The sequence below is a fragment of the Pan troglodytes genome, chromosome 5, assembly GCF_028858775.2.
Source record: "Pan troglodytes isolate AG18354 chromosome 5, NHGRI_mPanTro3-v2.0_pri, whole genome shotgun sequence".
Lineage (NCBI taxonomy): Eukaryota > Metazoa > Chordata > Mammalia > Primates > Hominidae > Pan > Pan troglodytes.
Genome location: NC_072403.2, coordinates 34369436 through 34426327, shown reverse-complemented (window position 1 = coordinate 34426327; position 56892 = coordinate 34369436). Strand labels below are relative to the sequence as shown.

The 56892-nt window shown below is 39.2% G+C and overlaps 1 protein-coding gene, 1 non-coding gene and 1 pseudogene across 9 annotated transcripts; 2 read left to right on the top strand and 1 right to left on the bottom strand.

Annotated features, from left to right (window-relative positions):
• Window positions 1–3454: 3454 nt before the first annotated feature.
• TRNAT-UGU (transfer RNA threonine (anticodon UGU)) lies at window positions 3455–3528 on the top strand. Its single transcript has one exon. It is a non-coding gene; the product is annotated as a tRNA-Thr (tRNA).
• Window positions 3529–28886: 25358 nt separating this feature from the next.
• LOC100611157 (cytochrome c oxidase assembly protein COX11, mitochondrial-like) lies at window positions 28887–31069 on the bottom strand (annotated as a pseudogene).
• Window positions 31070–34542: 3473 nt separating this feature from the next.
• On the top strand, window positions 34543–56628 carry ZSCAN23 (zinc finger and SCAN domain containing 23). 8 transcript variants are annotated; one of them, XR_010157945.1, is made up of 9 exons: window positions 34543–34659; window positions 37566–37697; window positions 37855–37987; window positions 41691–42175; window positions 42423–42570; window positions 42953–43579; window positions 51312–51423; window positions 51622–53684; window positions 54186–56628. XR_010157945.1 is itself a non-coding variant. In XM_063812823.1 (7 exons), the coding sequence occupies exons 4-6, from the start codon at window positions 41768–41770 to the stop codon at window positions 43564–43566; spliced, it is 1170 nt and encodes a 389-aa protein (XP_063668893.1). In that variant the 5' UTR covers window positions 34558–34659; window positions 37566–37697; window positions 37855–37987; window positions 41691–41767; the 3' UTR covers window positions 43567–43579; window positions 45979–46905. The 8 variants fall into 8 exon arrangements, 1 of the variants encoding a protein (XP_063668893.1); XR_010157944.1 differs by lacking the exon at window positions 51312–51423 and having other exon boundaries at window positions 34553–34659; XR_010157948.1 differs by lacking the exon at window positions 37855–37987 and having other exon boundaries at window positions 34556–34659.
• Window positions 56629–56892: the final 264 nt, after the last annotated feature.

The window sequence follows — 56892 nt, the reverse complement described above, 5'->3', positions numbered from 1 at the left end:
GCAGCCATTTTTCACAATATAAATAATGTTGCAATAAATTAACTTGTATATCCGCATTTAATAAGTGCCTGGGATTAGAAAACGTTCTAAGAATGCAATCGCTAAATCAAATCATATGTATGTGATGATGATTTTGGTGGCTCTTGCCTTATTCTCCTTCCCTAAATATTACTAATTTATTCTCCTATAGGGCCCAGAAAGGACCTGTTTCCTCAACACCCTGACCAGCACAGAACATTGTAATAATGACAATTATCAGTCATTTAGCTCCAACTAAGCCCCAGATATTGTCATAAATTCTTTACATATATTGAGTCATAGAATAATCTCAATAATATATAAGGATGTTCATATAATCCACATTTTACAGAAAAGAAAATTGGAGTTGTGACCAATTAATCACATAATCACAGTCGTCTAAATCACATAGATTGTAGATGGAGGAATAAGAATGTCAGTGCCTGTGATTGAATGAAAAATGCCCCCAAAAGATATCCATGCTCTAATTCTTGGAATCTCTGAATATTACCTTACTTTGCACAGACCCCCAAAAGGGGGGTCTTCGGAGAAAAAGTTAAAGATGAAGAAATTATCCTGGATTATCCAAGTGGAGCTCAAATACCATCACAAGTGCCTTTAATAGGGAGAGGCACAGGGAGATTACACAGTTACAGAAGAGAAGAAGACAATGTGACCACACGGACACAGATAGAAGCAATGCCACCACCAGCCAAGGAATGCGAGCAGCCACCAGAGGCTGGGAAAAGGTAAGGACATATTCTTCCCTAGAGCCTCCGGAGGGAGCATAGCCCTGCCAACACCTTGATTTCAGACCAGTGATACTGATTTTGGACTTTTGGCCTCCAGAACTGTGAGAAAAGAAGTCACTTATTTTAGGCCATCAAGTTTGTGGTACTGTAATTTGTTACAGAAGCTACAGAAAACTAATTCAACATCTTTAGGTGCTATTCGGCAACACTACCACAAACAACTGTTTTTGTTTTGCTGTTGTTTGCCAATCTGATATGTTAAAGACATTATCTCACTGTATTTCTATAGTTTCATTTTTTAAACTTCTTTTACTTCTTACTTCTATATTGCTTTTATTATTAAATTGGTTGCACCAACTGGGAACAACAGATTTTATTGTGTCTGCTATCAACCTTATCTCAGGCAACAGATAGAAATGAATAGAATTAACTCTTTAAAACATAAGTTACAAATATTTTCCCCCCAGTTTTACTTGATGTTTTGTCACTTTGTTTATGCCTTTTTTGAGGGGATGAGGGTACATCCCAGCGGAATTTTTTAAATGTCGTTTAATGCAGTGAATTATGTTAAACTCTCATTGTCTCTGAATTTTGTGTAAAAAATTAGTTTTCTGTACCAAAGTTATATAAAATTTCTGTCTTGGAATTTCTAGTAATTATAACTGTGGGTTTGTTTCATTCTTTACTTTTACAATTTGCTTGTATTTGGAATTTATTTTAGTCTCATAGCTTTAAGCTTTTCTTTTCCTAAGTGGCTGTCCAATTAGCCCAACACATGTTTTGAATAATCTGCTTATTTCTATTGATTTAAGTTGCCAATGATTACAGTCTTAACCATTTTTTTCCCTCAACTTTTGAGTGTTTCCATTGGAGAAAAAAAACTATTTTGGTGGCCTAACAACGGTTTGTTCACTCTCTCATAATACCTGAGCATGTCATTTACTCAAGGCATACATTGACAGAAGATTCAAGTGTGGGAATTCAGTATGTCTGTTGTTTACTATTCTATTTATGAAGCAGCAGAGTCAGCCTCAAACATATTAGCAATCCCTGTTAATGTTTTTATAAATACAAATATTTATTTTTAATTTTCTAAAAGTAATACAAAGTTGTAACTAATTTAAGCTTTTATTATTAAATTAGTTGCACTGACTGGTGACAACAGATTTTATTGTGTCTGCTGTCAACCTCATTTCAGGCATAGATAGAAATGAAGGTGATTTCCTTTATTTTTAAAATCTAATAAATGTAATCCTTTATTAAAATTGTGTCTGTGGAAGATTCAAAATCTACAAACTATTAGAATTAATAACTAAATTTAATAAGGTGTCTTTATGCAGGGTAAATATAAAAATGAATTGTACTTTTAAACACCAGCTGTAAACAAGGGCTGGGCGCGGTGGCTCACGCCTGTAATCCTAGCACTATGGGAGGCCAAGGCGGGCGGATCACTTGAGGTCAGGAGTTCGAGACCGGCCTGGGCAGCATGGTGAAACTCCGTCTCTACCAAAAAATACAAAAAAAATTAGCTGGGCGTGGTGGCATGTGCCTGTAATCTCAGCTACTCGGGAGGCTGAGGCACAAGAATCTCTTGAACCTGGGAGGCAGAGGTTGTAGTGAGCCGAGATCGCGCTATTGCACTCCAGCCTGGGTGACAGAGTAAGATCTTGTCTCCAAAAAAAAAATAAATAAATAAAAATAAAAATTTTAAAGTATAATTTATAATAACATAAACATCAAATTTATAGGAATAAATTTAATAAAAGAATAAATTGAATGTTATGCCATATGTATGGATTAAAAGTTTATCAGTTCTCCCTAAAATTTATCTAGCAATCCAAAGGAATTCCCATCTAAATCCCAGGATAATTTTCCTTATTGCTTTTGTGGCAAAGAAATGAAGGTGATTTCTGATTTTCGCCCTGAGCTCTGTAATTATAAATCTTGGTAGAAACTTCAGAATTAATTGCTCAAATAATTCATTTTGGAAACAAGACTGAGATTCCAGAGAACGTTCGGAAGTTTCCTTTAATCAGCTCTAAATGTATTAACCTTTCCTAACCCAGAGACACATTCAAACCGATTCCCCTGTCTTGCCAAGTGCAGCCCAGAGAAGTAAGATATTATAAAATAGAACCTGACTGGTCCTGAGAGCGAGCTGAGATCAAGTCTAAAGAAAAATAAGCCCAGAAGACAATCTCTAGAGCGATGCTCACATTGGGAAGGGGTTGACGCTCCGGTCCTCCAAATAGCTGCCTCCTGAGTGCAAATGACTGTCAGAACACCATATGCCCAACTTGGTAGCCTACGAGTCTCTTGTGGAGTTCTTTTGTTAGAGGTTTTCCCTTAGGACATTGGAACGACGAATCATTAAAATGATAAAGAGTAGCACCTGCAAAATTTAATTTTAGGAAACTTTATCACATTTGGACAAACTAAGTAGCCTTGACTTTTACTTGTGGTTATCCTTGGACTAGCTGAAGCATTAATGGTCCTAACATTTAAGCTGCCCGAAAATTTTTTCGTTTGTATTAGTTCCGCAGTGCATCTAAGTAAGCAAAACGTATTTTTGGAGTTTGCCCCTTTTCTCACCGCAAATTGTTGCAGACTGTAGAGACGCTATGCCAAGAAGCTTTTACTTAAAAGCAGGAATAGATTCAATAGGCAACTTTACTGCGCATGTGGGCTCTATGGCTTAGTTGGTTAAAGCGCCTGTCTTGTAAACAGGAGATCCTGGGTTCGAATCCCAGTAGGGCCTCAAGGTTTTCATTTTCACTAGAAAGCCAGTTCTTCATTAACCTCTACTGTACCTAAATCTTCCACTGTATTCACTATACTGCAAGTTCTAATGCAATCAATTATAGGTTACGTGAAGGCAAAATTCCCAGGCTCAAAGAAGAAAATGAGAACTTTGTGAAGTTTTGAATTAAATTCTGGCAGCAGATCTTTTTTTCCAACAAATATTTATTGAGCTTCTCTGTGTATGCACAGATTCAAAACCTATGTAGATGTAGATTATGTCATCCCTAGAATCCAATAATGTCCAGCTCTTTGGCTGATTTCACAAGAGTTCATATAAATTAATATACTACCATAAATTAATAAGTCTACCATAAAACAGATGGGAAATTAGCATATTTGCAGGGTCCTACTTGCCTTTTGAAGAGAACAGGAGGAAAATAATTTTTAAAACCCTGTTAACCCTCTTATAAAATGAACTAGGAACACTTTATAGTGACAGCCAGTTAGAAGCTATATTTGCCAGAGGCTGGTGCATCTCTGGGGTTGGAACAAAAGTGCTGAAGGAATAGAGCAAATCAAAGAAAATTTTCAAACATCCAAAGCTAATAAGGGCCAACCTTACTTGATTAGTTTCATTTGCATGTGTTTGCATATCTCATTATTTTGACCGTTAATTCAACACAGACGTATTGACTGCCTTCTATGTGCAAGGTACTGCTCCAAGTGCCAGGGGTAGGGCAGTTTAATAAATGCCAACCCCTCACCATCCCTCCACCCCCAAAAAATCTTACCCTCATGGACCTTATTATCTAGAAGAGTATGGAAGATAATGAATAGATAAAAACATAAAATAAATATTACGTCAGATTGTGGTGAATTCTATGGAGAAAAATTAAGCAAACAAAGAAGACGAGGAGTGTATGAGTAGAAACCAAGATTTCTCTGCCCTTCTTATAAGGCACTAGCAGATCTATTTTTTGTTTTCCTTTATCTTTTATGAGAAGTGATCATAGGATGACTCTGATCACCATGTTATTCTAACAACCCTAGGTAACATCCTTAAACAGTGAATTGACTTTCAACTTTACCTTTGCTGCACCCTATTACATGCTGCCCCTCATTAGATCCCGACCCTGGACAGGGATCCATTCGAAGTCATATCAGAATGCCTGTGTACATCCCTCAGCTGTCCTCTTTAATAACTATGTAGTTTTGGCAAACTACATAACTTCACTGGGCTTCACTTCCCTTGTTTGTTTAATGATAATGGAATTGTTATAAGAATGTTTTCAAGAATAAATACAAATAAATTACTTTTTAACAAAAATGCTTTCGATAAGGGTCAGCATTATTATTATTATTTGAACAAACTTTTTTGGGGCCAAGTGTTTCGTTCTTTAAACCACACTTTAAGCTCTTATTTCATTTTATGATAAAAATCCCAAAGCTTAACAATTTACTAACTTCTACTAGCAAGTAAAAAAAAAACTATCTTTTTTTCTATTCATATATGTACAGAAACAATACAGAATTTTAAAATAATTAGGGAAATAGATCAACAGTTAAATAAAATATTTAAGAGAGTGCATAAAAATGTTAGCCTCATATATTCTAATTGAGGTAGCAAACATATATAGAAATTTACACAATAATAAAAATCAGGATCATCATGATTAAATTACATGCCTAAAAGCTCTTCTCTGAATTAAATTATGCTATGCACAAAAAATTTGGTTCATAAATATGCATTTTGGTGCATTCAGTGTGCTTTTGATTATGGCCACCAAGTATTTGGATATGTAGAAACACCTCAAAGCATTTCTAAGTTTAGCAATATATCTGTTTAACAGATAGAATTATGCTTCTGTTTTATTTTCTTTTTGTGAAATTTCTGAATCTCAAACTGCTATCAAAAGACTACATCTGGTTAATAAATTTTTTGTAGAATAGAAAAACAATGAAGAAAACATCAAACAACTGTCATTGACAGTGTTTTCAGAAAATAATTGTAGCACATCATAATGTAATAGATTCTGGCTGCATATGATCATAGTGGCCAATTTCATTATTTTTATTTATTCAAAAACACAGTAGACAATCCACACATGATTTTGCAACTGTTTTCTTTTTTTTGTACTTTTTTTTGTTTTTTTAGTAGAGATGGGGTCTCACCGTGTTAGCCAGGATGGTCTCAATCTCCTGACCTCGTGATCCACCCGCCTCGGCCTCCCAAAGTGCTGGGATTACAGGCGTGAGCCACTGCGCCCGGCCACAGCTGTTTTCTTATACAGTTGTAATGATTTTACATACTACGGAATAGTTGACCTAACATATTTTAAAAGTTGCATATGATAGTCTCAATACTTCAAAACTTACTGATAATCACAAATTATTTGCCCCAAAACTAGATATATGCTGGAACTTGCTGAAAAAGTAACCAAAATAATAGGCCTTGGGAGCAAACGGTTTTCTTATACATAACCTATTAAAAAGATTCTCCTATCAGCATCCCAGGATGGAACTCATACTGTGACAAAAGAATATACCTGTGTTACAAATCTATAAAACAACTTCATTGAAGGAAGTAGAGTAGAAAGCTGCTGAACTAAGTAACTTTGGAAATATAGTAGAGTCTGCAAGACTAAAGTCAAAAAGAACTGTATATAACATTGTACTCTAGTTGATTAAGTCGTTTAACAGGGGAGTATGGATTAAAAATTCTGAAACCCCTCTACATGGGTACTGGAATTGAACAATTAAATAAATGAATGCTAGATGGTGAGAGCCAGGCTTCTCACTTTGGGAGTGAAATTTTATAGACAAGCAAGGGAAGAAGGCTAGAATGATACAGGTGGTAATGGATTAAAATTGGAAATATCAGTATGAACTCAAATTTAGCTTAATATGGATACAAATGGATATATATTTATAGATATTTGTGTGTATATAATATGTATACATATTATGTATGTACACATGAAACACACATGCATGTATTTTGTTGGTCTGTCAGCTGAGAGGGCCTAAAGGCAACAATATCCCATTAGCAATAAGGACATCTATTGCCCAGATCTTGGTTTCTAAAACTATTTTCCAATAAAAGGAACCAGGGCTCCTTGGAGAAGTGGTGAATGGTAGGACCGGGTAGGAAATATACAAGATGAGCCTGGAGAATCTTGTAGTGCCAGAAAGTATGAAAGTGCTCAGAAACAACACGATGATGAGGGTATGTCAAGGGACATAGAACTCAACTAAAAGTCTTTCTAATTGCCAAAGAACCTCTGCAGATCTTCAGAACTCTCCCTCTCTGTAGCCCTCTTCTCCTTGGTACTTTGCCCGAGAATTTTAGTTACTTTGGCTTCCTTGAATGCTAACTCCCCAACTCTAGAAGATAGTTGGGCTCTGTTTAGGTTCCTGTGACTAAATGAGTAGTACTTTTTATTTACTGATACTGGATTAAATTTATAAATTTAATATAATTTATATTAATTTTTAAAGAAAAGTGATATATTTATGATGACCAATCCAAGAGCATAGAATGAATGTCCATTTATTTAGGTCTACTTTTACGTCTTTTTTCTTTGTTCTTAGTTGTTTAATGTGAATGTGGGATTGTTTTGTTTTTTGAGATGGAGTCTCTCTCTGTTGCCCAGGCTGGAGTGCAGTGGCGCTGTCTCGGCTCACTGCAGCCTCTGCCTCTCTGGTTCAAGTGCTTCTCCTGCCTCAGCCTCCCGAGTAGCTGGGATTACAGGCACGCACCACCACTCCTGGCTAATTTTTGTATTTTAGTAGAGACGGGGTTTCACCATGTTGGCCAGGCTGGTCTAGAACTCCTACCTCAAGTGATCTGCCCACCTCAGCCTCCCAAAGTGCTGGGATTACAGGCCTGAGCCCCTGTGCCCTGCCATGGTGTGGGTTTTTACTATAGAAAATTCCTTCATTTCAAGAGTTCACAGGGCCCAGACAACCTCGGCTCCTTGCACTTACTTATGAATCAGAACCTGTAAAGACTCTCCCTTTTAGCCACTGTAATTAGATCAATTTGCTGAGCTTCTATTCTTAGATGGAGCCCTCTCCTCCTTTTAGCAGGCGAATTTCTGGATTTTCCAGTTCTGAGGGCCATCAGACGTTCATTTCCTTTCTCCTCATTTCCTCTCTTACAGTTGTTGTACCTTGCATTTGTTGGTGAGTAGTTCCTACTCAGTCATATTTGACAGTTTGTGAGAATACTTAATTACCTAATTTTGTTGAGGATATTGCTGATGGGATTTTGGTTGGTTTTCTATCCTAATTGTTATGCCTTTTTAATGGAGTGATTCAGAAAGACTCAGCACGTATATTACATCAATCATCTTGCCACAAATCTATTATTTTATACTTAACCAAAGTACTCTTTCTTCCCAAGCGACATATTTAAGTGTATGTTTTTAAAAGGCAGGATTATTTTCTACTGTTTAAATGTGGACAATCATATCACTCATTCCAAGTATCACAGAAGAAATCTGCTTGTCTTCCAGAGTTAGTGTCTATAGTGTTTCCTCTTCAAATCACTTATTCTGAGCTCCTCTCCTGCTTGATCCAGTCAAGTCTCTGAAACGAGCTCACAAGCTCATAGCAGTCACTTCAACCAGACATAGTGAGAGGTGACAGCGTGCTGGCAGTCCTCAGAGCCCTCGCTCGCTCTCGGCGCCGCCTCTGCCTGGGCTCCCACTTTGGCGGCACTTGACGAGCCCTTCAGCCCACCGCTGCACTGTGGGAGCCCCTTTCTGGGCTGGCCAAGGCCGGAGCCCACTCCCTCAGTTTGCAGGGAGGTGTGGAGGGAGAGGCGTGAGCGGGAACCGGGGCTGCGTGCGGCGCTTGTGGGCCAGCTGGAGTTCCGGGGAGACGTGGGCTTGGCGGGCCCCGCACTCGGAGCAACCGGCCGGCCCTGCCGGCCCCGGACAATGAGGGACTTAGCACCCGGGCCAGCGGCTGCGGAGGGTGTACTGGGTCCCCCAGCAGTGCCAGCTCACCGGTGCTGCGCTCGATTTCTCTCCGGGCCTTAGCTGCCTTCCCGCGGGACAGGCCGCGGGACAGGCCTCGGGACTGCAGCCTGCCGTGCCTGAGCCTTCCCCCGCCTCCATGGGCTCCTGTGCAGCCCGAGCCTCCCCTACGAGCGGCGCCCGTTGCTCCACGGCGCCCAGTCCCATCCATCACCCAAGGGCTGAGAAGTGCGAGCGCATGGTGCGGGACTGTCAGGCAACTCCACCTGCAGCCCCAGTGCGGGATCCACTGGGTGAAGCCAGTTGGACTCCTGAGTCTGGTGGGGACGTGGAGAACCTTTATGTCTAGCTCAGGGATTGTAAATACACCAATCGGCATTCTGCATCTAGCTCAAGGTTTGTAAACACACCAATCAGCACCCTGTGTCTAGCTCAGGGTTTGTGAATGCACCAATCGACACTCTGTATCTAGCTACTCTGGTGGGGCCTTGGAGAACCTTTGTGTGAATACTCTGTATCTAGCTAATCTAAGTGGGGACATGGAGAACCTTTGTGTCTAGCTCAGGGATTGTAAACGCACCAATCAGCGCCCTGTCAAAACAGACCACTCGGCTCTACCAATCAGCAGGATGTGGGTGGAGCCAGATAAGACAATAAAAGCAGGCTGCCCGAGCCAACAGTAGCAACCCGCTCGGGTCTTCTTCTGCTATGTTGGAGCATTGTTGTTTTGTTTTTTGTGATAAATCTTGTTGTTCATTCGTTGAGTCCACACTGTCTTTATGAGCTGTAACACTCATGGGGAAGGTCTGCAGCTTCACTCCTGAAGCCAGTGAGACCACGAGCCCACCAGGAAGAACAAACAACTCCCAATGCGCAGCCTTAAGAGCTGTAACACTCACCACGAAGGTCTGCAGCTTCACTCCTGAGCCAGCAAGACCACAAACCCACCAGAAAGAAACTCTGGACACATTTGAATATAAGAAGGAACAAACTCCAGATGTGCCACCTTACGAGGTGTAATACTCACCACGAGGGTCTGTGGCTTCGTTCTTGAAGTCAGTGAGACCAAGAACTCAGCAATTCCAGACCCAATAGCATTCCACCTTCAGACCTTCACATATGCCCTGCTGTTATGTACTTTGTTCATATTCTTTAGTATTAGATAAATGATATTTTTCCCAGGAAAACAAATCTCAGCAAAATACCTCTGAGGATAGGAACTTGTTTTTGTTTATTGTATTCCCAGAACATGGAAAGCCCTGGCATGTTATAGGTTTTTTCTGAAATATGACTGCTTCCATAGCAGTCTGTATTTCACCAGTGAGAATTTGTGACTTTTATGTTTAGTGTATTTTTTAATTTCGTTTAGAGACGGGGTTTTGCTATGTTGTCAACGTTGGTCTCAAACTCCCACCTCGACTTCCCAAAGTGCTGGGATTACTAGTGTGAGCCACCCGTACAAAGCCTCCTATTTTACTAGAGTCAAGAGTGAAGTTTCTGGCCACACAGCTAAACAAAATTAAGCTATTTAGACTGCTCTCAAACCTTAGCCCTGTGGGTTAGGAAACCTGAGTTAACTTTCCATTTTCTGTGAGGAGAAGATAGCCTAATAAACAGCTATTTAGCCATTTTAGTGTTGGAGAAGTTAAATAGAAAATAAAATGTTAGATATCTATGTAGGAGGTTCTCCATGAAGAATGAACAGGCCATACGAACAAGCTGTATATGCATCTTGTCTATCTCTTGGGCTGTGTATATCTGCTTCTGTTTTGGATTCATACTCCGTTCATCTTGATTGTTTAGATTTACAAGTAGGCAGAAGGGGGAACTGTGTGACATAGCTCTGAACAACTTAGTGACAGCACCTAACAGCTTCTGAAGGGCAACTTAGAAAGGGAGCTTTGTGGATGAAAAATGTTGAGGTAAAAGTATTGTCAATTAAACAAGGATTTGGCCTTTAAAGCACTGTTTAAATTGCTTCTGTTCTACCTTGTCCAAAGGAGTGATTCACTTTGAGATATTCTTCATGTGATGGAATGAGTTAAAATTAAACCAGCCTGCTTAAGAAATAAAAGTAGGACCTTAATTTGATTGGCATTGTGCATAAGCCAGTTGAAAAAGATCATGAATCTTTTTTTTTTTTTTTTTTTTTTTTTTGAGACAGTCTTGTTCTGTCGCCCAGGCTGGAATGACGTGATCTCAGCTCACTGCAACCTCCGCCTCCCAGGTTCAAGCTATCCTTCTGCCTCAGCCTCCCAAGTATCTGGGACTACAGGCAAATAACACCACGCCCAGTTAATTTTTTTGTATTTTTAGTAGAGATGGAGTTCACTATGTTGGCCAGGCTGGTCTCAAATTCCTGACCTCAGGTGATCCACCTGCTGTGGCCTCCCAAAGTTCTGGGATTACAGGCATGAGCCACTGCACCTGACCAAAAGAACATGAATCTTGTCCTCAAGAAGCTTTTAATATGATTGAAAAGACCAAATAAGCACATACCCCAAATACTATAGACATGAGAAAAACAATTGTTTACTCATAATGTGTGCAAAGCACTCACTTAGTGTTTGAATTCTGAAAATGTGTGAGCCTTGCAAACCTTGGACAAATTACTTACCTTCTTTAAGTTTCAAATACCTCAATGAAAAAGACAATTAATAGTGTCCACCTCAAGGAGTTGTTAGAAAGCATTACATAATTCATGTAAAGTGTCTAGGATATATTAAGCTATTATTATCATTATTATTATTAACACAATATTTATTTGCTTTCTGAAAATTGATGGGGTAAATCTGCTTTCCCTTGCTATTAAGATGAGATTAATGAGTGGAAAAACTGATGCAATCTATAATCATAACCAAAATGGTAAATTCAAGACTGGGTTAAATGATGTTTCTCCAGGGAGATTCACTCACAGTGACAGTCTCTAAGGGATCACTTATATACTGGGTAAGAACTGGTTTTAACTGCCTTTAATCAGACTTGGAGTGAGAGAATGTTCTCTGCCTTCAGAATTACATTCACCCTACCTGCTGTATTAAGACCTTTTGTGGCTCTTATTTAAGCCTTGGCCTGATCGTACCTGCTCCCATCTCTCAGGACTTTCTCCTGAGACTTTTCTCCTATCTAGACTTCAATAGCCGACAATGCCTGCTTAATACAAGCTCAAATGGAAGAGGTATGCTCTAGTGATGTCTCTTTCTACTCACACCAGCCTAAATAGCCTTGGATTTAGTTTTATTTTATTTTATTTTATTTTATTTTGAGAGAGAAAATGAAGGTTCTGAATGCTGGATAAAATCAGCAAAGGTAAGATGCCTCAGTGAAGCATTATGCCAAATCAATGACTGTCACTTGTTCATCTCAATCCCAAGTTATGTCCAAAAGATCCAGTTGTCTAGGAAAAAGGAAGGCATGAGAGAGCAAGTCAAGTCACTAAACATCAATTCTCTAAAAGCCAACACTCTGAAGGTCAATTTGAGAATCAAACAATATAAACAATGAATAATAAGCAAAATATGGAGAATATTTTTGAGCGGGAAGGATCTTGTTTTGCTTTTCTCCTCTGCCATTCTATATGTTAATGCATTTACTTTCTGTCAAATGTAGCTTATTGTCTTCTCTGTTTGTGGAGGCATATTCCTTTGCCACTGCCTCTGCCTCTATATTTGTCCTGGTCCCTGCCCTTGGTCATTCACCAGCAGCAACAAACCATCCTAGCCATGGATTCAGTTAGTTGTATGACATTTTGCAGATGAGTGGCTGGTCAAATTGACCTAGAGGTGACTGGAAGAGTCAGGAATCCAGCCTAGGATGAATAAATCCTCAAGCTAATCCTTACAAGCCAAGCTTAAAATTTACCATGTTTAGGAGGTCTTTCTTAATTAAATCATCTATTTCAATCAGTCCACACATAGGGGCCCCTTTCTGTTAATTGCATTTCTAATCTCCCAGCATCTCAGATGAAAGCTTCAGTTTCTTTTAACTCTTTGCTTTTATACCCATGCCTTGTTCTTGATTTCCACTGTCACTAAACAGCTGATCCTCTCAGCCTCTCTCCAGTAGCCTTCCAGACTTCCAGATGACCTCCTAACTTCGTGGCTTTTATTTATTTATTTATTTATTTTTCCACAAGAAAACATCTGCAAGTACCAGGCTCTTTTTTAATTCCCCATTTTGTTGCCATAAGAAATGTTCTAAAGTGCTGCTCCAATCATTGCACATCCCTCCTAAAAAATCTTTGTTTGATCAGACTCCTTAACCTAGTATTTAAGATTTCCATATCCTGAATCCAAGTTACTTTTACAGCCTGATTTGCCATTACACCACTTTATGCATGCTGTGCTGCAATAATCAATGATGTGTGTTTTTCATCCTTTCAAACAATGCATATCCCTCTAATGTTCTTCATAATCATTTACAAATATTAAGATACCTTCTATTCTTTATTTTTTATTTTTATTAAATACATATATGTTCAAGGTTAAAAAGTAAAATAATACTATGAGTTTGCAATGAGAAATAGCAGTTGTCTTCCTCATCACTCCTCACCCTCAATTCCTGTTCTCCTGAAGCAATAGGCTCTTAATATTTCAATGTTTTCTTCTATTTGCCCATTTTTCATTGTTTTTTTTTCTTTTTCTTTTCTTTTTTTTTTTTTTAAAGACAGAGTCTCACTCTGTCGCCCAGGCTGGAATACAGTGGCACCATCTCAACTCACTGCAAACTCCACCTCTCCAGTTAAAGCAATTCTCCCGCCTCAGCCTCCCAAGTAGGTGAGATTACAGGCGCCCGCCACCACGCCCAGCTATTTTTGTGTTTTTTTTTTTTTGTTTTTGTTTTTTTGTATTTTTTGTAGAGATGGAGTTTTGCCATGTTGCCCAGGCTGGTCTTAAACTCCTGACCTCAAGTGATCCCGCACCTTGGCCTCCCAAAATGCTGGGATTACAGGCATGAGCCACCATGCCTGACCTATTTGCCCATTTTTCTAATAATGAGCTTTACTCTATTTGAATTTTTCAGTTTTAAATATTATTTCTTACTTATCATAAGAAAATAAGATCTTTTTAACCCTTAATAACAAAGAGAGCAAGCAAGTGAGCAAAAGAGAAAAACGTATGCCTCACCTTTCAGATACTCACATATCACACTTTGGGCTAGATCAGCATTCAAGGTTTACACTTTTTTTGTTGTTGTTGTTGAGATAGTGTCTCATTCTGTTGCCCAGGCTGGTATGCAGTGGTGTGATCACAGCTCACTGCAGCCTCGACCTCCCAGGTTCAGGTGATCCTCCCACTTCAGTCGCCAGAGTAGCTGGGACTATAAGCAGATGCCACCTCAGCCGGCTAATTTTTTGTATTTCTTGTAGAGATGAGGTCTTGCTATGTTGCCCAGGCAGGTCTCAAACTCCTGGACTCAAGTGATCTTTCTGCCTTGGCCTCCCAAAATGCTCGGATTATAGGTGTGAGCCACCGTGCCCGGCCCTACACTTTCAAAATGCATAAGCATTAGCCATGGTGGAATCATGTAATGACCTATAGTTACCTAAAAATCTCCTCTCAGTGAGTTGTGTCATACTAAGTGTGACAGATGTTACCAATTTCATTCTTACTCTTTTCTTGGAGACATGGCTCCTGGTGCCTGTTCAATCCTGGTTGTTTTCTAGCAGTATCCAGAGCCCTGCCTTCACCATTGCCTTGGAAGTTCCTGTCATCCTCTTGTGTGGGTTTTCTGTTTCTTGTATGTTTTCCTCTTTTTCTACTTAATCCCTTATTTTGGTGACACATAACCTCTGAATAGTGGAGTTCCAGCAAGAAAGAATAAAAAAAATAGGGCAGAAAATTAGCAAAGAGATTCATAATAAAATATTATGGCAGGATAATGAGGGGTTAAAGATTAGAAGAGGTGGAAGTTGAGGGGTCATCTGGAAGGCTACTGGAGAGAGGATTGTGGCAGTGGAAATCAAGGACAAGTCATGGGTATAGGACAGATTAAGGAGTTAAAAGAAATTGAAGCTTTAATCTGAGATGCTGGGAGATTAGAAATGCAATAAACAGAAAGGAGCCTATATGTGAAGATTGATTGAAATAGATGATTTAATCAAGAAAGACCTTCTAAAAAATGATAAATTCTAAGCTTGGCATATGAGGATTAGCTTGAGGATTTATTTATCATAGGCTGGATTCCTGCTTCTTCCAGACACCTCTATGTCAATTTGTCCAGCTACCCAGCTGGTGTCCCCAAGCTGGTGTCTCTAATAGCTTCCTAAGAAGCTGTTTCTGGAAAATAAAAACTACCCAAAAATGTCTTATTCTAATTTGATTGATTTTTTGCAGATAGAATTCTAGGTTGGAAATTATTTTTCTTCAGAATTTTTCAATCATTACCCCTTACCTTTTAACATCTAGTGTTGCTGCTAGTCCAATATAATTTTGATTTACACACACACACACACACACACACACACCCCTTCTGGAAGTCTTTGGGATCTTATCCTGATTAGTCTGAAAATTCAAGAATAACACAACTAGTCGTTAGTCTTTTGCCTTTCAATGTGCTGAATACCTGGCCACTCACCAGGTCCTTAGTTTGTCCTTAGTTTGGGAATATTTTTTTACTGTGAATTTCTTTGCTAATTTCCTGCCCTATCTTTAAAATTCTTTCTTGGTAGAACTCCACTATTCAGATTTGAACTTTGATGAGGGAGGAGGGAACACTGATTCTCTAATGTGCATTTTTCACAGAGTACAAGCATTTTTATTACATTCACCAGGGAGGAAATGTCTGGGAACAATGTTTCTAGTTTTTCTCAACTCTGTCATTCAGTTTTGAGAAAGGAAGAGGAATTTATCAGATTGGTAAATCTGACAGATGCAACTAAGCATGTTTGACTCAGCCACTTCCCTTCTGTCTGGTTGAATCCAGTCTGTCTTCAAAATTCATTCTGCTCTGCTTCTCCATACCCCGACCTACGCACAGATCCATTTTCTGTGTGTGTGGGGGTGTGTGTGTGTGTGCATGTGTTGAGGGGGTGGCTGTCCAATTGAGTCAATGACTGACAGGTACATCCTCTCAGGGATGCAGAAAAAGCAAGATGATTTGATTGCATAACTAAAACCATGATCTTCAAACAGCACTAACAACAAGGTGAACATTTTGACCTAAGTCTTTCTGGCATCAATGTCCATTTTTCATTTTGTTCTAAATTCAGGAAGAGAAGGCAGATGTGTTATTAATTAATTCCCCTAAACTCTGACAAGTCATGTACATAATCCTTTTTAATATATTTTTATTCATTTCTATATATTTTTGTTCTACTTTCTGAAAAATTTCCACAACCTTTCAGCCTTTTAAATTTTTTAATTTATACCATATTCTTAAGTTTCAACTGCTGTTTCATGTACTTTGTACCCTCACTTTTCCAGTAATCCTGTTCATGTTTCAAGGTGTCAATATCTTTTCTATGTTATCTCTCCTCCCTACACTGTTTTCATTCTGTTTATTTTTTTAATTATGTATTTATTTTTGTATCTCTAATCAGAAGCTTTCCTAGGACATTCAGTTATCCTGGTCCATTCCTACTTAAGAGTGAGACGCTACCATGCTAATTGACAGCTCTGTGTTAATATGTGGAGCTTGGCGATGTGTGGGTTTTGCTATTGGGTGATCAAGTGCAGATGCAGATTTTCATTTTAAAATCTTCATTTGAAAATGTAGGTGTTTCCAGAACTGTTTCTCAAATGATAAATCCTCAAAATTCTTATTTAGACTGTATAGGCATGACTACCAATGTTCTGGTTATTGAAAGGGGTTGAGAGTTGGGGGTCTCATAAGTCAGCAGGCAGACTGTAATTTAGTTGCCCCATTTTAATTCGGCTCCGTTACTCCTGTTCTCAGGTTTGCTGGTGTCCCCAAGCCTAGGGTGCCTTTAGTTCACCCTTACAAAGGAGCAAACCTGCTGCCCTGTGCCAGGGTAGGGGAGAAACAGGTATTTGCTATCATTGAAGAAGTTGGGCATCCAGGGCTTTAGCTGTTTTTAATACAGTCTCTCAGACAATGCTTTTGCTTTCAAGTCCATGCCACGCCCCTCACCTTCAGTGATCTGGTTCCTCCAATTCTTATGCCTTTATGGGTTTCTCCCATATGAATCTATTTGCTTGTTGACTCCCGGCATTGCTGAGTAAGTTTTCTGCTTTCTCAGGTCTTCTAAGACAATTACCACTAAACCACCTAATTATCAGCTTCTACAAAGTTGTTGACATTGTGTTTCTGCTGTGATCTCCTTTCTCATCCTCTTTTTAGGAGTTTATACTTTTTTATTCTTTTACCCCCATTTTAGTAGGTATAGACAAATGCATATGTTATATATGCCATGTTTAGCCTGGAATCTGTATCTTCAAGATCTAGTTAAATAGCACTCACAGGCCGGTCACGGTGGCTCACGCCTGTAATCCCAGCACTTTGGGAGGCCGAGACGGGCAGATCACGAGGTCAAGCGATCGAGACCATCCTGGCCAACATGGTGAAACCCCGTCTCTATTAAAAATACAAAAATTAGTCGAGCATGGTGGCGAGCACCTGTAGTCCCAGCTACTTGGGAGGCTGAGGCAGAAGAATCACTTGAACCCGGGAGACAGATGTTGCAGTGAGCTGAGATCGCACCACTGCACTCCAGCCTGGAGACAGAGCAAGACACTATCTGAAAAAAAAACAAATAGCATTCACATTCATGATCCCACCATCGGCTGGATTCCTACTTACAAGTAATTTATTTCATTTTCAAACTGTCCTTGTCATCGAGGATGACACTTAGCACATTCTTGGTTGTTGTTAGTTATTTATGCACATGTAGAAAGGTCCTGGTGTATAGATTTCTTGGAACAGAGGGTGGGTATGGTTGGTTTTTCCTATCCCACACTGCATAATATGGTGCCCCATGCTTGGTAGGCACATAAGTAATATTAATTTAATGAGTGAATGTATAAATAAATGACTGAATAATCAACTAATATATTCTCTGAATTTAAACATTAAGACTACATTCTATGTTTTGGGAATTGTAAGTATGATAATTTTCTTTTGAATGTATTTCATCTTATGAAATATTTGTCTCTAAGATTAGTTTATAAGGTCTTTAAATGGAGGAGCCATGTATTTCATATCATTTCTTGCAGTTACTACTTTGCCCTTTAGATACAAAATGCTCAAAATTAATTCCTTCTGAGTGGGAGGCAGAGGAGATGCAGGGCAAATTTAGCTCTCCCATTCAAAGGGTGATCTTGAGGGATACCTGCACCATCTGAAAACTGGATTTGGAGACATGAACTTACTCTTGGTGAGTAAGGCTTATGATTTAGAAGAAATATAAAATTACCTATGACCTTTTATCCATTCTTTCTATTCTCATTTTCCTCTCTAAACAGACAGCTAAAATTTTACTTTTTCTGACAAGCAGTCCACAATTACTGAGCTCTTATTGCAGTATATTTTTGCTTCTACTCAGTCACACCCAGTACACCTCTGTTTCAAGATTTATGCTGTACCTTCTACCTGAATGCTCTTTCCCCAAATTTCACATCTCCTTCCTTCTCTTTATTCAGGTCTTTACTCAAAATGTCACTTTATCAGCGAGGACTTCGTCAACTTCTTTATATAATAAAAATCCTTTCAGCATGCCTTATATCCCTTTGTGCTGAGTTATTATTCTCTCTAGTACTTATCACTACATGACCCATTAGTTATTTATCTATGTGTCTGGCGTCTGTTCCCTCCAACTGCACTGTAAGATCTGGAAGGGCAATATCTATTTTTTCCAATTGTGTACCCCTAGCACCTAGAATAGCGAATAATCCTTAATAGGTGCTCAAATAATTCTTATCGAATAAATAATTTCCTAAAGTATAAATATTTCTAAAGCATGGTCCAAAGACCACTTGCATCATCTGAAGTAATGGTTGAAAATACAAATTCCTGGGTCCACCAATGACTTACAGAATCAATATCTATGAAGATGCAAGGCATGAATATATATTTTGAACATTTACATTAAACAATTACAACACAAAGATAAAATGGCCTAATTAAATGCATAATCCAAAACCCAGTAAGAACAAACTAACATAATGAAGAGTAGATACATTGGTTCATAGGTGGATAAAACAAGAAAAAATAAAAGAATAAGCAGATTTGCATAGAATTAATCAGAAGAATTTCTTGGGTTTGACATAGTTATCCAAAGTGGCATAAATAATGTAATTATTGGCTTGGAGCTGGATGAAAGGCAGACCAGCTGGGTAAGGAGTATGTGATTTCTATAAAGAAACCTGCTCCAGCTTCAAGTACAAGTGCAAGATAAGAAAAGACGCAGATCTAGATCAAGCAGAAACCTCTCTCAGTGTATTCATTTCAAGAATTCTTTCTAATTATACTTGCACATAAATGTAGTTAACTTCGCTGGGTGCAGTGGCTTACACCTGTAATCCCAGCACTTTGGGAGGCCAAGGTGGGAGGAGGATTACTTGAGTCCAGGAATTCGAGACCAGCCTGGGCAACATAGTGAGAACTTGTCTCTGAAAAAAAAATTTAGTTAATCATGAATTAGATGCCTATCTCTTGTTTTACGTGACACAAGCATGTATCACTATTACTCACATTTCATACAAAACATTCTCCTTCATATACTATAAAGATAGAATTGATAAAAGTCGAGGTTTCTTGTACTTTGAGTTGCTTTTTAAGGAGAGGGGTTACTTTGTGCTGATCCATCATCACATGATGTCACTCATTTAAAATAGCTTAGAATAAGGGTGTAGTCTGATTGTAGATATGGTCCTTTCCCTTTGAAACCAACTGAGCCATGTGCAATAATGATCTTGTCTTCATAACCAGTCTGTTCTTATTTATTGACTTAACTCATCTGTTACATACACCCACAATCCCTTCAGGGTTCATAGACCACACACTAAGGGAATTCTGATAAATCAACATTGTTTAGGTGGATCACTTTAAAACCAGATTTTAGTCACCCAGCAGAGAAAGAAATTAAAACCACACTTATAGATCCAGCCAGCAGACTGAAACAAGTCTCTCTGGTAGAGGTAATCATTATGACAAATAAATATGTACTTTCTTTGGTAAAGCACTCTCAGAATTCATTCTCACATCTAATCTCCAAATCTCTGCTCCAAACTAGCAAACTCCTACAATGTTTCTTGTGTATTATCCTTTTGCTCAGCATTGTCTTTTAATTAGCCTTGGAAGAGCCTGCTAGGATCTAACCCTGTTTACTTGATAGGTATGGAGAGGGCCATGAGGAGACTTGGCTTCCTTTTACCCTGTGTCCGTCTCAGTAAGGAGGTACAGCATTTTGTAAATATTTCATTTTTTAGAGCAATTTTAGGTTCATGACCCTCTGCCCCCACAAATGCATAGTCTTCCTCATTATCAACATCCCCACTAGGGTAGTTCATTGGCTACAACTGATGAACCCACATTGACACATCATTATTAACCAAAGTCCATATAGTACACATTGGGATTCACTCTTGGTGTTACACATTTTATGAGTTTGTACAAAGTTATAATGACATGTGTTCACTGTTATAGTATCTTACAGAGTAGTTTCGGTGCCCTAAAAATCCTCTGTGCTCCACCTGTTTATTCCTCCCTCCCCCTTAATCCCTGGTGACCACTGATCTTTTTATTGTCTGTGTAGTTTTGCCTTTTCCAGAATGTCATATAGTTGAAATCATATGGTACGTAACCTTTTCTTATTGTCTTCTTTCACTTAGCAATATGCATTTAAGTTTCCTGCATGTCTTTTTATGACTTCATAGTTCATTTATCTTTAGCATTGAATAATATCTCATTGTCTGGGTGTTCCATAGTTATCTATTTACCTACTGAAGGATATCTTGGTTGCTTCCAAGTTTTGGCAATTATGAATAAAGCAGCTATAAACATCTGTGTGCACATTTTTGTGTGGACATAAGGTTTTAACTCCTTTGAATAAATACCAAAGACTGCAACTTCTAGGTCATATGGTAAGATTATGTTTAGTTTTGTGAGAAATCACCAAAGTGTCTTCCAAGTGACTGTATCATCTTGCATTCTCTACCAGCAATGAATGAGAATTCCTGGTGCTCCACACTGAACTGGTATTTGGTGTCATCAGTGTTCTGAATTTCGAACATTTTAGGTGTGTAGTGGTATCTCATTCTTTCAATTTGCATGTCCCTGATGACATACGATGTGGAACATCTTTTTATATGTTTATTTGCCATCTGTATATTTTTTTGGTGAGCTGTCTGTTAAAACCTTGGCCCATGTTTTAGTTGGGTTGTCTGTTTCACTTATCATTGATTTTTTTTGGCGTTTTTGATGTATTTTTAACAGTCTTTTATCAAATATGTTTTCCGCAAATACTTTTTCTTTCAGTCTATGGATTTTCTTTTCATTCTCTTGATGGTATGGGATTTTCAAGCAAGGCAACTTTATCAGACAAAAGAGGAAGACCATCTTGTCTAGAATAGGAAGGTGGGGGTGGGGTATCATGAACACTGTGTATGTACCATATACCCTCATTCTAATTCTTGGGTCCTACTCTTTATCATCAGTGCTCTGACTTACAAGAGACCTGCAGAATATTTTCAATTTATTATCTGGTGCCATTTTCTGTATTAGTCAGTTGTAAACAAGAAAAGCAAGTCTGATAACAAAAAGATAAGCAAAAAGAAAATATTAGAGGAGTAGTAGTTCATAGAATCAATAAGAAGGGTAAAGAATAAAACTTGGCACACACACAAAAGGCAGAAATGAGGAGAAGCAAAACAACCAAGATGCCACCCCTGGAAGAAAGCATATAGGACACATCGTTTGAAGTTGTCATTATGGGACATCAATCCAGGAAGGCAGCTTCTCTGTACTTTTGACAATCCCTTTCTCCTTCTTCATTCTTTTGCATAATTTCTACCCAGACTCAAGTCAGGGGTAGAATCATGTGATTAACCAAACTGAGGTGACATACTCCCTTTGCTGCCAGGCATCTGGGAGAATATGCAGCCCACCTTCCACTGGTTTCCTTAGTCAGACATAAAAGCCATAACAACTAAAGTCTACTAACCTATCACACATGGTTTTGAGTTGGGGGAAAAATGTGAAACCACTTTCTTTACTGAAAGAGCTTTTCAAATATTACTTCATAATGTTAATTATAGTAATTATTATATTCATTCATTCATTCACTGATTCATTATTCATTATTATTGTTATGATTTCTATTTAGGGTGTGTCCCATCTCTCCCTACTAAAACTATTTTTTCCTAGAAAAAGTTCTGTCTTCAGAACTTCTACCAACTCAGAATATTTTAAAAATCACTCTTATCTTACTTGATTTTAGCAGGTTGGTGTCACTGAGATTCAGTGAAGTACTTGAATGAAAGTTTCCCAGAGGATTTCATTCTCATGGGCTTTGTCAAATATCCATGGCTGGATTTTCTTCTCTTCTGTGTCCTCTTGACCTTCTACATGTTCACATTGTTGGGAAATAATGCTATTATTCTGGTCTCTCAACTAGATTCCCAACTTCATAGTCCTATGTATTTCTTTCTCACCAGTCTTTCCGTCTTATATCTCTGTTTCACCACCACAACAGTACCTCAAATGCTGTTCAATTTAGGGGGCCCAACAAGAACATCACTTAAATAGGCTGTATGGCCCAGGCCTATGTATTTCACTGGCTAGCCTGTATTGAATGTGTCCTTGTTGGCATCGTGGCCTTAGACTGCTATGTGGCTGTCTGTAAGCCTCCAAGGTACACTATAATCATAGACCATAAGGTCTGCCTGCACCTGTCCAGCACTGCTTGGCTAATTGGTCTGGCCAATTCACTGCTGCAGTCAACAATCACAATTCAGTTGCCCCTGTAGAGGTGTATAGCTCAGATCTTCCTTTAGTTAGAGTCTGTCACCTAACAGTCTCTAACTGTAACAACCTTTGAGATCTGCTACAGCATTCTATCTGAGGCCAACTTCATGCCAGGGAGCTCCAAACCAAAGATTGAAGATGGTGAAGATACCAGGGCCTGCCAATTTCTCGCATACCTGGGATTTCTCTAGTGAGAAACCTTTATTATAGAGCTCCCCATTGGCTGGCAATGGGGATGTGAAGTAAGAAGGTAGAGCTTAAACACCAGCAACCAAGGGACTGCAATTATCATAACAACCAGCACACACATAACTAGCACAATGAGCATGTGAATGGAGTGGCCAAGGTGGCAGAGATAAAGACTACACAAGAGTGCAATAGAATAAACTCCCATTTACTAAAGCAGAAATAACAGATGCTGCCTGTAAAGGTCCAAAGTTCCAGCAATAGATACCAATGCTAAGACTTCCAATGTCTTAGCTATTCTTGGTATGGGTTTAACATTCTTGTTCATATAGCCCCAGTCAAGACCACTATATAGGGATATTTGGGTTCATAAGCATGGAATCTCACAAAAGCTAGTGTGTGACCATACAAACTGGTGAGGAGACCCGCTTCCAGTAAGCCCATAATGATGGGACTCACTGGTCCTATTCCAAACCACATTATCTAGAAGCACCTGATCTGACAGAGAGTTGAACTGGCTTGCTGAAGGCACAGCTGCAGCACCAGCTCAGAGGTAATACGGCATTCTCCAGGATGCAATGTATGTACTACTGAATTAGAGCTCCTAAATGGTGCTGTGTCTCCAAAAGGAAGAAAACGTGAGTCCAGGAACCAAAACATGGAAGCAGGAGTGGCCCCATTAATCATTACTTCCAGTAGACCACTTGGGGATTTGTATTTCCCATTCCCACAATTCTGAGCTTGGCAAAATTAGACTCCTAGTCTCAAAGACAGTCCACTCTTGCCAGGGGATATAGCAAGAAGCCCATTGAAGTAAAAGCTACAACTGCCACCTAGGCATTTTGAGATCTTTGTGTCCAGGGATCAGAAGAGAAGAGAAGAGAAGGTAGAGCTGTTTTTACATAGTGAGATCAGGGTGGAATACATATGAAGCTCAGATGGTTCACTTAGTTGCCTCTTGATATACCCTTGTTCAACTGTAGTCATAGATGGAAAACTAGACAAACAGAATAGAACAAAGAACCAAGAGAAAAAAATACTTTTATTCATAAATAAATGGGCCTGAGGATTAGTGAAGAAAAATGAATTATTCAGTAACAAGTGTGAGACAATTGAGTATTCATGCAGAAAAATACAAATAAAATGGAATCACTGACTCATATCATACCCCTCCAAAATGTATCCTAAATGTAAAATATTACTTTATAAAAACAAAATTTTATATCATTTGAAAAAATATAAGATCATATTTTAATCTTATAGGGTTAGAAAAATTTTTCTTAAACAATATCCAAATAGTACAATCCATATAAAAATAAAAATAAATTTAACTAAATTAACCATAAAATCTTCTGTGCCTCAGAAGACACCAATAAGCAAAACAGAGAGATAGGCCTCCAATTGGGATGTCAGAGATGGATCCAGGTTTTGTAGAACCTGAATCCTGTATAATCTGGGGGACCCTTTTCAAAAGTAGAATACAAAATTATGAATGTATAATTACTACAAATGCTCTTGCAGCCTTCAAAGCAACCCAGGCAAGTGAAGAATCCTAAATATCAAAGACGTGTAAGGAGCTTTTTATAAATCAGTAATAAAAAGACCAGCAGTCAAAGAGGAAAGCATAAAATGATATGAAACTAGTAATTAACAAATAAGGAAATACAAATTAGAAGATTCTCACTAGTAATAGAAAAATGCAAATTTTAAAAATCATATATAAAATTATACCAATAAAACCGGAATAAGTTTTAAAGTCCAGGGATATCAAAAGTCGAAGAAGCCACTGTACTCCATAGGCGACAGAGCCAGACTCTGTCTCAAAAAAAAAAAAAAAAGGTCAAAGAGGATGTTGACCAGCAAGAACTCTCACACACTATTAGAAGGAGTATAAACTGAGAGTAAGTTAGCAATATCTAGTGCACAGATTTCCAGGTAGCCCACTGTGGCACATAGTTGGGCTATGAATGTGTGACAGGTGTGCTGTTGAGATACGGATCTCCTTACAGAGGCCAGGCAAGACCATAGGAAATTAATAACTATAGTTCTGGTTGCTTCTAGCCACAAGCAGCTTTATACATCGCTTCCAGTTTGTTATACAATTGTCACTTACTTATGTACCATGAGAGAAGAAGGGTTGAGAATAACTGTTTCTGTTAGAATTCTTAGTTGCAAGCATCAGAATCCACTCTACAGATGAAATAGTATAAGAATTTATTAAGAATATCAGTTGACTTAGAGTCTCCTGAAAGGCCAGAGAAACACTAGAATTATGCAGTCAGGAAAAAAAATGCCCAAATTTCACTCCCAGACTGCTCATACAAGCAATCCCACAACAGTGGATAATTATCATCACTTTCAATATGAACACGAAACACAGGACACTACAGCATGGATCTTGGTCACTTTTGCTTCTCAAAGTTCTTAACATGACCACACTGCTACCTCATTAACAGAATTCGGCATAGCATCCCCTTCCTCACAGTGCTCTCTTCTAAATTGAAGTTTTTCATGAATGCATCTTATTGGCAAAACCTATGTTACATGCCTGCTCACTACCTGCAGAAGAAGTTAAAAAATGGGTTTTTCTAGCACCTACCTTAAAAAGGTAGAAGTTATAATGGGGGAAAGTCATAGCTATAGGAAGGGTGCTCCAAGTATTCTGGGTAGCCACAAATATGTCAAATATTCACAACATCCAATACAATAAAGAGAAACATATCCCCTTCAGCAATTTCACTACTGGGTAAATGTCATTTTAAAAAAGCTAAATGCACTAGTGATGTCCTCACACATGCACAAAAGAAGATGTACAAGAATGTTCATGACAACATTGTTTGTAAACAATTTAATTCACACCAATAGGAGAATGATGAGTAAATTGGGGTACATTTATAATCTGGAATAGTGTACAGTAGTGAAAACGACCAGGCGTGGTGGCTCACGCCTATAATCCCAGCACTTTGGGAGGCCAAGGTGGGCAGATCACGAAGCCAGGAAGGAGTTCGAGACCAGCCTGACCAAAATGGTGAAACCCCCGTCTCTACTGAAATACAAAAATTAGCTGGGCATGGTGGCACATGCCTGTAATCCCAGCTACTCAGGAGGCTGAGGCAGTAGAATCGCTTGAACCCAGGAGGCAGGGGTCACAGTGAGCCAAGATTGCGCCACTGCACTCCAGCCTGGGTGACACAGCGAGACTCCTTCTCAAACAAAACAAAACAAAACACAAAACATGTAAAGCGTTAAGCAGAACAGATTAGTAAAGAAATAGTTTTAAAACATATATATACACACACACACACACACACACACACACACACACCACTTACGGATATTTTTAAAGTTATAGATAGATGCACAATCTAAAATGCACAAAAATGAAAGCCATCAAATTCTGGGATGATGGTTGCCATTTCTTTTTTGTCTTTCTCTCTTTCTTTTCTTTACTTTTTCAGACAGGGTCTTATTCTGTTGCTCAGCTGGAGTGGAGTGCAGTGGCACAATCACAGCTCACTGAGGCCTCTACTTCCTGGCCTCAAGCGATCCTCCCATCTCAGCCTCCTGAGTAGCTGGGACTGCAGGCATGCACCACCTCAACATTACTAATCATCAGGGAAATGCAAATCAAACTACAATGAGGTATCATATGATTCCAGTTAGAATGACTATTATCAAAAGATGAAAAAAAAACATGCTAATGAGGATGCAGAGAAAGGGGAACTTTCATACACTGTTGGTGGGAGTGTAAATTGTATAGCCATTATGGAAAACACTATGGAGTTTCTCACAAACTAAAAATAGAACTATCAATCCAACAATCCCACTCCTGGTATTTATCAAAAGGAAAGGAAATCAATATATCAAAGAGATCCATGGACCCCCATGTTTATTGCAGTATTATTCACAATAGCAAAGATACCAGATCAATGTACATGTCCATCAGTGGATGAATGGATAAAGAAAATGTGGTACATTTAAGTAATGAAATATTATTCCACCATTAAAAAAGAAGAAAATCATATCATTTGCAGCAACATGAATAGAACTGGAGATTATTATGCTACGTGAAATAAGCTAGACACAGAAAGACAAGTATCACATATACTCACATGCGGGAACTAAAAAAGTTGATCTAATGAAGGCAGACAGTAGAATGATAGTTATTAGAGGCTGGGAAGGATGTAGGTGTGGGGGTGAAGAGAGGTTGGTTAATGGATACAAACATACGGTTACATTAAAGGAATAAATTCTAACGTTAGTTGAGTAGGGTGACTATAGTTAACGATTTATCATACATTTTAAAATAGCTAGAAGTGAGGACTTGAAATGTTCTCAACAGATAGAAGTGATAAATGCTTGTAGTGATAGATATCCTAAATACCCTGACTTGAGCATTACACATTCTATGCATGCAACAAAATATCACCTGTACCCCATAAATACGTACAAATATTATGCATCAATAAAATAAATAAATACATAAATATTTTGAAGATAAATTTGATAGGAGTTTGATGGATTTTATGTGAGGGTTAAAAAACAGAAATGCCCAAGTTTCTGATTTGGACAAGTGAACAAAAGGGATGTTGGAAGATCAGATTTGGGTGCAGAGATTACAAGTTTGGCTTTGAACATGTTTTGTTTCAGATGCCTTTAAGGCACTTAAACATAGAAGGAAAAACAATCATGACATTCAATCATGGATTCAAATCAAATCTGGAGATGTGAATTTGAGACACATCCACAAATAAAATGAGATACCAGTAAACTGACCAAAAATTTAGAAAAGTTGTAACACTTGTTGCTCTTTGAAGTGTGAGGTGGTTACAGCCTTTTGGAAAGCAAACTAACAGCATCTATTGCTAAAAATACATATGTTTTTCCATCTATCAATACTACTTATGAGAACCTATGTCCTATAAATAAAATTGTCTGTGCAAAACAGGCGTGCATAAGAATGTATATTGCTGGATAACGAGGTTAAGAGATGGAGACCATCCTGGCTAACATGGTGAAACTATTTTGTATTTTAGTCTCTACTAAAAATACAAAAAATTAGCCGGGCGCGGTGGCAGGCGCCTGTAGTCCCAGCTACTTGGGAGGTTGAGGCAGGAGAATGGCGTGAACCCGGGAGGCGGAGCTTGCACCACTGCACTCCAGCCTGGGTGACAGAGGAAGACTCCGTCTCAAAAAAAAAAAGTGTATATTGCTAACTTGTTCATGATGATACAAACTGGAATAGTATGACTGTTAATAAATTAGCTATTAAAATAAACACGTTGGGGCCATTTTAAATAATGCTTAATAATCATTCCAGATGACTCACAACAGTTTCTAGTAGGATTCTAGAGGTATAAAGAAAATATGGCCAGGTGCAGTGGCTCACACCTGTAATCCCAACACTTTGGGAGGCCAAGGTGGGTGGATCACCCGAGGTCAGGAGTTCGAAACCAGCCTGGCTAACATGGCGAAACTTCGTCTCTATTAAAAACACAAAAATTTGCCAGGCATGGTGGTGGGCGCCTGTAATCCCAGCTATCGGGAGGCTGAGGCAGGAGAATCGCTTGAACCTGGGAGGTGGAGGTTGCGGTGAGTTGAGATTATGCCATTGCGCTCCAGCCTGGGCAACAAGAGCAAGACTCCCTCTCAGAAAAAAAAAAAAAAAAAAAAATCCACATATAAGGGTACCTAGTTAACTAACCCCTCAAAGCCAAGGGAGCTAGCGGATCAGGAAAACTGGATATGAGTCCTGGGTCTGTTGAGCTCAGCAACACACTTCATGTATCTGAGCTCTGGTTCTTTCAGCTCTAAAATGAGTAGTTTGCATATTTTTTAAAAAATTATTGAAATATGCATATACTTAGAAATACATAGCAATATGTGCACAGTGAAATGAAATACTGCAAAGTAAAACCATTCATATAACCACTACCAAGGTCAAGAAATAGAACCGTTACCTGTGCCCCACAAGGCCCCAGTTGTGCTCCCTGCTAAACTCTGTTCCTTTCCTTCTCCCTGTTGTGACTTCTAACATCAGATATTGGTTTATTCTGTTCTGAACCTTATATAAATGAAATCATGAAGTGTGTTTCATCTTTTTTCTTTTCATTTTCTTCTCTTTATTTTAGAAGAAAGTGGATGATCAGCTCACTAGCCACATCAAAGGTGCCAATTCTCTAAAGGGTAGACTCTGTGCAGCTTTGAAGCCTGGAAGACAATACCTACCAACATGTCAAAGCCACAGTGGAGCATTTCTGCTATGATGAAGATTAAATGGAAGAATAACAGTTCCAGGATAACATTGATTCCTGACAACAGCGTGAGATTTCAACAGAACTTGTTTGGAACAAATACTCACTTAAAACTTCAGCAGAAGAAAAATTACTTAGTCCTTAGGCCAACAAATTTAACTGCAGTGTCATATGTTTCACAGGCCTTCCTACATTTAGAAATCATCACACAGCTGTGATAACAGTAGATTATTTTACTACAAAATAATTGGAACAGATGAAAACATAAAATGTGAGAAACTGAATGTATTATTCAGGAAGAATATTGAGTGCCTTCATTTAACTAAAGTTGAATGTAAAAGTCAATTTGCACTTCTTTATAATCCTCTGGTTTGGAATTATAAATTGTTAAAACCTTGATGATTGTCATTTAATTACATTTCAGGTGTCCTGAACATGTCACTAGACTCTACATTGGGCAGCCTTTAAATATGATTCTTTGTAATTCTAAATAGTCTTTTTTTCTCTTTTTACTGCAACTTAACTTTTCTGTTTGGAACACAGAAAATGAAAATATTCAGAATAAGTTGTACATTTGATGACAAATAAATCACTATTAAAATAATTTACACTTTTTTTTTTACAAAGGTTTGTTTCCAGAAGAACTTTTGATGTCAGTAAATCTTCACAATCCCACTTGTACATTTTAGCATTCATGGACTTGTAATGATGATGCTTTGGCTAGCAGCCTAGTAGATGTATTTTATTTCAATTTCATGACACTACAATTTCAAAGTAATTATTCAGAACTCTGAATATAAAATAGCCCTAAATCTTAAAGGACAAATCAAATTTGAAATAAGAATTTAAATATTTGGACAAGCTGTTAGGGCTTGGTGACTCCTCTTCTACTTTGAGCTTTTAAAATACTGACTGTTCATAATGAAGGAAAATAGCAACCAACTCTTTTAGACATAATAAACATGGTCAGAAGTTCTGGCCTATGACTTGAAACAAATAACCCTGAGCATTCATTTTTGAAAAACATTGTCAGATTCTTTGCTATAAGTATGAAGAGTTAATAATCTGGAAGGGAACTATAGAATTAAGCTGAACCCATGCCTGCATATTTAAAAAACAAAGCGGCTTATTTTAATGCTATCAAACTCTTCAGTATGGTATTGAATAGTCACTCATATATTCTAGCTAGGCATGTGGGTTTGTTATGATAAAAGCTGAACTTGTTCTCTCAATTTTAAGTGAAATAAATTAGTTGAGAAAAAATAATTATTTAAAATATAAGGCTTCATATTATTGTACAATATTTCTCGTTTGAGAAGATAGGATACATGATTTTCCCAAAAATCACAACTTTGAAGGAAGACTTAGTTGCTGACTTCAGTTATATCCTGGAACTGGCAAATTGTGCCCTTCCTTTGCTTCAAAAAAAGTGTAAGAAAGAGTGATAAGATCAACATTAATCATTCTTGGGTCTTTAGCAAATTCAGGATCAATGTAGAAAAACACTGGCATATCTACTTCCTCTTGGGGATTAAGCCTTTGTTCTTCAAAACAGAAGCACTGTATTTTATTGAAATACTGTCCAGCTTCAAATGGAACAACATTGTATGTAGAAATTCCAATTAGTGGTTTGTCAGCAGGATTCTTAGCTCTGTAAAACCCCAGTGCAGTGTCTCCTGGCACCACATATATTTCTGTTTGCTGAGGTCTAAAGTTCCACTGAAGACTTGCATGCACATCTGCATCAAAGTTAATTTTAATGATTCGATCCTTAACAGGCACCATGTTTTCAATCTGGTCTGAGGCATGACCTGAAACTGCTGATCCTCCAAGTCCAGTAGTCTGGCAATAGAGCCGATAAAGGGGAACGGCAGCGTAGGACGCCCCCAGCATGCCCACGGCGACAGCGGCCACGTTAAGTGAGGGTCGTCTTGTTCCGCCGCCGCCGCCGCTCCTCCTCTTGCGCGCGCCTGAAAGGGTTTGAGCTCTTAGGCCGCCGCGGCGGCTGCAATGCTGGATACCGGGCTCAAAGGCTGCAGCGCTTCCATGTCTCAAGCCACCACAGTCGTCTCTGGGCACCTCCTGTCCCACTCCACTCTGGCCTAAGAAACCGCTCTACCCTCTCTGCAGCCGTGGCTGGAGACCCAGGGTGGATCCAGCGCCAGCCACAGAAAGCGACGCGCCTCCATCCCGGATGCCAGAGCCCTCCCATAACCCCCTGAACTAACAACCACCCGCCTCTCAGGGACGAGAGGTCAAATGTCGTGTTTTTTGTCTTCTTTTACTCACTGTTCTGGCTCCTTTTACTATTATGTTTGTGAAATTTATCAACGTGGTTTGTAGCTGTAGTTCATTCATTTTCATTGTTACATAGTATTCAGTTGTCTGAATAAACTTTTTTTTAAAACCCATCCTACTGTTAATGGACATTAGGGTTTTTTCCAGTTTAAAGCAATCACCAAAAAATGCTTCTAAGACATGTCTTTAGATGCAAGCACATATGCGTTTCTGGTGGCTGGGTCACAGAATACGGATACATTCAACTTTAGTAGATATGCCAGAGTTTCCCCAAAATGGTTTCACCAATGTACACTCTCATGAAAAATATGTGAAAATTCCCATTGTTTCATAATCCTTGCTGAAATTTGGCACTGTGAATCCATTTCTAGCAGGGATTTCAGCATTGCGTTTGTGATTCCTTAAGAAATATCAAAGGACCTATCATACTGGCAATATGTAAAAGCCTGAAAACATACAGTTCATGAGGCTGTGTGAAGACAGGCACTCTCACACTTTGCTGTTGAGAGTACAAAATAACACAACCTCTACAAAAGTCTCTCTCTTATTGTTCATTGCAGCATTATTTGTTAAAGCAAAATATTGGAAGTAATCCAAATACCCACCCCCAAGAAACTGGTTAAAAAAATTATGGTACATCCACAGAATGAGTTATTATGCAGGTGTGGAAAAAGAGGACTACTTCAAAAACAGGACATTTCTAGGCTTTTCTGTTAGATGATAAAGCAAGGCATGAAAGAATGTATATAACATAACTTATGGGGTACAGAAGATAAATACTCATTTTTGCAAGAAAAAAGAGAAAAAGTAGGGAAGGGAGGAGGGAAGGAAGAAGGAAGGAAGGAGAAGATAAATAAATAATGAAAATTGGGTATGAGTATATGCGGTAAAGGGACTGGGGATGGAAGCAGAACTCCTCTAAACATACCTTTTTATATAGTGTGGATTTTGAACTAAGTAAATGTTTTGAATTGTCAAAAAAATTAAAAAGGGATGAAAGCAAACCCTGAAATGGAATATAAACAGAAACAAATGCTCCTAACCATATATCGTTTAAAATATAACCACAGAGAAAAGAATTAATTCAAATAAGGTATTTACACAGCTATACTCCCTTAATGGGATATAATTCAAAAACAAAACAAGCAAAGAAATTTTGAATTCTACATAGTAGATATGTTATTGCTAGTGATGTATTGGTATTATAATCTTGAAACTATTTTGTTTATAAGAAACTATTTTGTTTGAGTGAATTTATTTATGCTGTTGGGAGCCAGAGTTTTCACTGTGGGTGAAAAGAAAAAAAACAAATGTGCAACGGTGAAAAATGTAAAAGAATTCTGTGGAGTTGTTTTTGAACAGAAAGTATCTTATAAAATCCTCCATAAATATATAATATATATTATATATGTATATGGAGGATTTTATATCTGTATATAATATATATTATATACATATAATATATAGTATATATTATATATGTTATATATAATACACATATTATATATAATATAAAATCCTCCATATATAATATATATGATAATATATAATATGCATTATATATAATATATAGGATAATATATAATACGTATTATATATAATATATTATATATGTAACATATTCATATATTCTAGCTCTTGTCCACTGAAGGAGCCTAGAGGCAATAATATGTCCTAGTAGTGAGAGGTGAAGCTGGCTGGGCTTCCGGTTAGGGTGGGGACCTGGAGAACTTTTCTGTCTAGCTAAAGGATTGTAGTAAACACACCAATCAGCACTCTGTGTCTAGCTGAAGATTTGTAAATGCACCAATCAGCACTCTGTGTCTAGCTGAAGATTTGTAAATGCACCAATCAGCACTCTGTAAAAATGCACCAATCAGCACTCTGTGTCTAGCTAAAGGTTTATAAACACACCAAGCGGCACTCTGTGAAGATGGACCAATCAGCACTCTGTAAAATGGACCAATCAGCGCTCTGTAAAATGGGCCAATCAGCAGGATGTGGGTGGGGCCGAATAAGGGAATAAAAGCTGGCTACCACCCCCGCTCCAGTCAGCAGTGACAACCTGCTAGCATTGATTTTTGTGCTGTGGGATCTTTGTTCTTTCCCTTTTCACAATAAAACCTTACCACTTTTCAGTTTTTGGGTCTGCACTACTTTTAAGCATTGTAATGCTCACTACGATGGTCTGCAGCTTCAGTCCTTAAGTCAGCGAGACCACGAACCCACCAGAAGGAAGAAGCAACTGTAGGCACGCCACCCTTAGGAGCTGTAACACACTGCAAAGGTTTACGACCTCACTCCTGAAGTCAAGTGAGACCACGAACCCACCGGAAGGAAGAAACTCTGGACACATCTGAACAGCAGAAGGAACAAACTCCAGACACACCATCTTTAAGAACTGTAATGCTCACCATGAGCATCCGCGGCTTCATTCTTGAAGTCAGAGCAGGAACCCACTGGAAGGAGCCAATTCTGGACACAGTAGACTGGCAGGAACCAATGCCGGACACAGTAGCAATGAGGTTATTCATTGCCCGAAATCCAGATCTTGGTTTCTATATACCATTTTTCACTGATGTACTGTAGCTTCATGAAGCAATGGTGATTCTAGGTTTAGGGTAGGAATAGTATAAAATGGGACTGAAATATCTTTTGTGAGAAAGTGAAGTGCACAAAAACTGTTGGGAACTTATCAAAGGACATAGAAACCTGTTTGTGGCCGGGTGCGGTGGCTCACTTCTGTAATCCCAGCCCTTTGGGAGGCCGAGGGGGCAGATCACTTGAGGGACAGGAGTTCAAGACCAGCCTCACTAAGGCATAGTGATGTGTTCTTGTAATCCCAGATACTCAGGAGGCCGAGACAGGAAGATCACTTGAACCCAGAATGCGGAGGTTGCAGTGAGCTGAGATCGCATCCACTGCACTCCAGCCTGGAGACTTTGTCAAAAAAAAGAAAAGAGAGGGAGCAGTGTGAAAGGGCTCCAACTGACCAAATTTTAAATAATTTGAGCATCAACATAATAATGACAGTAATTATTTGTAAAGGAATCCATGAGTTCATCGTGATAAAATGAGACGGCAGGGAAAAGAAAAGGTATTCTTTGCAGGAAATGGCAACTAATAAATGTAGAAATGTGCTTCAGTTTCCTCACCTGTTAAATGGAGATAATTGTACCTAACTCACAGGGTTGTTATGCGGGGTAATGAATTAATACGTGTTAAAACACTATGTTGGCCGTTATTATATTGCCGCGTGGAAGACAATGTGTCACCTAGTATCTCACTTAAGACTACAGACGGGATTCAGAGTGACGACCACAGAGGTGTGGAAACCTCCGGCCTTCCTAGAAGGAACACAGCCGGAACCGCTGTTCCGCGGAGAGCGGGCCGCGGTGACGCATTTCCGGCCTTTGTAGTTTATCATTCTTTGGGCTGCGGTTGTCAAGGATTCAGAGCCGGTGTGATCTGCGCCAGGTGGCATCTCCTCTCACGGATTCCTCGGTGAGCTTCGGAGTCGGGCTACCGCTGAGGGGCTTCGGAAGGGCCAGTCTGTGCACTGCGACCTGGACTGGGTGTGGGGATTTGGCGGCAGGGTCTTCCTGGCCAGAGATGGGCCGGGCAGGTGAAGGGCAGAGGAGGTTGCTCCGCAGCCTGGAAGGGCCTTGTTAACCAAAAGTCAGCGTCGTTGCCCCTACCCCTTTCCCCCACCCTATGTCTGTTCCTGAGCTCTTCAACCTCTCTGCCCTGTACTGATGGCACTCTGAACTCTCCGTATCTGCATCTTAGGATTCAAATAGATTCGGATATGAAGAAATGTTTGTATTTTCCGATGTCTTATTGTCTACTGTGGACTTATTTTAAAGAATGAGCAGGGATAGTTTTAAACTATGCCACAGCCTTTCTTAGTCTAACTCACATAGTATAAAGGCTCTTGCTGCTATCGAATTTTTTAAAAGAATAAATAGCATCTACTATGTGCCAGCCCAGCACTGTTCTAAGCACTTTACAAATATTATCTGCTTCTCATAACTCTATGAGATAGGCACTATTATTATGTAGACTACACCCCACTTCTCTGTCCCGCCCCTTTTTAAAATTAACATACAAGAAGAAAATGAAGTTAGTAACTTGCCCAAGGTCGTAGAGCGAGTAGGGGGTGTAGGCAGGATTCAAATACAGGCAATTTGGCTCCAGACTCCATTTTCTTAAAACCTTTGCTATGCTAACTCCACTCTGTTCCTATATTAGCTTTACAGCTATAACCCGGGAAGTTACTTCGCTCATTTGAATCCCGTCCTTCTTTTGTATCTCAGTAGTCCTGGGCTTCTAGTTAGGATTTGATTGGAGAGAATATATCTGAAGACGTATATCTTTCAGTGTTTCTGCAAACCTGATGAAACAGCCGTTTTATTGGTTTGTGTGCATGTTTTCACCCACTCATCTTGTTCTTTGAGCAATAGAAAAAGATTACAGTCTTGGCCCTAAGGGAAAGTAGCAACTATTAATTAAACTACCATTGTACCAAAATTGTACATTATCTTATTAAAAGATTAATTTGCATGTTTATATGCCAGGTTTTGTGCAAAAACACTTTGTATGCATTATCTCATTTAATATTCTCAACAAGTTGGCAAGGCAGTTGTTGACCTCATTTCATATATGAGCTTGAGGCTTAGAAAAATCAACTAACTTGCCCAAGATCACTGCGTTAAAATTCACAGATGGCCTGGCACTATGGTTCATGCCTGTAATCCCAGCACTTTGGGAGGCCGAGGTGGGCAGATCACCTGAGGTCGGGAGTTCGAGACCAGCCTGACCCATATGGTGAAACTCTATCCTACTAAAAATGCAAAAATGAGCCAGGAGTGGTGGTGGGTCCCTGTAATCCCAGCTACTCCGGAAGCTGAGGCAGGAGGATTGCTTGAACCTGGGAGGCAGAGGTTGCAAGTGAGCCGAGATCGCACCACTGCACTCCCGCCTGGGCAACAAAAGCAAGACTCTGTCTCAAAAAAAAAAAAAAAAAAAAAAAATTAACAACCAGATCTGCCTGTGTTCTCTGCTATCTCATACTACCTTCTGCTTGTCTAAGGTAAATAAAATATATGGGCTTATATCAACTCTATGTGTGCACATGTGTATACATGTGTATATACGATTGCAAACGCATAGAAAAGGACACATTCCAGTATTTAAGACTGTTTATTTCAGGGTAATAGAACTTGGTGAAAGAATTCTATATTCCTCTCTACTTTTTGGATTTAAAAAAATGGTTCTGAAGAGAAGTAATGGTACAAGATAAATTGTGACTGAGGGTGAAAGGTGGGACTCATACAGTACCTGACATATGAGTGGGCAGTTGGAAGAGGGTGAGCTGAAATGGATAAAGACTTCAGAGAGGATGTGAGATTTGAATCAAGCTGCAGAGATTGGGTAAGGTTCCAATAAGGGAAGAAGGCAAGACCAAGCTCATGGCACAGGGATGAGAAACGCCTGATTAGAATAGTGAGAAGAAAAACCTGACTGGAGCTGAGAGTTTTTGCTTGTGGAATAGAGGAAACCAAGAGTGGAGCCAGACAACAGAAGCTAAAGGTCTGACTGGTTTTAAACTGTGCTTGAGAGTTTGGGAATTCATCCAATTAGTGAGGAGCCATAGATGGTGTCAGCGGAGGTGAGGGTCGTGGGATATATGATGATAAAGGCACATTTGTATTACATGCTGCTTAGTCTTCACCTACGTGCATGTCCTTGGTTAACAGCATCCTTCCATGAGGATGATGGTAGATTTGGGGGTGTTCAGCTTGCTGAGGCTCTAGGAGGAACCAACTTTAAAATGCAGATGTATTTTTTAAGGTAAGACTTATTATGCTAATTATATACCTGGCATATACATTGAGGTTGTGATCCTGAATGGAAGATTAGGAACTCTATGTTTGTGACGAGGAGGGCAGTATTACAAAAAACTGGGGAAGCCTTTTGGAGACACCGGGTTCAAAGAAGAACTCAGGTATGCTGGTGCAAGGATCTGGGTATTAAGGCCACCAGATAAAAGCAAAATCAGGTGAAGGAAAGCAAAAATGAACCCAGAGTATACACAGAAAATAGGGAAATTTGTATTTGGGAAACTGTATAAAGATTTGAAACACCACATCCCAGAAATGAATTTTTCTGGGCAGAGCTCTAAGCTTCAGCTACATTGCCTTTGAATAGAAAAACTTTGACTTGAAACCAAGCGGCACAGGTGGTAAATAAGAAAAAGACATTTTCGGACCCTAAAAGATTGAAAAAACAAGAAAGCATAAGTGGCTGTTTCATCCTTTGAATCCATGGTACGTTTATTGAGTAATGTGAGAGTATATATTCTGGATTTAGCTATTTGATATTTCTACCACAAAACTTTCTTACCCTAGAACAAATTCAGCAGACCATGTTTCAAGCCATGATGATCTCTTCCCTGGATGATTATCATAGCATCCCTCTCTGCCTCCACTTAACCCCAAGGTCATTGACACAGCGGCTAGAGTTATGCTTTTGTGTTAAATGTAAGTAAAATTTTGTTACCCCTTGGCTCAAAAATCCCCAGTGGTTTCCATATCTCATAGAATACAAGTTAGAGCCCTTACCACTGCCTTTCATGATCAGTTCCCAAGCTCCCTGCTTTATCTCCTGTTACTTTCCCTTTTGTTTTCTTTGTTCCAGCCATTGTTCAACTAGCTATTACCTGAAGAATCCAGGTGTGTTCCCACCTGCAAAAATTTGCACTTGGCAGTTACCTTTGCATGGAAGAGTCTTTCTCCAGATAGCCATGTGACTTGCTCCTCACTTCCTTCAGGTCTGTTCAACCATTACCTTATCAAGGCCTTCCCTGACTCTATAAAATAGCAACCTTTCTTTCCCCTTACTCTCTATCTCCTTACCTTTATTTTCTCTATAGCATTTATCACTACTTCACAAATACTTAATTATTATCTGTTTCCTCTGACCCCTTTTCCTCATCCTGGCCCCTCTTTTCCCCAACAGAAGTTAGTGTTGTAGCAGTGGAGACTGTAAATTCTGATGTCAGATTTGTTGGGTTTGAATTGCAGCTTCACTGCTTACTATCTGTAACTGACTTGAACTTTGGACTAGTAACTTAAACTTTTCATATCTCAGTTTTCTCATCTGTGATATGGGGGTAATAATAGCACCTTATTTATGGTCGTTTTGAGGATTAAATGGGTTAATATATATAAAGCATCTGTAACAATACCTGGCACGTTAAAAGCACTATAAATGTCTGCTATTATTAATACTGTTATTAGGATGTAAATTCCATGAGACTAGGGACTTTGTTATAATTGCAGCTGTATCCCCAGTGCCTAGAACAGTACATGGAATATGGTAGGCTCTGAATATATATTTGCTGGTAGGCTCTGAATAAATATCTGCCAAGTGAATGAATGGTGTATGAAAAGTTATGACAGAAAAAGATAGTATGGTAGTCACAGTGGTGGTGAGTCGCACCAAGAAAAGTGGAGGAAGGCTGGGCGTGGTGGCTCACACCTGTAATCCCAGCAGTTTGGGAGGCTGAGGCAGGCAGATCACGAGGTCAGGAGTTCGAAACCAGCCTGGCCAACATGGTGAAACCCTGTCTCTACCAAAAAAATACAAAAATTAGCTAGGCATGGTAGCGGGTGCCTGTAATCCCAGCTACTCAGGAGGCTGAGGGGAGAATCATTTGAACCTGGGAAGCAGTGAGCTGAGATCGTGCTGTTGCACTCCAGCCTGGGCGACAGGGTGAGATTCCGTCTCAAAAAAAAAAAAAGTGGGGGAAAACATGAATTTGCAGATTCTGTCTTTAGAGGAAAAAAATCCTCTGTACACTTCCTGGGGTAGTGATTACAGAAGGTAACCAAACCAAAGATGTCAGAACTTTATGGAGAGGATTATGTGTGCAGGTTATCCGGAAGGATGCTGTCCCATGCCAGTAGTTTGTTTCCCCTTTGATAAATATAACCAATAATCACAATATGAATCTAATTTTTCTTCGGGTTGTAATGTGATCAGTGTTCACTTGTAATTTAAATACCTGATATGGTTTGGCTGTGTCCCCATCCAAATCTCATCTTGAATTATAGTTCCCAATTTCTCATAATCCCCATGTGTCGTGGGAGGGACCCGGTAGGAGATAATTTAATTATGGGGGCAGGTACCTTCATGCTATTCTGGTGACAGTGCGTTCTCATGAGATCTGATGGTTTTATAAGGGGCTTTTCCCCCTTTTGCTCGGCACTTCTCCTGCTGCTGCATGTGAAGAAGGACATGTTTGCTTCCCCTTCCACCATGATTGTAAGTTTCCTGAGGCCTCCCCAGCCATGCTGAACTGTGGGTCAATTAAACCTCTTTCCTTTATAAATTACCCAGTCTTGGGTATGTCTTTAGTAGCAGCTTGAGAACAGACTAATAAAATACCCTATTCTTATTTAATTTCACAATGCATGTCAACACCTTAAGAATAGTGTAGGGTTGCTGGGCGCGGTGGCTAATGCCTGTAATCCCAGCACTTTGGGAGGCCAAGGCGGGTGGATCATCTGCGGTCAGGAGTTCGAGACCAGCCTGGCCAACATGGTACAACCCTGTCTCTACTAAAAATACAAAAATTAGCCTGGCATGGTAGTGGGTGCCTGTAATACCAGCTACTCAGGAGGCTGAGGTAGGAGAATTGCTTGAACCCAGGAGGCGGAGGTTGCAGTGAGCTGAGATTGCGCCACTGTACTCCAGCCTGGGCAATAGAGCAAGACTCCTTCTCAAAAAAACAAAAACAAAAACAAAAAACAACAAACAGAATAGAGTAGGGTTATTTTTGCAATGGATTACAACAATTTTACTTAAAACAAAAATATTTTATTCTACAGGTTATTATTCATTTGTGGGTCATAAAATCTATGTGGTGTGTCACAACCCACCACATAGATTTTATAACCCACAAAATCTGTTCCCAGCCTTTTTTTTTGTCTTTTAATGAAATAGGTTTAAAAATAATTGTATGTCACTATATAGAGCAAGGATACATAGTGTTTTGTGAAATTATTATTTTAGGTATTTGTGTATCTCATAAATGCACAAACATATACTTATATACATATGCATGTGTGTTCTGGGTTATAATATAAAATATTTCTTAATAAGAGTCCTGGTCAAAAAAGTTTGAAAGTCTCTACTTGAAGATGGTGCTTAGAAATCACTGGGTCATATAATTGTTTTTCTTTCAGAAAATTGTCTTCATTAATTACTATCCTGGTAAAGATTGCTCATAAGTTTGTTTTTGTTTTTGTTTTTTTGAGACAGAGTCTTGCTCTGTCGCCCAGGCTAGAGTGCAGTAGTGTGATCTCAGTCCACTGCAACCTCTGCCTCCGGGGTTCAAGCGATTCTCCAGCCTCAGCCTCCTGAGTAGCTGGGATAACAGGCGTGTGCCACCACGCCCAGCTAATTTTTGTATTTTTTAGCAGAGACGGGGTTTCATCATGTTGGCCAGGCTATTCTCGAACTTCTGACCTCAGGAGTCATAGACATTTGTCTTTTTATTAGCAGTAATTTTATTTTACATAAAATTGCCTACTCTCCACCTTCAAGTAGCTTCAAAGAGAAAAAGTTTCAAAGAAATTAAAGGGCAAGAGAAAGGTCAAATTCTACTCCTGTTTTAAAGTACTGGAACCAATATTTCCGTCATTTTAGTATCTCTGAGCCTAGACCACTGCAGTCAACTACTTTCTGATTCTTTTGCCTTAGCCTTAAACCACTAGGATATTCATTTAATCATACAATAACATAAGAAAAATAAGTGTTACCACTTTGGAGTTTACTAAGTAGCCAACTTCTTTGTGCTCATTATCCTCGTTTTATCTTTGTATCAACCTAGAAAGATAGGCAGTGTTGGTTTTAGGATTCCTGTTTTATAGATTGAAGAGACCAAGGCTCAAAACATGAAGCCCAAGACTCTGGAGGGAATACCTGCAGGTTGATGTCTCAGTCCAAGACCTTACACACTTTAAACCTAGATCTCCCTCCTCCATACCTCCTATGGCTGGAGGGACTCTGCCTCCTCTCTCCAAGTGCATTTCTTACGGTTCTTATTCTTTTTATATTCTTTACTTTCCCTCCATCCTCCATTTGTTTCCCTTTTCTTCTTAATTCTTGGTGTCATCTGTGACCACTTGGGCCCAAAGTGTTTTTTTACCTTCATACAGCTAAAATTTACCCTGAATTTAGTATCTTGCTATTCAAATGGAAACCCAATATACTCAAGCTGATTTGAGCTGTTTCGGTCAGGATGATTGAAACAGTACCTTCCTTCAGAAAACTGTAGGCGTTTTTGTTCCATTTCTTTTTTCTTCCTATATTATCTGGATTCGTATTTCTAAAGTATCTATCATTAATCAGGTTTTGGTGTTCCTTCATGAGACAGAGTGACTGATTTTAGTGTAAATACTCCAGTCCCTCCTTGTCCTGAGGTTTCCTGCATTTTTATATTTTTTTCTTCGTAAATTATTGTCTAGATCTCGGGGTTTCCAGAAGAAAAGATCAAGGGAGAATTATCAAGAATAGATTATTTTTCTGAATAGTTAAACCTTTGATGGCCATAACCTTGACCCTTCAGACTGCAGAGATGCAGGAAGGACTTCTGGCAGTGAAGGTAAAGGAGGAAGAGGAGGAACATTCCTGTGGGCCAGAATCAGGCCTGTCAAGAAATAACCCTCATACCAGAGAGATCTTTCGTAGACGCTTCAGGCAGTTCTGCTATCAGGAGTCCCCTGGGCCCCGGGAGGCTCTTCAAAGACTCCAGGAGCTCTGCCATCAGTGGCTGAGACCAGAGATGCACACCAAGGAGCAGATCCTAGAGCTGCTGGTGCTGGAGCAGTTCCTGACTATCCTGCCCGAGGAGCTCCAGGCCTGGGTCAGACAGCACCGTCCTGTGAGTGGAGAGGAGGCAGTGACTGTGCTGGAGGATTTGGAGAGAGAGCTGGATGAACCAGGAGAGCAGGTGAGAAGATGGGAGAACAGGGATTTATACCTGTAAGAACAAGTATGGGGTTTCAGTGCAACAAGAAAAGGTAGAGGAGGAGGATTTTTTTTTATGCCAGACTTGATCTTCTGTAGGCTTTTAGTCTCTCTGCCTCTGTTTTTTCTTTGCCAGCTTCTTGGTCCTTCTTTTCTATCCAGGCCTGAGGAGGCCTCCTTGCCATGTTCTCTCTGATATTGGGTTCCCAACTGTCCTTGATTTCCACCAGGTCCTGAGCCATGCTCATGAACAGGAAGAGTTTGTAAAGGAGAAGGCAACTCCAGGAGCAGCTCAGGAGTCATCAAATGACCAATTCCAAACCTTGGAAGAGCAACTTGGGTATAATTTGCGAGAGGTGTGCCCAGTTCAAGAGATTGGTGAGGATCAGAATTTCCTCAGACAGCCTACCTCATTCCCTGAATATTTATCAATTCAACCCATTTATTTAGTGTCTGCTGTATGCCAGGCACTGTGCCAGGTACCAGGGATACAGTTGATAAACAAGGCAGATGTGGTCCCCACTCTCACAAAGTTTACAGTCTAGTGGGAGAGGCAGACAATTAAGTAAGCAGTTATAATACCGTGCATCTTTTCCCTGAGGTCTGGGTATAATAGCTTTAGAGTGGAAAAATAAACAGAAAAAGTGGCTACTTGTCCCCTTCCACCCATTCTCCTGGCCACTTTTTTTCTTTTGTCTTTGGAAAGATAATCTGTTATTTTTCATACTTCATGTTATCTTTCATGTTATCATTATTTTAGATGGCAAGGCTGGGACTTGGAATGTGGAGTTAGCCCCAAAGAGGGAGATTTCTCAGGAAGTGAAATCTCTTATACAAGTTCTTGGAAAACAGAATGGTAATATTACTCAGATTCCTGAGTATGGAGATACCTGTGACCGTGAGGGCAGATTGGAAAAGCAAAGGGTGAGCTCTTCAGTGGAGAGACCCTATATCTGTAGTGAATGTGGAAAAAGCTTCACCCAGAATTCCATCCTTATCGAGCACCAGAGAACACACACAGGTGAGAAGCCTTATGAATGTGATGAGTGTGGGCGGGCCTTCAGCCAGAGGTCAGGCCTATTCCAGCACCAGAGACTCCACACTGGGGAGAAGCGCTACCAGTGCAGTGTTTGTGGTAAAGCCTTCAGCCAGAATGCCGGGCTTTTCCATCACCTCAGAATTCACACTGGGGAGAAGCCTTACCAGTGCAATCAGTGCAATAAGAGTTTTAGTCGACGTTCAGTCCTCATTAAGCATCAGAGAATTCACACTGGAGAGAGACCTTATGAATGTGAAGAATGTGGCAAGAACTTCATTTACCATTGCAACCTAATCCAGCATCGGAAAGTCCACCCAGTGGCTGAATCAAGCTAGCTCCTTGGAACAGGTAGGGGATAATATTTCTTACTTTGTCCCTGCTGTGTCCTCTAGCATAGAAAAGTTCAAGGGAAAGCCAGTAAAAATTCCCTTACTTTTATGCAGACAGAAGCATAATATCTTAAATACATCTGCCGAGTTCTCTGATCAGTGACATCCACAGCTTTGCAATACTGAATGTTGCCTCTTGTGTTGATTTCATCATGTATGCTGTAGACCTAGTTTCACACACATCTGTGCAAGAAGTTTTCTATTTCAGGAAAACTTCTTCATCCTAGTTTTTAAAAACTTTTTTTAAAAGTTTAAAATAATTATATGTAGGCTGAGTACAAAATAATCTCAAATGCAGTTCACCGAGTATTTAAAAATTAACTTAAAAATAATTGTAATAAAATTCATAATATAGGTTTCCTGACTTCTTTCTATTCACATAAAATATGATAATTTGCTTTGTAACCTACAAAAAGGGGCAGATGAATCCTCCTATATAAATGTAGATTTATAGTAAGTTAGATTTCTATAGATTTTTTAGGTAGCCTTTAGGAACCAAGGAACTGAAGCAGCCATATGTTATTAGCAGCTCAGTGGCTCCTCATAACAAATATTGCTCATGATTTTAAATTTACGCAGAGGCTAAGAAACTTAGCTAAAAATCTGATATCTCACCTCAGATTTCTTATTGGAAAATACAGGCCTCTTTGTATTTTTCCCGTAACATATAATGAGCATTTTTTTGTTTTTGTCTTTTTCTCCTTTATTCAATATTTTGTATGGAAAATTTGAAACATATTCAAGATTGAAGAGTATGATCACTCTTTCATGTTGATTGTTTTTATAACCTCCACATTTCTCAGCATTTACTATTGATAACCACCAAGATCATAAATAAAAAAATTTATTTCCCTTAACATTGACTTAGTAACTCTTTACAAAGCTTTACACAACGTCCAGGAGACAAAGAAATGGAAAACCTATGGTGAAAACAATCTGGTTTGGAATACACCCAAATACCCAATACATAGCAAGTAACTTAAGAATAACAGAATCACTCTAAGGGACCTTAGAGATCACTTCTGCTTGCTCTTATTTGACAGATAAGAGAAAAGGAAGTTCTGGGAAGTAACTAAGATCATACAGCCAGTTAAAAGCAGAGCTGGAACTAGAACCCTGTCTCCTACTTCCTAGTGTAACACTCTATTAAGCCACTGGAGGCATTATATCACCAAATAAAAATTACAAGTATATGGAATTTATAGGATTTATAAGTCACTGAAGTTGCTCAACAAACCCACCCATTTATATGTTTCAATAAATGCACAACTCCTCTATTTAATTTACAGTGGAGTCCAGGAAAGACTCTTCTCATTTATTCCTCATTGAAAGCATTTTATTTTTGTAATTATTATTTTTAGCTTTTAAAATTTAATTTACTCAGTAGGACTTTTTTAAAAAGATAATTCATTCTTCACCTGGTTCAAAAATCAAAATAATACAAAAAGGTCTACTTTCCCTTTATAAGTAGCCATTGTACTAGTTTCTTATGTATCTTTCAGTGTTTCTTTATGTAAATATAGGCAAATATGAATGTATAATCTTATTTCTTCCATTACTCAGGAAGATGGCATATTATTTATACTCTTCTAATACCTTGCTGTTTTCATGAAAGAATATAATCTTTAGAGATGTCCACATCGTAACAGAACTTCTTCATTCTTTTTATAAGTGAATAGAATTTTATTTGTTCATACTCCATAGTTTATTTAACAAACTCCTATAGATGAAAAATCTCACTATTTTAAAATGTTACATATTCTGTTTCATTCTTTTCCCCAGTTTAGTCCAAGTTAAATTCCTTCTGTTCAAAAGCTAACAGCTTTCATATGAGCTAGGAAACAAGGCGTGGGCAACCAGAATTGCACATAATTCTTCTACAGAGAAATGGAGAAGTGATGGGTGGTATTTTTCAGTTTAGTGTATTTAGTTCTATCACATATTCTTACACCTTACATATCAAACTGTTTGTGTCACTACTTAAGGCTTATTGTGGGTATTATAAAAAACTTATATTTCCTGAAGAGTATTTTTTATTGTGTCTTGAGGTTAAATTATTTCCAAGATAAATAGCTACAGATTTTTGAGTGAAGTTAAGAAAAATATAGTAGACTCGATTTTGAAGTAAAATCAACTTCTTAAGTAAATATGTATTCCATAAAGTGATGTAATACATATTCTATAGTATTCTGAGTTTATAAATATCTTAAATGCTTCTCCATTTAAGATAATGAGAAAAGTGAAGTCCAAAGTGCTTAAGCACTTGTAGTAATCTTTCTGTCTTTTATTGCCTTAAAAATTTTGTAAAGGAAACCAATTATGAACAAAGATAATTGTGAATTATATATGGTTTCATAGACACTTACACTTGGAGCCCTGAGACCCACTGTAGGCATCTGCAAACAACAGCAACAACAAAGTGGGATGGAAAGAAAAAAGAACAAAATATAAGAACATAAAAAAGAATCAGACAGAAGGTAAAATTAGATGCTAAAACTCTAGATTGGGCAAAAAATGTTGACCAAAGGAAAAATAAAAAGATAGATGCAGAGACAGAGTGTTGCCAAGAAACATGCTTCATCTTCATAATAATTATTAGAAATCTCTCTTATTTATCAACTGGTCCAAGTTTTTAGATACTATTGTCTTAAGCAGTGAAAATCTCACTGCCTTTTACTCCTCACACTTTTTATTACTTTCCATAAAATGGAGGACAGGGAGAAAAGCATAGTCTATAAACCACTGTGATTTTTAGATCTCCTTGAACCTATCCCCAGTTTTCTATGCCAACTGCCAATGGGCAGTGTTGAAAGCACTATTTCTTGATGATACCTGCACTAGAATCACCTGGGTTGTTGGTTTGAAGTGCAGTTTTCTCAGCCCCACCCCAGACCTACTGAATCAGTTTCTGAGGCAGAGCCTGAAAATCTGTATCTAATTAGCATATTAGTGGTCCACACACATAAGGTAACTATATAATTTATTGTCCAATCTGGGACACTTGAAAATGAAAAGGAGTGCTGTTAATAATTACACCAAGACAACAGGTATAAACCAGGAGGTATGATCCCCATACTAATAATTTTTGCAATAGGCAGTATTTTTTCAACCAAGCATATAGAAGAGACAGAGAATCAGAAAGATTACAATGTTCTAGCATGAAAGCTAAGGCAGAATATATATGAAAAAGGCTGTTGGAGACTTAGGTGTAGCCACCTAGCCTGGTAACCCCCAGTAATAGATCTATTGGATTAGGAAAGAAAGGATGGGATAATATGTCTGCACAAACAAAACAGAGGGCCCCCCCATCCCGCCCCTAATTAAGACAAACCCATTGTTAACATAACTAGTTACCTAAGATTAACCTATTGAGTGAATGGTTTACCAGACAAGATGGACAACATCCTGGAAGCACAGGAGTGTTTCAGTGGTATAGGGACCGATGGAGTACAGTGTTCAACCTTATACTGTAGAAGAAAGTGAGAAGATAGAGTACTGGATCAGAGCTTGCAGTGTTAAGGCAAACAGTGAGCCATTTTAAGCAGGTAGTCGGATGAAGGGGAAGGGGGCAGATATTGTACCAAGTAGTTTCATAATTTATCACATTCACTCCACATTATTTGTTGGCTGTGGAGGAGTCCTCTTGCCACTTGATGGTACCAAAGACAGCTGACCCTGCCTTAAGTGTGTCAATAGATCTTCATAGCTATTCAGCAATTGACTCAAGATCATTGACTGCAGGGGTGGGGGTGGTGGTGGCCTCCCCTCATCACCCCTGACTTCTGCTAATTCATTGTAGAGGGGTATGTAGTCAGGGATCTATAAGCCCCAAACTTGCTAGTGGTTAAGTTACTCGGGGGGACCCGATTTATTTAAACAGTTTTAAAACAATGGAGAGCAAGCCAACATCTTCCCCGTTTTCCTCAGGTGGGTGTTGATTATTGCATTTGACCCTTGGGGGCAGAGTGAAGGTAATTGGACAATTTGTGTGGTACAGATAATACCAGACCTGGGGTTGGTTGGTTGGTTGGTTGTTTTGTTTGGAAAGCCCTTTATCTTCTGAGAGACATGACTAGGGCTGTGGGAGGAGCTCTGAGTGTGCCTGTGCCCAGACTCCTACAGCCCCATCAGCCATCCCAGGATCTTGGTTGGGCTCTAAGGTGCTCGCTGGGGCCGAATTGAGGAATCTCCCTGAGGATAGAGGGAAAGACCCTGACGCCTGAGACCCTGGAGGACCGGGGACCTACGGAATGGAGGACACGGCAGGATCCAGTGCGAGCAGTCAAGTGTCTTCAGCAGGGGAGAGAGAGAAGTCAGCCCAGACTGAGTGGCTGCTGGACACAAGAGGTTACGACCCCTGTCGGCCTCAGCCTTTTTGAGGCGGCTTCTGCGCTCACAAAGGCGAGCCAGGTGGTGTGCACAAATGAACCACTGAGATTGATGGATCCTCCAAGAATCCTAGAGAGGCGGCAGAGGAGCCGGCCGAAGTGCGTCCTTTCTCCTAGAGAGGTGTTCAGGTTTTAGTGTCCTGGGACTGTGTGTGTAGGCGGTGTCCTGGTCTCTTCTACCCATGCAAGATGCTTTATACTTTCTCAGCGATCCAGAGATAACGGTACTCGGAGGGGGTGCTGTTGCCCCCTTTTCCAGGGCTTGCTCGAGTTCCCCTCTTTTATGTAGATCTCTCAGGATCAGGATTTTGTGTTTTGTGTCGGCTCCATCAGACATTTCAGAGATACAGAGAACTGAACAAAGCGCCGTACAGAGCTAGGTCTGTATGGATCACCCCCTTCTGAGATGAGGGCACAGACTTACCAGCAAGGAGGCCTCACCGGAATCCATCAGCTGACAGGTCCTTATAGCCAAAAGCTGGCTTCCGTATACGTTTTCTGAATCCTACGGCTGTTTTAACCTGAACAGTTTTTTCAGAGTTTTCATAAAAATCCCCTATGCTAATGGTCACGATATTGTGTATCTGTAAAGGCTTAGTACTTAAAGAAAAATACTTTACATGGTCCCCACAATTCTGCAAAACAGAGGGAAGTGGTACGTGAATTTCTCTGGGTAAGAAAACATTCAGAAGTTAGAACATTCAAGCAAGCATTTATTGAGTGCCACATAATGGGCCAGGCTTTATGTTGCAAAAATGGGAATAAGCCAGATAAAAGGCATTTCTTACTGTATAGTGTAATGGGAAAGACATGTTGCCTTGAGGAAAATAAACTTCGTACATAGGGATTTTGGAGGTGGAACGTTAAAGATAACTTCCCTGAGTAGGCAATAGCAAAGCTGTCTCTGTGGACTCTCAGAAGTTGGATAGCAAAGAGGAAATGGACCTTGAGGGATAGTTATAGTATGTGAAGGAGGGATCAGAAAACCATTTCAGAAAACCACAAGTAAATGAAGATGGGTGCATTCCAGCCTGGGCAACAAGAGTGGCAGAGGTGGGGCAAAGAGAGTAGAGAGTAACTGAAATATGCTGAGGAATTTAAAGTTTATAGGGTGGTGTGCTTTTCCATTTTCTTAATGTCACAGCACATAAAGAAAATTTGTATGCACACTTCCTGGCCACCCTGGTAGCTGAAGAGATCAGTATGCTGGTGGTACTCCTATAAGCCATTTGAAGCACCCAGTAAACTGTGGCAATGCACAGTAGTTGGGCAGTTATATGCTCTGTCTGGATTTAAGCAGAGGAGTAATGTAATCTTACTAGCTTTCTAGAAATATTCTAGAAGTGGTGTGGTGAATGAATTGGAAAGGGGCAAAACTGAAAGCAAGAGAGATAAGAGACTTGTAGTTGTTAAAGAAAGAACCAAAACCATAAGTTGGTGAAAGTAAGTCACTGGCTATAGAAATAAAGAGGCACCAAGTGGAACTGTGTTAAAGATTACAGATTTAACTAGACCTGATAACTAATTAGATTGATGAAAGTGAGAAAGAAAAGGTACTGAGAGCACTGCCTGTCACATACTAAGTGTATTCTTTAAATAAAATAAATGTAGCCAGGGATAAATAGGCAGGTTTTTGGATTAAATTATTAGGTAAGTGTGGCACAATTTTATAAGAGATGGCTAATATTGGAGAATAAATTGGTCACAAGGGGAAAATGATGAATTTTTGGTGGTGAGTTGAAGATGCTTGTAAGACATACAAGTGAAAAGGTCTAATGCACCACTGGACTGTAAGGGCCTGGAGCTCCAAAGAAAGATTGGTATGAAAGAATCAGGCTTAGGAGTTTTCAGGTGAAAGCTGATGTCATCAAATGGTTGAGATTGCCCAGAATAAATATGGGATGAGAATAAGGCTGGATTTCAATTTAGGATACTAAACATTTTTTTTTTGATGGAGTTTTGCTCTTGTTGCCCATGCTGGAGTGCAATGGCTAAACCTCAGCTCACCACAACCTCCGCCTCCTGGGTTCAAGTAATTGTCCTGCCTCAGCCTCCCAAATAGCTAGGATTACAGGCACGCACCATCACACCCGGCTAATTTTGTATTTTTAGTAGAGATGGGGTTTCTCCATGTTGGTCAAGCTGGTGTCGAACTCCTCACCTCAGGTGATCCACCCGCCTCAGCCTCCCAAAGTGTTGGGATTACAGGTTGGAGCCACCGTGCCCAGCTGGATACTAGACATTTTTGACAGGCAGAATAAGAGCTACGAAGTAGACTATAATAGTCATTAGAAACATATTTAACAGGTACTTATATAATACAGTCATGTGCCACATAGCGATGTTTCAGTAAACAGCAGACCACGTGTATAATAATAGTTCCATAAGATTATAATAACATATTTTTACTATACCTTTTCTATGTTTAGATATACAAATACTTGGCTTTGTGTTATAGCTGCCTACAATATTCAATACAGAAACGTGCTGTACAGGTTTGTAGCCTAGGAGCATTAGGTTATACACTATAGCCTAGGTGTATAGTAGGCTCTACCATCTAGGTTTGTGGAAGTACAGTCTATGATATTCTCACAATGATGAAATTGCCTAAAGACACATTTCTCAGAACATAACCATGTGATTAAGCAATGCATAACTGTTCTTCCTGAGTGCCAAGCATTAGGCTAAACGCTACAAAAACCAACTTATGGAAGAACAACCAGAAGAGTATAGTGTTTCTTAGAAGATTGGGGGTAGTTAGCAGTGTTAGGTGCTGCAGGGGCATCTGGTAGGAAAAGGACTGAAAAATACCCACTGGGTTTGTGTACCAAGGGGGCCCTGTTTGTTTAACTTCGGACTGATAAGTCAGATGTGAGGTCCCCTGACTGACATGCACACTATTCTAAAATTAAAAATACTTTTGGGCCAGGCGCGGTGGCTCATGCCTGTAAACCCAGCACTTTGGGAGGCCGAGGCGGGTGGATCACCTGAGGTCAGGAGTTTGAGACCAGCCTGACCAACATGGTGAAACCCCGTCTCTACTAAAAATACAAAATTAGCTGAGTGTGGTGGCACATGCCTGTAATCTCAGCTACTTGGGAGGCTTGAACCCGGGAGGCAGAGGCTGCAGTGAGCCGAGATCGCGCCATTGCATTCCAGCCTGGGCAATGAGAGAAAAACTCTGTCTCAAACAAACAAACAGACAAACTTTTGAAATCATCTAGCACAATTCTTGGCACAGAGAAGTTGACTTATACAGGCATATGTCATTTTACTTGCACTTTGCTTTATTGCACTTCACAGATACTGTGTTTTCTGCAAATTGAAAGTTTGTGGCAACCCTGCATCAAGCAAGTCTGTCAACACCATTTTTCCAACATCATGTGCACACTTCGTGTTTCTGTGTCACATTTTGGTAAATGAGTATTTCAAAATTTAAAATTATTATTATATCTATTATGGTGATCTGTGATCAGTGATCTTTGATATAATTTGCAATTGTTTTGGGGCACCGCTAACCACACCCATATAAGATGCCTAACTTAACTGATAAATGTGGTGTGTGTTCTGACTCTTCCACCAACCAACCATTCCCCCATTTCTCTCTCCTCAGGCCTCCCTATTCCCTGAGACACACAGTGTTGAAATGAAACCAGTTAATAACACTACAGTGGCCTCTCAGTGTTCACATGAAAGGAAGAGTCTCACATCTCTCTCTTTAAATCAAAAGCTAGAAATGATTAAGCTTAGTGAGGAAGACATGTTGAAAGCTGAGATAGGTTGAAAGCGAGGCCTCTTGTACCAAACAGCCAGTTGTGAATGCAAAGGAAAAGTTCTTGAAGGAAGTAAAACCACTCCACTGAACACATGAGTGATAAGAAAGCAAAACAGCTTTATTGCTGATACGGAGAAAGTTTGAGTGATCTGGAAAGAAGATCAAACCAGCCACAACATGCCTTTAAGCCACAGCCTAATCCACAGCAGGGTCCTAACTTTCTTCAATTCTGTGACGGCTGAGAGAGATGAGGAAGCTGCAGAAGAAAAGTTAGAAGCTAGCAGAGGTTGCTTCATGAGGTTTAAAGAAAGAAGCTGTCTCCACAACATAACAGTGCAAAGTGAAGCAGCAAATGTTGGTGTAGACACTGCAGCAAGTTATTCAGAAAACCTAGCTAAGATAGTGGATGAAGGTGGCTATACTAAACAACATATTTTTAATGTAGATGAAACACTTTATATTGGAAGAAGATACCATCTTGGACTTCCATAACTAGAGAGAAGTCAGTGCCTGGCTTCAAAGGACAGTCTGCCTTTCTTGATAGGAGCTAATGGAGCTGGTGACTTGAAGTTGAAGCCAATGCTCATTTACTAAGCTGAAAATCCTAGAGTCCTTAAGGATCATGCTGGCTGGGCATGCTGTAATCCTAGCACATTGAGAGGCCAAGTCAGGAGGATTGCTGAGCCCAGGAGTTTGAGACTAGCCTGGGCAACATGGAAAAACCCTGTCTCTACAAAAAAATACAAAAATTAGCTGGGTGTGGTGGCACACACCTGTGGTCCCAGCTACTAGGGAGGCTAAGGTGGGTAGATTGCTTGAGCCTGGGAAGCAGAGGTTGCAGTGAGCCAAGATTGTGCCACTGCACTCCAGCCTGGGTAACAGAGAAAGACCCTGTCTCAAACAAACACACAAACAAACAAAAAGAATCATGCTAAATCTACTCTGTCTGTGCTCTAGAAATGGAACAACAAAGCCTGGACGATAGCACATTTATTTACAGCATGGTTTACTGAATATTTTAAGCCCACTGTTGAGACCTACTGCTCAGAAGAAAAAAAGATTCCTTTCGAAATATTACTGCTCATTGACAATGCACCGAGTCACTGAAGAGCTCTGAGGGAGATGTGCAAAAAGGTTAATATTGTTTTCATGCCTGCTAACACAGCTAACCATTCCACAGCCCACAGATCAAGGAGTAATTTCAACTTTCAAGTCTTATTATTTAAGAAATACATTTTGTAAGGGTATAGCTGCCATAGATAGTGATTCCTCTGATGGATCTGAGTGAAGTACATTGAAAACCTTCTGGAGAGGATTCACATTCTAGATGCAATTAAGAACATTTGTGATTCATGGGAGGAGATCAAAATATCAACATGAACAGGAGTTTGGAAGAAGTTGATTCCCATCCTCATGGATGACTTTCACAGGTTCAAGACTTCAGTGGAGGAAATAACTGTAGATATAGTGGAAATAGCAAGAGAACTAGAATTAGAAGTGTAGCCTGAAGATGTGACAGAATTGCTGCATTCTTATGATAAAATTTGAATGGATGAGAAGTTGCTTCTTATGGATGAGTAAAGAAAGTGGTTTCTTAGGATGAAATCTACTCCTGGGGAAGATGCTGTGAAATTGTTGAAATAACAGCAAAGAATTTAGAATGTCACATAAACTTGACTGATAAAGCAGTGGCAGAGTTTGAGAGGATTGACTCCAACTTTGAGAGTTCTGTGGGTAAAATGCTATTAAACAGCATCACATACCACAGAGAAATAGTTCATGAAAGGAAGAATCAACTGATGCAGCAAACTTCAGTGTTGTCATGTTTTAAGAAATTGCCACAGCCACCTGAGCCTTCAGCAGTTATCACCCTAATCAGCCATGAGTCAGCAGACATTAAGGTAAGACTCTGCAGCCTCAAAGATTATGACTCAGTGAAGAGTCCTGCATTTTTTAGCAATAAAGTATCTTTTAATTAAGGTATATGCATTTTTTAGACATGCTACTTCACACTTAATAGACTGTCATGTAGTGTAAACATAACTTTTATATGCACTGGAAAGGCAAAAAAATTGTGTAACTCACTTTATTGCAATATTTGCTTTTTTGCAGTGGTCTAGAACCAAATCTGCAATATGTCCAATGTATGCCTGTAAATGTTAATTGACCCATCTGACATGCAATATAAGCATACCAAGTTGTGTGCATTACTTTTTGCACCTATTGTTTTTGATAATCATCTGAATATTTCACTGAATTTTCTAGATCTAAAAGCTAATAGTGTCTTATTCTTCACTCTTGAAGTAACTGAAATGTCTTTTAGTTAATTTTATGTCATGTTTTGCTTATTTATCTTTCACAGAAATTTTTTTTTTACCTTCACATTTTTTGCCTTGATACAGCCATTCACTCTGAGTAAATATGTTCCAGTTTGGAGCTGATCTCAACAATGATGTGTTATGCCTTACCATCAGCCTGAAGCATACGCACTGCTGCAGTGAGCCAGTCTTCTGAGCTGTTTCACCCAGGAATGCATTCAGACCAACTGCAGAAGAACGAAAGAAGTGTCAAATAGTTAAAGAATCTAGCCCGCACAGAAAGGGAGCTTCTGGTCAGGAGTTCTTCAGAGAGGATATGGTGGGTATTTACTTGGGCCTCAAGGGTCCAGCTTCAGGTTCTTTGCCATCAGTGGTGGAGACCAGTGATACACAGCAAGGAACACGTCTTGGAACTACTGATCCTGACCATCCTGCCCAAGAACTCCAGGCCTGGGTATAGGAGCATCCCAGAGTATAGGAAAGAGGCTGTCTGTACTGAAGAACTTGGAGAGGAAGCTGAATGATCTGAGAGGAAAGGTAAAATGAAGAAATGTCTTGTCAGATAGCAAGTATTATCTCCAGAGAGAGATAAGAGAGTTGAGATAACTTCTCTAGCGTAGTTAGAGAAAATGGCTAACATGTTATTGGCCAGAGTTATTTATTTTTGTTCTAGTTTGGTGAGTTTTTTTTAACTTGTAGGCCCTGTGTATTTTCCCCTCTTTGTCCGTTTATCCCTGCCCTTGCAGATGACAGAAAACTGCTTTCTGCCCTCCCATTGTGTGTTCCACAGTAATAATGGGATTTTAAGCTCTAACTTTCAGCAAATGTCACCCTCATTGAACTCCATCTAATTGTGCCCAGTTCCCCACCCTCCTACAGGGGACAAGAAGTGTCCCAACGCAAATAGTGTATCTGGCAGCCTCATAGGACTCACCTGGAGTCCGGCTCCAGCCAGTAAAGGGTCAACTCAGCTCTGAATGTTGGGAGTTTCACACTGTTAAGGAGAACGCTGAGGAGGAGATAGCAAAGAAGAAGTTAGGAAATGTTGGTGTCTTTTTGCATTTTTCCAAATGAACCTTGTCACTAAAATCTCTGCATACCTTTCATTTAATCTCTATTGCCTATTCCACTTTTAACCTGTTCCTCTAAGCATACCACTTTAGCCTAGATTATGATTCTTTTCTTTCTTCACTTCTTTGCCTTAAAATTGTTTTTTTTAAAAAATCCTGCTACTCATGTTACCTTGCATGGTTCAGTTTCTCCCTTCTAATACTGCCAACTTCCTTAACCCAGACCTCTTATCGCAAAGACAGGAGAATGTTTTTCTATATTGAAGCCAATAGAAAACTACTAAAAGGCTACATGCAATTAGTAAATTTTTAAATGTACATTTTTTAAATGAGTGTAGGAAACATAAAACTTTAGTAGGTGCATGCTTACTGGGAAAGCACGCATGCATGCTAAAATGTCATTATACAGTACATATTGTTTACCACTTGTTTTTTAGTTTAATATTACATTATGGATATCTTTTCAAGTTACATATAATACCTATATGTAGCTGACATACATTTCACTGCAAGGGTATTGAATTATTTTGTAACTGGCCTTAGAGGGTTTTTACATTGCTGCTTTTTTCTTTTTTTAAATACTACCAACTAAAAGCCATAAATTCTTTTCTTTTTCTTTTTTTCTTCACTCTGTACTATGAAAAAAGTTTAAGCATATATAAAAGTACAATTGTACTACTTCTAATAAATCCCCACAAACCTGTCACCCAGCTTCAACATTATCAGATTATGGCCAATCTTGTTTCACTTACAACTCTACTCATATCCCATGCTTTTATATATATATAATTTTAAAGCATATCTGAGCTAGCATAGTCTTTCAAATGTAAATATTTCAATATTTGCTGTAAAAGATATGAATTTTAAAAATGTAAACATAATACTATTTTCATACCTAAACAATTAACAGTAATTCCTTAATATCAATTTTCCAGTTTTCTCAAAGATGTCATAAACTTTTTTTTGTTCATTTTGTTTTTTAACTTATTTGAATCAAGATCCAAGGAAGAAAACACATTGTGATGGGTTGATATGTCTCCTAAGTTTCTTTTAATATATGGGTACCCTCTCCTGTTTTCTCTTCCAACTCACTTGTTAAAGAAAATGAAGTTGTTTGTCCTGTAGAGTTGCACACAGCATGGGTTTTGCTGTCTGCAGCATGTGCTATAGTCTAAGATGTTCTGTTGTCCTCTGTATTTTCTGTAAATTGTAGTAATGTACAGGCTTGATCAAAATCAAGTTTTAAGTTTTTTTGACCAGATAAATTTAATGAATTTGGCAAGATGGTGTGTTCTATTTGAAGCCTATTATTTTCTGTTTGTCTCTTTTTCTGTGGTGTTAGCAGCTATTGATCCTCAATACCTATAGCCAATAATCCATTAGGGGTCCCAAAATGGTGACATTCTAATTGTATCCTTCTTTCTTCATTTAATAAAGCTGGAATAGTTATATAAAGAGACATTTCCCCTGATTTTTTGTTTAGTTATTCAATGGTTTGTTTAGGAAAGGCAAGATAATTGCTTAAGTCACTCCCCACTACTTTGCTTTTTAAATCAGTTTTCAAAACAATGAATTAGTTTGTAGTCATCCTTTAAAACAGTGACCAGTTGTTAGTAATAGTGTCATTAGGAACTTTTGGATTGAAGCGTTATTTGATGTTTTTCAGTCCATAATACTATCCTTACTAAAGCTCATTTGTCTCCTCTTTGAGCAGTAGAAAC

Coding starts and splice junctions, on each gene's coding strand:
- ZSCAN23 (XM_063812823.1), top strand. CDS start 41,768: ATGGCCATAACCTTGACCCTTCAGACTGCAGAGATGCAGGAAGGACTT. Junction 42,176..42,422: donor TGGATGAACCAGGAGAGCAG/GTGAGAAGATGG, acceptor GATTTCCACCAG/GTCCTGAGCCATGCTCATGA. Junction 42,571..42,952: donor GTGCCCAGTTCAAGAGATTG/GTGAGGATCAGA, acceptor TCATTATTTTAG/ATGGCAAGGCTGGGACTTGG.